At 37.5% G+C, this 72,089-nt stretch overlaps 1 long non-coding RNA gene across 1 annotated transcript; it reads right to left on the bottom strand.

The window, feature by feature from the left end:
• Positions 1-53,513: 53,513 nt before the first annotated feature.
• Positions 53,514-71,693, bottom strand: LOC110256389 (uncharacterized). The gene is made up of 3 exons (XR_002337812.2): positions 71,588-71,693; positions 63,010-63,070; positions 53,514-53,641 (listed from the first exon to the last, which is right to left on the bottom strand). It is a non-coding gene; the product is annotated as an uncharacterized LOC110256389 (long non-coding RNA).
• Positions 71,694-72,089: the final 396 nt, after the last annotated feature.

Raw genomic sequence — 72,089 nt, 5'->3', positions numbered from 1 at the left:
TTTCTCTGGAGCTGGTCATTTTGGTAAAATCTGGCCCCACCCATCAGCACTGAGAAGCCCGAGGGCAAACAACAACCCAGGTGGGATCACAGCCCCATGCATCAGTAAACAGGCTGCCTAAAGAACCCCAAGGCACACAGCCATTTCTAATCTCACCCAGACGCAAAGCCACACCCACCGGAGGGATAGGAATCAGCTCCACCTACCAGTGGGCAGGCACCAGTCCCTCCCATCAGGAAGCCTACAGCAAGCCCCCATAACAACTTCAGCCACAAAGGGAGCAGACACCAAAAGTAAGAGAGACTACAACTCTACTCTCTGTAAAAAGGTCACCACACCAGACAGGGAACTATAACTCAGATGCAGGAGAAAGAAAAAAACCCAGAAAAACAGCTAAGTGATCAGGAGATTCTCAGCCTCCAGGAAAAAAGACTTTAGACTGTTAATGCTGAAGATGATGCAAGACATTGGAAATAAACTGGAGGCAAATATAGATAACTTAAGTAAGAAGAGATGCAAAATAAAATAACTGAAATAAGAAATTCATTAGAAGCAGCCAACAGCATAATACAGGAGGCAGAAGAACGAATAAGCAAGGTGGAGGACAGATTAGTGGAAATCACTGATGCAGAACAGAAAAAAGAAAAAAAGATTGAAAAGAAATGAAGAGAGTCTCAGAGAATTCTGAGACAACGTTAAATGCACCAACATCTGTATCATGGGGTGCCAGAAGGAGAAGAGAGAGAGAAGGGGACAGAAAAAAATATTCGAAGAGATAATAGCCAAAAACTTCCCTAACATGGGAAAGGAACCACTCACTCAAATACAGGAAGCACAACGAGTACCATATAAAATAAACCCAAGGAGAAACATCCTGAGGCACATATTAATCAAACTGACCAAAATTAAAGACAAAGAGAAAATACTGAAAGCAGCTAGGGAAAAGAAACAAATAACATACAAGGGAACCCCAATAAGATACGACACTCCAAAACTCTGCAGACCAGAAAAGAGTGGCATAATATACTTAACGTGATGAAAGGAAAAAACCTCCAACCAAGATTACTTTACTCAGCAAGGCTCTCATTCAGATTCGAAGGAGAAATCAAAACCTTCACAGATAAACAAAAGCTAATTCAGCAACATTAAACCAGCTTTATGACGAATACTAAAGGAACTTCTCTAGGCAGAAAAGAAAAGGCAACAGGAAACAAAAATACCACAAATGACAAGGCTCACCAGTAAAGATATATATACAGTAAAGATACGAAATAATCCATGTACAATTATGCCACCAAAATCAGAAATCATGAGAAGAGGTGGGTACAAATGTAGGACACTGGAGATGCACTTGCAATTAAGAGAACAACAACTTAAAACAATCTCCTATATATATAGACTCTTACATCAAAACTTCAGAGTAACTGCAAACCAAAAACCTACAATTGATACACAAAAAAATAAGAAAAATCAACTCAAATACAACACTAAAGATAGTCATCAAACCACAAGAGGAGAGAACAAGAGAAGAAGGGAAGAAAAAAGAGCAACAAAAACAAATCCAAAGCAACTAATAAAATGGCAGTAAGAACATATATACCAATAATTACCTTAAACGTTAATGGATTAAACACCCTAACCAAAAGACACAGACTGGCTGAATGGATACAAAAACAAGACCCATACATATGCTGTCTTCAAGAGACCCACTTCACTTCTAGGGACACATACAAATTGAAACTGACAGGATGGAAGAAAATACACCATGCAAATGGAAATCAAAAGAAAGCTGGAGTAGTAATATTCATATCAGACAAAATAGACCTTAAAATGTAGAATATTTTAAGGAACAAGGAAGGTCACTACATAATGATCAAAGGATCAATCCAAGAAGATATAACAATTTTAAATATCTACGCACCCAACATAGGATCACCACAATATATAAGGACAAATCGACAATAACACAATCATAATGGAGGACTTTAACACCCCACTTACAGCAATGGACAGATCATCCAGACAGAAAATCAATAAGGAAACACAGGCCCTGATTGAAGCATTAGACCAGATGGACTTAATAGATATTTATAGGACATTCCATCCAAAAGCGACTGAATACACATTCTTCTCAAGTGCACATAGAACATTCTCTAAGATAGATCACATCCTGGGCTACAAATCAAGCCTTGGTAACTTTAAGAAAATTGAAATCATGTCAAGCATCTTTTCCGACCACAATGCTGTATGACTAGAAATCAATAACAACAACAAAAAAAAAATTGCAAAAAACACAAGCACGTGGAGACTCAACAACATGCTACTAAACAACGAATGGATCACTGAAGAAATCAAAGAGGAAATTAAAAAAGACCTAGAAGCAAATGACAATGAAGATACGACACTCCAAAACCTATGGGATGCAGCAAAAGCCATTCTAAGGAAAAATTTATAGCAATACAAGCCCACCTCAGGAAATAAGAAAAAGCTCAAATAAACAAGCTAACTTTACATTTAAAACAGCTTGAGAGAGAACAGACAAGACCTAAAGTTAGTAGAAGGAACGAAATCATAAAGATCAGAGCAGAAATCAATGAAATAGAAACAAAGAAAACCATAGAAAAGATCAATGAAACGAAAAGCTGGTTCTTTGAAAAGATCAACAAAACTGATAAACCCCTAGCCAGACTTATCAAGCAAAAAAGAGAGAGGACTCAAATCAATAAAATTAGAAATGAAAAAAGAGAAGTAACAACAAACATCACAGAAAAACATAGGATCATAAAAGACTACTATGTGCTACTATATGCCAATAAAACAGAAAACCTAGAAGAAATGGACAAATTCTTAGAAAAGTACAATCTTCCAAGACTAAACCAAGATGAAATAGAAAAGATGAACAAACCAATCACAAGTACTGAAATTGAAACTGTGATTAAAAAACTTCCAATAAACAAAAGTCCAGGAGGAGGAGGCTTCACAGGCAAATTCTATCAATCATTTAGAGAAGAGCTAACACCTCTCCTTCTGAAACTATTTCAAAAAACTGCAGAGGAAGGAACATGCCCAAACTCATTCTATGAAGCCACCATCACCCTGGTACCAAAACCAGACAAAGATTCCACAAAAAAAGAAAACTACAGGCCAATTTCACTGATGAACATCGATGCAAAAATCCTCAACAAAATACTAGCAAACTGAATCCAATAATACATTAAAAGGACTGTACATCACGATCAAGTGGGATTTATCCCAGGGATGCAAGGATTCATCTATATCCACAAATCAATCAGTGTGATACACCACATTAACAAACCAAAGAATAAAAACAATATGATCCTCTCAATAGATGCAGAAAAAAGCCTTTGACAAAATCCAACACCCATTTCTGATAAAAACCCTTCAGAAAGTGGGCATAACGGGAACCTACATCAACATAATGAAGGCAATATATGACAAACCACAGCTAACATCATTCTCAATGGTGAAAAGCTGAAAGAATTCCCGCAGAGATCAGGAACAAGACAAGGATGTCTGCTCTCGCCACTACTCTTCAACATAGTTTTAGAAGTCCTAGCCACAGCAATCAGAGAAGTAAAAGAAATAAAATGAATCCAGATTGGAAAGGAAGAAGTAAAACTATCACTACTTGCAGATGACGTGATACTATACCTAGAGAATCCTAAAGACTCTACGAGAAAACTGGTAGAGCTCATCCATGAATTTTGCATTTCTATACACTAACAGTGAAAGATGAGAAAGAGAAATTAAGGAAGCAATCCCGTTTACCATCACATCCAAAAGAATAAAATACATAGGAGTAAACCTACCTAAATAGACAAAAGACCTGTACTCTGAAAACTATAAGACATGGATGAAAGAAATCAAAGGTGACACAAACAGATGGAAAGACATACCAGGCTCTTGCACTGGAAGAGTCAATATTATCAAAATGACTATACTACCCAAGGCAGTCTACAGATTCAATACAATCCCTATCAAATTACCAAGGACATTTTTCACAGAACTCAAACAAAAGATGTTAAAAGTTTCTTTAGAAGCACCAAAGACCCAGAAGAGCCAAAGACATCCTGAAAAAGAAAAATGGAGCTGGAGGCATCAGGCTCCCAGACTTCAAACTATACTACAAAGCGATAGTCATCAAAACCATATGGTACTGACACAAAAACAGAAATCTAGATCAGTGCAACAGGATAGAAAGATCAGAATTAAATCCACGCACTGACAGCCAACTAACCTATGACAAAGGACGCAAGAATATACAATGGAGAAAAGACAGCCCCTTCTATAACTGGTGCTGGGAAAACTGGACAGCCACATGGAAAAGAATGAAATTAGAACACTCCCTAACACCATACACAAAAAGAAACTCCAAATGGATTAAAGACCTAGATATAAGATCAGACACTATAAAACTTAGAGGAAAACATAGGCCAAACATTCTCCAACATAAATGACAGCAACATCTTCTCAGATTCACCCCTTAGAGTAATGACAATAAAAACAAGAATAAGCAATGGGACTTAATTAAACTTAAAAGTTTTTTCACAGCAAAGGAAACCCTAAACAAAACGAAAAGACAACCCACAGACTGGGAGAAAATATTTGCAAATCAATTGACTGGCATGAGATTAATCTCCAAAATTTATAAACATCTCCTACCGCTCAATACCAAAAACAAACAAATCCATCAAAAAATGGGCAGAACCAGTACCACCAGGACAAGCCCTGCCTGGCCATGGGAAGTGCACTTCCACGGTGGTGCACACCTGCCAGTCCAGGCCACCCTTGGGAAGTGCTCCTTTGCCTCGGAGTGTCCCTGATAGCCCCGCCCACCCTCAGGAAACACCCTGCTGCCTCAGAGAAGGCTGGCCAACACCACCCGCACCTCAGGAAGCACTCCAAAGCAGTACCAGGGAAAACTCTGCCCAGCCTCAGGGAGTGCACCACCACCACGAAAAAGAAAAACACAAACAAGATGAAGAAGCCCAGAAACCATTCCCAGTTAAACCAACAGGAGCACTCACCTAACGCAGTCGACAGTGAAACAGACCTCTGTAGTCTGACAGACTTAGAGTTCAAAAGGGAAATAGTGAAAATACTGAAGGAATTAAGAGAAGATGTGAACAGTAACACAGACTCCCTCAGAAGGGAACTAGAAAATATAAGGAGGAGCAAAGAAAAACTAGAAAATTCATTTGCAGAGATAAAAACTGAGCTAAGGGCAGTAAAAACCAGAATGAACAATGCAGAGGAACGAATTAGTGATGTGGAAGATAGGATAATGGAAATCACCCAAACAGGACAGCAGACAGAAAACCAAATGAAAAAACATGAAAGCAATATAGGAGACCTATGGGATAACAGACCAGACCAATCTATGCATAATAGGAATCCAGAAGGAGAAGAAAAAGAAAAGGGGATTGAAAATACATATGAAGAAATTGTTGCTGAAAACTTTCCAAATCTAAAGGATACTGATTTTAAGATACAGGAAGCACAGAGGGCCCCAAACAAGTTGAACCCAAATAAACCCACACCAAGATATATTATAATAAAAATGGCAAGGGTTAATGATAAAGAGAGGATCCTAAAGGCAGCAAGAGAAAAGAAAATAGTCAATTATAAGGGAACCCCCATAAGGCTATCACCTGATTTCTCTACAGAAACTCTACAGGCCAGGAGGGAATGGCAAGAGATATTTAAAACACTGAACACTGAAAGGAAAAAAATATGCAACCTAGAATAATCTATCCAGCAAGAATATCATTTAATATAGAGGAGGAAATAAAAATTTCTCCAACAAACAAAACCTAAAAGAATACAGCAATACAAAACCCATTCTAAAAGAAATATTGAAAGGGCTTCTCTAAATTAAAAAAAAAAAAAAAAAAAAGGAAGAACTAGGATGGAGAAAACCACAATCAGAGAGCAGTCACTCAAATAAGCCAGCATACATATATAAGCATGAAGATATTTAAAATAAAATAAAATTTTTAAAAAAGACATCAAAATCATAAAAAGTGGCCAAAAGAAGTAAGGAAATAAATACATCTTTTTTGTTCTCTCTTTTATTCTTTTTTCTTTTTTTAATTTTATTATGGTAATGAAGTGTTTGAACCTACAGGAATATCAGGCTAAAACACACAATTATAGGAAGGGGTTAACATACTTAAAAAACAGGGCAAGCACAAATCAAAATCGAGTATTACTTTCACAAAAACTAAAAAGAAAAGTACTCAAGCAGAAAGTAATTGAACACCATCCAACCAAAAAAAGAATGGAAGAATGGAGAATCACAGAATCAACTGGAAAACAAGGTTTAAAAAGGCAATAAATAAACATCTATCAATTATCACCTTAAAGGTCAATAGTCTAAATGCTCCAATCAAAAGACACAGAGTGGCTGACTGGATGAAAAGGCAAAAACCTTCAGTCTGCTGCCTACAAGAAACTCACCTTAGGACAAAGGACACATATAGATTGAAGGGGAGGGGATAGGAAGAGATATTTCATGCCAATGGACAAAACAGGAAAGAAGGAGTTGCAATACTCATATCAAACAAAATAGACTTTAAAACGAAGGCCATAAAGAAAGCAAAGAAGGACACTATTTAATGGTTAAAGGATCCATTCAAGAAGAGGATATTACAATCATCAACATATATGCCCCAAACATAGGAGCACCCAGACACACACAATAAATATTAACAGACAGAAAAGGAGAAATTGATGGGAATACAATCATAGTAGGAGACTTTAACACCCCAATCACATCAATGGACAAATCCACTAGACAGAAAACCAATAAAGCAACAGAGATCCTGAAGGACACAATAGAAAAGTTAGACTTAATTGACATTTTAAGGACACTACAGCCAAAAAAAATCAGAATACACATTCTTCTCAAGTGCACATGGAACATTCTCAAGGACTGATCACATACTGGGGCACAAAGCTAACCTCAACAAATTTAAGAGTTTAGAAATTATTTCAAGTATCTTCTCTGACCACAATGGCATGAAACTAGAAATCAACCACAACAAAAGAAATGAGAAACAACGTACTACATGGAGACTAAACAACATGCTACTAAAAAACCAATGGGTCAATGAGGAAATCAAGAAGGAAATTAAACAATACCTTGAGACAAATGATAATGAAGACACAACCTCTCAAAATCTATGGGATGCCACAAAAGCAGTGCTCAGAGGGTATTTCATAGCAACACAGGTCTTCCTCAAAAAAGGAGAAATATCCCAAATTGATAGCTTAACCCACCACCTAAATGAATTAGAAAAAGAAGAACAAACAAAACCTAAAGTCAGGAGAAGGAAGAAAATCATACAGATCACAGAGGAAATCAATAAAATAGAGATTCAAAAAACAATAGAAAAAAATCAATAAAACCAAGAGCTGGTTCTTTGAAAAGGTAAACAAAATTGACAAACCTCTGGCCAGACTCACCAAGAAGAGAGGAAAAAACCCAAATAAACAAAATAAGAAATGAAAAAGGAGAAATCACAACAGATACTGCAGAAATACAAAAATAAATAGATTTACAAGGAGATGCTGCTGAATAGCATTGAGAACTTTGTCTAGATACTCATGTTGCAACAGAAGAAAAGGTGGGGGAAAAAATGTAATTGTAATGTATACATGTAAGGATAACCTGACCCCCTTGCTGTACAGTGGGAAAATAAAAAAAATTATTAAAAAAAAAGAAGAAATACAAAAATACATAGCATAGGGAATACTATGAACAATTATATGCCAACAAATTTGACAACCTAGGAGAAACGCACAACTTTCTAGAGTGTTACAGCCTACCAAAACTGAATCAAGAAGAAATACATCAACTGAACAGACCAATCACAAGAATTGAAATTGAATATGTCATAAAAACACTCCCTACAATAAAAGTCCAGGACCAGATGGCTTCACAGGCAAATTCTACCAAACATATAAAGAGGATCTGGTACCCATCCTTCTTAAGCTTTTTCAAAAGGTTGAAGAAGCAACACTCCCAAAGACATTCTATCATTCCACCATCACCCTAATTCCAAAACCAGACAAAGATATCACCAAAAAAGAAAACTATCAGGCAATATCTTTGATGAATATAGACACAAAAATTCTCAACAAAATTCTAGCCAACAGAATCCAACAATATATCAAAAAGATCATACACCATAACCAGGTGGGGTTCACCCCAGGTTCACAAGGATGGTTCAACATACGCAAATCAATCAACGTCATACAGCACATTAACAAAGGAAAAGTCAAAAACCATATGATCATCTCAACAGATGCAGAAAAAGCATTTGACAAAGTCCAACATCCATTTATGATAAAAACTCTCACGAAAGTGGGTATAGAGAGAACATTCCTTAACATAATCAAAGCCATTTAAGACAAACCCACAGGCAATATAATACTCAATGGAGAAAAGGTGAAAGCCTTCTCACTAAAATCTGGAACAAGACAGGGATGCCCACTTTCACCACTGTTATTCAACATAGTACTGGAAGTCCTAGCCACAGCAATTAGACAAACAAAAGAAGTAAAATGCATCCAAATAGGAAGAAAAGAGAGAAAACAGTCACTGTATGAAGATGATATGATACTATATATAGAAAACCCTAAGGACTCAACCCAAAAACTACTTGAACTGATCAACAAATTCAGCCGTATAGCAGGATATAAGATTAACATTCAGAAATCAGTCGCATTTCTGTATACTAACAATGAAATAGTAGAAAAGGAATACAGAAATACAATACTTTTTAAAATTGTACCCCTAAAAATCAAATACCTGGGAATACACCTGACCAAGGAGGTAAAGGACTTATATGCTGAGAACTATAAAACATTAATCAAAGAAATTAAAGAGGATTCAAAGAAATGGAAAGATATTCCATTCTCCAGGGTTGGAAAAATTAATATTGTAAAAATGGCCAGACTACCCAAAGCAATCTACAGATTCAATGCAATCCCTATCAAATTATCCATGATATTTTTCACAGAATTTCAACAAACAATCCAAAAATTTATATGGAACCACAAATGAACCAGAATTGCCTAAGCAATCCAGAGAAACAAAAACCAAGCAGAAGGCATAACTCTCCCAGACTTCAAGCAATATTACAAAGCCGCAGTCATCAAGACAGTGTGGTACTGGTACCAAAACAGACAGACCAACCAATGGGACAGAATAGAGAACCTAGGTATCTACCTATGGTCAAGTAATTTTTGATAAATGAGGCAAGAATATAAAATGGGAAAAAGAAAGTCTATTCAGCAAGAATTGCTGCGAAACCTGGACAGCTGCATGCAAATCAATGAAACTAGTACACACCCTCACACCATGCATGAAAATAAACTCAAAATGGCTTAAACACTTAAATATAAGACAAGACACCATCAAACTCCTGGAAGAGAACATAGGCAAAACATTCTCTTATATGAACTCTACAAATGTTTTCTCAGGTCAGTCTCCCAAAGCAACAGAAATAAAAGCAAAAATAAGCCAATGGGAAATAACCAAACTGATAAGCTTTTGCACAACAAAGGAAACCAAAAAGAAAACAAAAAGACAACTCACAGAATAGGAGAAAATAGTTTCAAATGATGCAACTGACAAGGGCTTAATCTCTAAAATATTCAAACAACTTACACAACTCAACAGCAAAAAAGCCAACAACTCAATGGAAAAATGGGCAAAAGACATGAATAGACATTTCTCCAAGGATGATGTACAGATGGCCAACAAGCACATGAAAAAATGCTCAACATCCCTGATTATTAGAGAAATGAAAATCAAAACTACCATGAGGTACCACCTCACACCTGTCAGAATGTCCATCATTAATAAGTCCACAAATACCAAATGCTGTAGGGAGTGTGGAGAAAAGGGAACCCTTCTGCACTGTTGGTGGGAATGTAAGCTGGTAAGCCACTATGGAGAACAGTATGGAGGCACCTTAGAAAACTATGCATAGAACTACCATATGACCCAGCAATCCCACTCCTGGTCATATATCCGGACAAAACTTTCCTTAAAAAAGACACATGCACCTGCATGTTCATTGCAGCACTATTCACAATCTCCAAGACATGGAAACAACCCAAATGTCCATTGACAGATGATTGGAAGAGGAAGATGTGGTATATATACACAATGGAATACTACTCAGTCATAAAAAAGAACAAGATAATGCCAATTTGCAGTAACATGGATGGAACTAGAGACTCTCATACCGAGTGAAGTAAGTCAGAAATAGACAAATATCATATGATATCACTCATATCTGGTATCTAACATAACAGCACGAATGAACCTTTCCACAGAAAAGAAAATCACGGACTTGGAAAATAGACTTGTGGTTGCCCAGGGGGAGGGGAGGAAGTGGGAGGGACTTGGAGCTTGGGGTTAACGAATGCAAACTATTACTCTTGGAATGGATTTACAATGAGATCCTGCTGTGTAGCACTGAAAACTATGTCTAGATACTTACACATAGCTACATGACAATGCGAGAAAAAATTATGTATACATGTATGTGTAACCGGGTCCCCAGGCTGTACAGTGGAGAAAAAAAACAATAAAAAAAATTAAATAAATTTTAAAAAATGGGTAGAAGGAGTTCCCGTCATGGTGCAGTGGTTAACGAATCCGACTAGTAACCATGAGGTTGCAGGTTCGGTCCCTGCCCTTGCTCAGTGGGTTAAGGATCCAGCACTGCTGTGAGCTGTGGTGTAGGTTGCAGACACGGCTCGGATCCTGTGTTGCTGTGGCTCTGGCATAGGCTGGTGGCTACAGCTCCAATTCGACCCCTAGCCTGGGAACCTCCATATGCCACACATGCAGCCTCCAGAAAAGTCAAAAAAAAAAAAAAAAGGCAAAAAAAATGGGTAGAAGTCTAAACAGACAATTCTCCAAAGAAGACATACAGATGGCCAAAAAACACGTGAAAAGATGTTCAACATCACTCGTTATTAGAGAAATGAAAATCAAAACCACTAGCAGGTACCACCTTACACCAGCCAGAATGGCCATCATCAAAAAGTCTACAAATAATAAGTGGTGGAGAGGGTGTGGAGAAAAAGGAACCTCATTACACTGTTGGTAGGAATGTAAATTGGTGCACCCATTGTGGAAAACAGGATGGAGATTCCTCAGAAAACTAAAAATAGAAGTACCATTTGATCCAGCAATCCCACTCCTAGACATCTATCCAGAGAAAACCATGACTCAAAAAGATACATATATTCCAATGTTCATTGCAGCACATTTGCAACAGCCAAGACATGGAAACAACCTAAATGTCCATCAACAGAGGAGTGGATGAAGATGTGGTACATATACACAATGGAACATTACTCAGCCATTAAAAGGAAATAAATAATGGCATTTTTAGCAACATGGATGGACCTAGAAATAATCATGCTAAGTGAGGTCAGTCATACAATGAGACACCAACATCAAATGCTTTCACTGACATATGGAATCTGAAAAAAGTACAGACTGAACTTTTTTGCAGAACAGATACTGACTCACAGACTTTGAAAAACTTATGGTTTCCAAATGAGACAGGTTGGGGGGTGGGGGGATGTACTGAGGGTTTGGGATGGACATGCTTTCAAATTTGGTTGTGATGACTGTTGTACACCTATAAATGTAATAAAATTCATTAAGTAATTAAAAAGAAAAAGAAAACTGGTTTCCTAACTAATACAAAGAACAGATGCTAAAGGTTTAAATTAAGTCAAAGAAAAAGAGGAAGAAAAAAGTAAGGCAAAAAATCTTGTGTATGTACAGACAAAGCTTTAGAATAAAGATCAGAAACTGAAGGTTCAACTGGGAATAATAAGGTCACATTATCATGAAACTGACTGGCCAGGTGAACTGAAGAGAACATATTTCATCAAAAGCTCCAAGTGGATGGTTCAGTTACGGACAAAGAAGAAGTAAAACTGTCACTCTCTGCATATGACATGATACTAAAGTCTACCAAAAAAACCAAAAAATCCAAACCAAAAAAAACTTTTAGAATAAATGAATTCAGTAAAGCTGCAGGATAAAAGCCTAATATGCAGAAATCTGTTGATTTTCTGTACACTAATAATTAACTATCAGAAAGAGAAATTAAGGAAACAATTTCATTTATAATCACATCAAAAATAAAATATCTAGGAATAAATTTCACCAAGGAAATGAAAGACCTATACTTAGAAAATTATAAAACACTGATGAAGGAATTTAAAAACGATACAAAGAAAATAGAAAGATAACCTGTGTTCTTGAATTGAGAGGATTAACATTGTTAAAATGTCCATACTACCCAAAGCAATCTATAGATTTAATGCAACCTCCATCAAAATACCCATGACATTTTTTCACAGAACTAGAACAAATAATCCCCAAATTTCTACAGAACCACAAAAGCCCTTGAACTGCCAAAGCAGTCTTGAGAAAAAAAGAACAAAACAGAAAGAAGCAGTTTTCCCCCTTACTTCAGACTATACAACAAAGCTACAGAAACCAAAACAGCATGGTACTGACACAAAAACAGACACATAGATAAATAGAATAGAAAGTCTAGAAACAAATCCACACACTTACAGTCAATTAATCTATGACAAAGGATCCAAGAATATACTCTTCTATACAATGGAGAAAAGATAGTCTCTTCAATAAATGGTCTTGGAGGAACTGGACAAATACATATAAAAGAAGGAGATTAGAACATTTCCTCAAACCATATACAAAAATAAATTGAAAATGGATTAAAGACGTAAATGTAAAACTGGAAATTATAAAACTTCTAGAAGAGAATATAGGCAGAACACTCTGATATAAATCGTAGTAATATATTTTTAGATCTGTCTCTGAAGACAAAAGAAATAAAATAGAAACAAATGGGACCTAATAAACTTAAAAGCTTTTGTGTAGCAAAGAAAGCCATCAACAAAATGAAGACAACCTAATGATGATAAAAAATTGCAAATGAAATGACTGATAAGGGGGTGATACCCAAAATATATAAACAGCTCATATAACACAGTATCAAAAAAACCCTACAAAAATAGGCAAAAGACCTGAATAGGTATTTTTTTCAAAAGATAGCCAAGAGGCATATGAAAAGATGCTCAACATGCCTAATCATGAAAGAAATGCAAAGCAAAACCATATGAGATATCACATCACAGCTGTCAGAATAGCTATCATCAAATGGTCTATAAATAAAAAATAGTGGTGAAGATGTGGAGAAAAAGGAAACCAAGAACATTGTTGATGGAATCGTAAACTGATGTGGCCACTATGGAAAATAGTATGGAGGTTCCTCAGAAAACTAGAAATAGAATTATAATACGATACAGCAATTGTACTGCTGGGTATATATCTGAAGAAAATGAAAACATTAATTTCAAAAGGTACAAACACCCCAATGTTCACAGAAGCATTATTTACAATAGCCAAGGAAGCAACCTAACTGCCATCAATAGAAAAATGGATAAAGATGTGGCATATATATGTATGTATGTATGTATGCATGTGTGTGTGTATATATATATATGCATACACATATATATGCATACACATATTTATGCCACATCTGTATATATGCATGTATGTATATGTGCATGTATGTATATGTGCATGCAGTGGAATATATACTCAGCCATAAAAAAGAATGAAATTCTGAGATTTGCAACAACACAGAGGGATACAGAGAATATTTTGCTTATTGAAATAGGTTCAAAAGACAAAGACAAATAGTCTATGTTATCACCTATATGTGGAATCTAAAAAAATAAAACAAACAAATGTGTGAAACAAAACAAAAATGGACTCACAGAAACAAACTAGCAGTTACCTGTGGGGAGAGGGAGGAGGGGAGGGGCAAGATTGGAGTATGAGATTAAGAGTCACAAACTACTACACATAAAATAAATAAGCAACAAGAATATACTGTGCAACACAGGAAAATAATGCCAATATTTTGTAATAATTTTAAACGGAATATAATCTATAAAATATTGAATCACTACGCAGTACACATGAAACTAATATATCAACTACACTTCAATTAAAGAAAAACTTTCCAGGAGTTCCCGTCGTGGCGCAGTGGTTAACGAATCCGACTAGGAACCATGAGGTTTCGGGTTCGGTCCCTGCCCTTGCTCAGTGGGTTAACGATCCGGCGTTGCCGTGAGCTGTGGTGTAGGTTGCAGACGCGGCTCAGATCCTGCGTTGCTGTGGCTCTGGCGTAGGCCAGTGGCTACAGCTCCGATTAGACCCCTAGCCTGGGAAACTCCATATGCCGCGGGAGCAGCCCAAAGAAATAGCAAAAAGACAAAAAAAAAAGAAAGAAAGAAAGAAAAACTTTCCAGTGTATACCATGTTGTTGTTTTGTTTATTGAAGTATAGCTACTGTACAATATCATGTAAGTTACAGGTGTACAATACAGTGATTCACAATTTTTAAAGGTTATACTCAATTTTAAAGGTTACACTATAAATGAATATATTCCCCATGTTGTTTAATATATAACTGCAGCTTATTTTATTTAACATATATATTTTTGATGAGTTTGGATATATGCATACCATAACCACAATGAAGGTAATAAACATATCCATTCATCCCCAAAAGATTTATGTTCGTTTGTTGCTTCTGCTTCTTCATTTTTGGTAAGAAAACTTAACATAAGATCTACCCTCTTAAGTTTTAAAATGCATAACACAAATACTGTTAGCCATAGGCACTAGTTGTACAACAGATATCTTGAACTTATTCATCTGTATAACTGTAGTTTTATACCCATTGAACACGTAACTGCAGCTTTATACCCGCTAAACAACTCCTCATTTCTCTCTTCCCCTTATCTGTTGACAATTACCATTTTATTCTCTGCTTCTATGAGTCTGACTATTTTAGATTCCTCATTTAAGTGGAATCATGCAGTATTTGTGCTTCTGTGACTAATTTCCACTGGCATAATTTCTTCCATATCTGTCTAGGCTGTTGCAAATGATAGGGTTTTCTTCCTTTTTAAAGATAAACAATATTCCATTGTATGCCTATATCACATTTTCTTTATTTATTCATTTGTCAATAGACCTTTGCTTCCATATACTTTAGATAACGTGAAAAACACCACAATGAATATAGGATAGCAAATCTTAGCAAAGACATGGAGAAATTGCTGGGGGAATGTAAAATGGAGCAGCCATTGTGGAAAAACACTGTGAAGGTTCCCCCAAAAATTAAAAATAGAACTACATTATGATATAACAATCCCACTTCAGCATATATATCCAAAAGAAGTGCTATCAGGATCTTGAAGGGATAATTCAATGTACATGTTCAGGAACTCCACATTTTAAGCTACTGACATTTAATTCAAATCAGTTTAATGTATTAGGTAGCCAAAATAAAATGCACTGTATGGTCACATAAGACTACGTTTCTGACTTCCGAATCAGAGCCATATGAAAACAACCTAATTGCAATGCTCTACGTAAATAAGAAATGAATAGTGACTTAAGCTGTGCAAGATAAACATAAAGATAACTGCAGAAAACACTTGGGAAAATGTTCCAATATTTGGACTGACTGGCAGCTAAAATAGTCTTTGTTACACATGGGTGCACTAGATTAATTCAATTCAGAATGCTTGTTTTGAAGAGGATCTGGTTTCTTATGTGGGCAGATTTTGCAGAGTCATTTTATAAACATGTACAGAAATGTAATTCTACAATTATGTGTGAATAAAGCATTAATAATAATAATATGTACTAATAATTTAATAATTACACATAATAATGGAACCAAGTTGTGTATATTTATATAGTATATGTGTGTATATGAAACCTTAGAAAGTTACTCACTTTATCCTTGAATGCACTCCTCGATGACCATGGAAATAACACCTATTATTGCCTAGCAGGATTACTATAAGCATCAAATTATATTAGAGGTGAAACTTTTTTGTCAAATGCCGTAATGTTTTAAATAGACCTCAATATTTGGTAAAGTCATTCTTGCATTATTCAGATAATTTACTCTTTAAACAAAGGAGAAAATGGACTGGTAATAGATGCATAACTTATCAGTCATAGCTACAAACTACAAGTAGGACACTGCATTATAGCTTAACCCTACCAACTTTGTCAATATGAAAGTTATCTGGCTGTGTTTGCCAACAATATCTGTTTGCTTACGAAATTAATAGACTAACAGGAGAGTTCACTGGCGGGACTTAGAATACCTTTGTGTAATGTGATTCAGAAAGAACATCCTACAAATCAGCCATCCTTTATATGGGATTCTTAAACATAAAATACAGCCTGCAGTGATATAATATCACACAATTATCCTAGTTGAGTCGCCTCTTTCCAAAAGAAGAAAGTCAGCATGAAGTTTATCTAATACTCATTATTCAAGGGCATTAACATGGTCAGCCAACTCCAGAATAGTCACAGAGACACAGAAGATCTGCTAGCCTTGGGCATCACAGGCATTTGACCTTCCACCCCCCGCCCACAACTCATTGGTTATGACACCAGAATAATACAATTTCATCCAAGGCTGTATAAATAGTCCTTATTGATATGAGATCAGACCTCAATAGGAAGTAAGTCTGTATTTGCAAATTTCGTCCTTTCACATTAGCTAAGATTAAGATCGAATTAGCCAGCTGGGGAAAGGTCACAAAATCTGTATAGTTAATCTCAGTTAAATTATATTTACACTGTTCTATGACCTTAGGCAATTTAACTGCCATTTCCTCACTTTAGTGTCCTTATTTATAGTATTAGAGGGGTAGACTAGGTAATCTACAAATTCCTATAAAGTTTTAATAATCATCTGTTTACATGAGCTTATCAGATATTTCACTTTGGAACTGGAGAACAAAAAGTTAATGGCAAGTACATACCAGAGCCAGGAACATAATCAGTATTGAATATACATCTACTATGCTTCTTTGGCTAGTTGTTTTCTTTCTCTCAGAGTTCAGAAATGATCACTGCTTAAAATGTTTCTATATCGTTTCTCTTAATTACTATGTTGCTAAGGTTAAAATAAACAATCATTTTTCTTACTAAGAAAATGGAAAATAGTATATGTATTTTTGTTTGTATTTAGCCTCAGGTATATTTCACATATAAACTCAGGGGGGAAATAATGTTCAAAACCTTCAATGTATGTGTGAAAATGTATCTCTGTAGAACTATCGAAAAAAAATGTTCAGATGGCAAAGACCCTTACAAAGCATCAAGCCCATTCCCTGGCCTCTGTAGTAAGGACTCAACAATACCCAAGACTGCAGAGTGAGGTAGTAACTTAAGACATAATCAGCAAGAGTGGTGTCATTTCTGATTTAACATGGAACTTACTCATAAATAATGTCCTACAGGAGGACACAGTTTGAAAATAACAAATGCCTTATTGATTTATGCAACTATTTCTGTATGTGGAAGAATGGACTGCTTGTCAAAAATAGAACACTGTTACCCTAAAGAATGAAAGTGTACATAGCTACATTGTTCTGCACTTTTCAAAAATACTTAAGAAATTAGGTTTAAAATTCTACCTACATACATGGCTAAGACTGCTTGGCAGTCACAATTATCTACTGAATACATTTTACTTTTTTTAAATGGTCTGGTAATGGGAGGCGTGTGACAAGTCATGTCCCTCCCATGTGCCAGGAAGATAAAATAGTGCATACGCATGTGTCCTCTCCCTGTCTCTCCCTCTCTCTCTTTCACACACACACACACACACACACACACACACACACACACACACACACACACACGATAACTACAAAGGGCTAAACTGCATGAAAATAACAATCTATATAGTAAGAAGTTAGAATAGAGAACTGTCAGTGAATGATGACTTTTATGAAACTCTCATTTGAAATAGGGGGACTTGAACTAAAGCATGAAAGATGGCTAGGATTTGGATAGGAAGGAAAGAGAGGGGAAGATATTCTCAGGAAATAGAAGGAGAATATACTTAGACTATTTGGAGCCCAGACTGAGCAATTTGTTGGCAAGAAGAGGAACTGTCAACGCAATTTTTTCTACCCTTGATCAGAGAGTGTAACAAATATGCTGAAAAAATAAGGCGATGACAAAGGACCATTCTTAATGGGTAAAGGGCTTCAGCCAATAAAAGATATGGAGTTGGGAGTATAGGAACAATGCACTGAAGATGAAATATAGCAATGCTATAAAGGATGGACTGACTCTGAAAAAAAAAAAAAAACGCTAGAGGCTAGGAGACCAGCAAGGAGGCTCTTACAGAAATTTCAGCACAAAGTAAAAATGGTCCAAAATGAGACTAGAAAAAAACCTGACAAAACAGAACATTTTCAGAGAAACATTTCTGACATTTAATTGCAGACCTGCTGCAAAGGATAGAGAAAACCTTCAAAAGTTTATTTCAAGGTGAAAAAAAGAGGAAGCAAATTGGGATAGGTATCAGAACCATAGAAATGAAAGGGTTAGAGGTGTAGAGTTTGAAATCTTAATGTGGCAGATATAAAAATAGACTATAGAAGAGAATTTGAATATGATGAATACATTTGGGAACTATCAACTTGACACCATGAAAACAGACATATTCTACATGAAAATAAGTATGGTGTGGTTGGTAATATTGTTTAAGGTTACAGACATCTGGAGAAGGTAATAAAAAATATAGACCTTCTAGAGTTCTTGCAGTGGCACAGTGGGTTAAGAATTCTGACTGCAGCAGCTCAGGTTGCTGCACAGGTGTGAGTTCAACCCCCAGCCGAGCACAGTGGGTTAAAAAATCTGGCATATGGAGTTCCCGTTGTGGCTCTGTGGTAACGAATCTGACTAGTACCCATGAGGATGCAGGTTCTATCCCTGGCCCTGCTCAGTGGGTTAAGGTGAGCTGTGGTATAGGTCTCTGATGTGGCTCGTATCCCACTTTGCTGTGGTTGTGCTGTAGGCTGGCAGCTGCAGCTCAGATTCGACCTCTAACCTGGAAACTTCCATATGTCACAAGCACAGCCAGTTGCAGATGCAGCTCAGAGTCAATCCCTAGCCTGGGAACTTCCATACACCACGGGTGCAGCCATAAAAAAATAGATAGATAGATAGAGAGATAGATAGATAGAGAGATAGATAGATAGATAGATAGATAGATAGATAGATAGATAGATAGATAGATAGATCAATCTTCTTCCCAGGTAAAAGAAATATTCATAACACTAAAATATATATATTTTTGCACATAATTTAAGGAGGTCCTCAGATTCCAAATAAAGCAAAGACAGTTGGGTATTTAGAGCCAATAAGTAGAATGAGAGGGGGTCAGTGCATAAAAAATTACTAAGAATAATTAGATTAGATATCAAGAGTAGAAAGATTCATGATAAAGGCAAGCTAAAATAATCTTATACCAAGGACAGGGAAATTCTCAATACATTTGCCTAGCCAATTCTTTACTAAAACTGAGCTGGGCAGGCCGAGTGAGGGTAGGGCCCGAGGTCAAAAAGAGGAGCCTGATCAAAGTTTGATCAGGAAGGGAGTCTTTGTCAATCTCTTCATTTGCATTCATCTCATCGTTCAAAAATATTTATTGAATTCTAATTATGTAAGATTGTGTTAAGGATATTTAGATAAATTAGACAGGTCTGTCTTTGCCCTTGTAGAACTTGGATAATTGCTACTCTTCATTTATGTCTCAGCTCAGAGATTTACTCCTCTCTGAAGATTTCCTGACTCCACTTCGCCTGTATCTCTACCCCCATCATAGACTTACCTCTCCAGGATATAACCCTCCTGTTTGTCTATATATCCTATTTGACTGTTAAGCTCTAGAGGATATGAGCTGTACTGGCCTAGTTCACTCATCCTCAGGAATGAGCACTAAACCTGGCCAGTAGCAAACAGTTAACAGAGTTGGAAAAATACAGACAATAAAAACTAGGAATAGCCCAGTGATGCCAAACACTAACCAAGAGATGTGCTGAAGACACATTGTTTCCCAGATACAAGGACTACAGAAAATGAGCAGAGAATGAAGGACTGAAAAGACACTATTAAAAGCAGAAGTCCCAAGATCTTTTGGGTTATTGACGTCTGAAGTTCTCAGTGGACCAAACAGCAAAGGGGCTGGGATTTTAGATAAAATTTATCAGAACAGAAAACATGGGCCTGATCCCACAGCAAATGACTCTGGACTCAATCCCTGGAGCAGCTATAATACTTTTAGCTAACAGAAGTTCTCAAAGCTCAGTTTAATTTGTGGTTTGGTAAGTTTCTTTCTCTGGACCTCACTTTTCTCATTAGTAAAATGTGGATCTGGGACCATGGAAGGTCTGGCAGTGAAATACATGAATATATAGTGTAACATATATGAGCAATAATTTTAAGAATCCATGAATCCTTGGACTACTTGTGTGTTTTGAAGCAAAAGAGGATTATCTAAGGAATTATTTTTTTCAAAAATAGTGACATGAGGGTTGTAATGAATAGTACAGTCTAATTAATAGCATATCATACTAATCTTTGTATAGCCAATTTCCAGCACAACTATCATCTCTTATTTTCTAACTGAAAATCAAATTATTAAATACCTTTGAATCAGGTAAGAAGGAAAGATTCTTTAGTGAAAAGCACATGGACTCAGAAGACCAAGTGACTAGGGCAGAGGCCTAGCTCTGTCAACTGTTAGCTATGGGACCATAACCAAATACTTAAACTCTCTGTACTTTGATTTTCTCATGAGAGAAATGGGAGTGATTATACCTTCCTTACAAGGTTTTTATAAATACACACCAATACCTGTGAAGGGCTAAAAGCATTACCTTGTACATAATAAAAGCTCCAAAAATGCTTTACTTATTATCACAAGGGAAGAATGCCAGAATTGGTTGCATAACAAGTGTCAATCACAATGCTAGGTATTTTTATACATATTATACCATTTGATTCCAGCTATAAAAAGGTTGTAGATCAGAAGTCTAACATGCAAGTCTTTTCTCATATCCATACATCTGGGCAGCTCAGTGATTCCAGCCATCTAAGTATCTGTGGGACTGTACTGGGTGTCACTCTAATTCTGAGTATTACTTGAATCTTAGAATTCGGAGTAAGGAAAACTACCGGATTAAAAAACAAGGAGAAATTAAGAAAACACTCATGTTTTCTTTTGATTTCCTATAGATTAAACATCATGACTGACTTTCCTGTATCTGACTAATCTAATTACAACAACTCATACTTAATCACATTATATGGATAATCCAAGTGCATACCTTTATTTCCTTAGGTCTGAGAATCTAAGATGGTATTTCAAGGTTAAATGCTTCTAATGTTGGCCAAATCTGAATCCAGAAGTATTTCATATTCAGTCTATGTCTCATAAATGACTTAGGGTTTATGCTTTTACCTATCTATTTAGCACAAATAATACAAATTTGCTCTTGTTAAACTATGTCTGAATAATGATTTCAGCTTTTTATTATTAAGAACACAATGACATTCTATAACCCTAAAAATAATACCATCTTGGGTTATATAAAAAATAAGTTTTTTCAACTTTTCTCCAGTCTCTTATTTTCTCCCAAATCATTAAAACCCTAAACAAACATTTACAACTCTGAGTGCCATTATCCAGCACCTATATGCTTGTGAGCAAGGATTACAGAAAACAAAGAACTGGACAACATGAATGTCATTTATCATCACTCCTTTGGTTCTGGATATAATGTGCCTTTAAATTATTGATACTTGTATTATACATTTCAGCTTATAGCAGAATAGTCTTGTGTATTATGTCCTTATAACAACCCTATAAATCAGTCTTATTTTTTTTTCCATTAGACAAATCATGGAACTGAAGGGCCCATAAGTGAGTCAGGAATAGAACCTGGGCCAAACCTTCTACATCTCCTCCCACATGTGACCACACCCATCCCTCCCTGACCAGTCCTGTCCTACTAATTCAAACACCCCTTTTTTTTTTCCTCTATTCTACAGTAATTTTATATGTACCATCATGGTTTTCAGGGAGACTATCTGTAACCATGTGTTTAAAATGCAGACCTGTAAGAGAACACTGAACTAAGCCCACTGACTCTTAATAAAATTATGGGCTCAACCCTTCGTTGGTCTATTTATTTCTCCACATTTTTCATTTTAAAAAAATTTCAGTTTTTTTTTTCACCTTCAAACCAAAAGCCCTAGATAACGAGTCTTATCTGCATTAATGAGCTACACACAAGCTGTTCATTTTTGGTAGATTTGATGATAGAGTATCATGTTCGCCTTGTCCTGTAAACAGCTGTTAGAGGCCCAGGTGTCTGGCCAGCGATAGAAGAGAGAGAAATTTCTAAATCCCTCTAGGTCACTTTGCTGCACATTAGAATCACCTGGGGAAATTTTGAAAAATACTGATGCCCAGGCCCCTCCTCCAGAGAATCAAATTTAATTGGTCTGGCGTGGTCTGGCGTGGTCTGGCATGCTGCCTGAGCCCTGAGATTTTCAAAACCTCCCTGAGTGATGCTAATGTCAGCCAGGGCTGAGAAACACTGACTTAAGACATAACCTGGAGCAGTCCTCCTCAATAAGGGCCACACGTTAGGATTCCCTGGGGGACTTTTAAAAATACTGTTGCCAAGACCTCATCCAAGAGCCAATTAAATCTGAAGCTCTGTAAGTAGGGTCCATGCATTTTTAGTTTTTCAAGCTCCAGGGTGATTTTGCTGTGTATTCAAGTTTAGGGATCACTCTTCTAAAAATCCTTATCAAAAAATTTAAAAATAAAAAAATAAAGTCCTTATCATTCAATATGTGGCCTCTAGATTAGAAAAGAAAAAAAAAAGAGTTCCCATCGTGGCTCAGCAGTTAACAAACCCCACTAATATCCAGGAGGATGTGGGTTCAATCCCTGGCCTCTCCTAGTGAGTTAAAGATCCGGTGTTGCCATGAGCTGTGGTGTAGGTCACAGATGCCGCTTGGATCCCGAGTTGCTGTGGCTGTGGTGTAGGCCAGCGGCTACAGCTCTGACTGGACCCCTAGCCTGGGAACCTCCATATGCCGTGGGTATGGCCCTAAAGAGACCAAAAAAAAAAGGAGCAAAAGCAAAATAAAAACAATCAAACCCTCGCACCCAAAAGCTTGCTGGAACTGAAGAATTCCAGGCTTCACAGACATACCAAATCAAAATGTGCATTTTAGCGAGATCTCATGTAATTAACAGTCATATTAAAATGTGAGCGGCTCTGTTTTGGATTGCTTTTCTCAAGACCTGAGGGCAGTGTTAGCTTTGGGCTAATGGGCAGTTCTCCCATTTCTTATCATTTGACCCTCAAGTTCCATGTGAAAATGTACTACTGACTAGGATAGTTGAGGTAAATTGCCTGTCATGTCTCCCTAACTGCCACAGAATACAAAAATGAGTACTTATACCTTATCACCATTAAATAGTTTTCTACTAAACTAACTCCTGAACCTCTGTAATCTAAACTGATTTAATCACTTTCTTGCTAACCTTTCACCATCTATTCCACCTACCCTCTATTCAAATACAAATCACTGTGTTCTCCCAAGCAAGATTCGCACCTTCTAGCCTCCTACCTGTGTATCCATCTCTACCTAATATGCCTTCCTTCCCTGTTCAAGTATATCCTTTAAAGCTCAGTTAATGCTATTGCTACATGATGATTTCTTTGATTCTGCCCCATCCCCACGTGGTAACAGTCTCTCCCAGAACAGAATTATTCACAGCATCCTACCTGTACCTCTCTTGAGGCCCATTTTATATTCTTCATGTCAGTTTTCCAGACTTTTTTACATCCTCTGTTAGATGATAAGTTATGTTAGGAAAAGATCCATGCATAATTCACTTCTTTAAAATTCACACTAGGGAGTTCCTGTCATGGCTCAGTGGTAATGAACCTGACTACCAGGAGGATGCACTTGAGTTCGATCCCTGGCCTCTCAGTGGGTTAAGGATCCATTGCCATGGGCTGTGGTATAGTTCACAGATGTGGCTCGGATCTCACATTGCTTTGCCTGTGGTGCAAGCCAGCAGCTACAGCTCCGATTCAACCCCTAGCCTGGGAACTTCCATATGCCACAGGTGTGGCCCTAAAAAGACCAAAAAAAAAAAAAAAAAAAGAAGAAGAAAGAAAGAAATCCACATTACATTTCTTAAAGCCATATATATAGTAAGTAATTTTTCTCTTTATTCTTACTTTTTAATGCTTAACCAGTTCAAGCCAGGCTTCTTGGTAGACTGTCATCTGCCCTTCCTTTTGAACATAAAAACTGTTCAGTTCTCTCTGCTATCAGCTCTGCCCTGGAAAGATGAGCATTTATAAACCATAGTCTTTGCAGAATGTAATTATGAACCTCTAAGGAATAAACTGTTTGGGGCAGTTTGGAAACTTTATTCAGCAAAATATCTTTTCTGAAGAGCTTCTCACAGGCACTGTTTACTCTGCATGACACACTTTGGGATATTTTTAATAACAGTGAGTGATAAGTCATCGAAGCTAAATACAGGACTACTCAGTCTCTCGAGGCTTAGCTAGATATTTTGTGTATGTTTCTTCCTTTCCAGTGAGAATATGGAAGTCCTGACCAAAAGAGACAGACTACAGTAGCATACGTCTCAGGCTGAATGGGTGAAATTTTGGGACAAGACATCATCATAGTTAGAAAATAAGAAAATAGCAACAAAAACACTGTTTTATTGCTAGGAAAACTCCTGTGTTACAAGTGGATTGAATAAGTACCCTTAGCATGCAGTCTGATATGTCTGAGAAATCAGGAAATACATATTGAGTTCAAACTATCTTAGGAAAAGTTTGCACAAGCGATGGTCTTGGATGTAACACATTCTACTCTGCTTCTTTGAAAAATATGAATAAAAGCAGGAAAAGGAAGCAAATCAAAAAATACTTTTATCACCTCCAAAAACCTTAGAAGTTGCTATAATTCTGAGAAACAAAAACAAAGCAAGCCACAGAAGCAGCTGTAACAGACGGTACTAATTAGTACCTTAGAATTCATTGGAAACTATGTCAAAGTTGACTGGATAGTTGCAAAAATATCTCTGATTAGTTGTTCTAAAGTACTCTCATAAATGTATTGGGTTGTTGCACAGCATTGTATCAATGTTGAAAAATTCAAAAAAGACATAGTGATGTAGACACTGTTTAGTTATTATTTCCCAGTAGTGAAGCTAATGATAAAGCATCTTTCCATTTCCTATTAGATGGCTTTAGAATGGAGGGATAAATGGATTGAAGGGGATAATAGCTTAGTCCCTACAGCTAAAGGCTAAGGAAAAGAGGTCAGATATATTTATTTTATGTCTGATATCTATATTTATCTCTGTTGACTCTGATTCCAGACAATCCCAATGACTACATCCTTTGTTCCTGTTTTCTGCAAAAGGATAAAAAGACATTTCTGGCGTCTTTTTCTTGATGATTCCAAAAACACATGGACTAAAATGATAAGATTATTGGTATAGAAATGTTTCATACTGAATTACTCTGCACCTTTTCAAATGGTTTTAAGATAAAGCCCCACTACCTCTGTATCATTGGTTGTAGTGACATTGAAAAATTTCACCTCCACACAGTTCTCCCCAGCCAGAAGCTTTTTATGTTTAAATTGTTTTAATCACTCATAAATATCCCTGCCAATTCAATTGTCAGAGGATTTAATGACATTTTTCTTGTCATTTAGACCAGTGGCTCCTAAACTTACAGACAGACTAAAATTACCTGGGTGCTTAAAAAATACTGATGCTTGGGCTGCATCTTTTGGATGCATATATAACTAGTCTTGTATGTGGTCTGGGGAATCAGTATTTTTTAAATCTTCCTATGTCATTCTAAGATGCAGACCAGATTGGAAAATAACAGTTTAGACCAAACCTTTCAACAATGGATTTCGATATCCCTTTTAACCCTCAGTATATTAACGGCATGAATTCTAATCTCTACTTGACCATTTTGTTTCAGATTTTGTGTTGGATACCCTCAAAGTTCAGGAAATTCTTTAGAACATCTGACTCCAAATCTGAACATAGATGACCTACTTCACAGGGCATTGATAAATAACAGTAAATGTCCTATAAAAACTCTTTCCAGGAAGTAAAGGAAAAAGAAGTGAACAATTACCACCTCTACAGATGCTGCCTCCATTTGCCTCTTTAGCCATTTGTTCCCAGATACTGTGTATGTGACCACTTTTTCCTACATTAATTTCAGACCTACTACTTGTCCTATAACATACTAAGATTGTAGTCACATTTCCTTCTTTCTTTGCTTTTTTGTATCTCATTGGAAATCATAATAATAGATGATTTTATATAAGCAAATTATGACCAATATTGGTATGAACGTGTGAATCAAGTAAAACCTGTTTAGAAGTCTTTAAATAAAAAGTATATAAAAATGTAAATTAACAACAAAATTGATTGTTCACTGTGACATTCATGTAGCTTCTCCTTCTGGACTCCACATTCCCTACAATGAAATGCTGGCTATACTATATGCCAAATGGAAAATATTCAAGGTGGATGGCCTTATGAGAAATTGCTGTACCTGCCAGGAAATAACTCTCAATTGTGGAAAAACAGCCCCCAAAGTAAGAAAACCCATTAATCATATGCAGGCTCAATACAAAAGTGGAAACATAATTATGAACTATAGTATTCACTGGTACTAATATGTATTTTCCACTCCCATGCCTAATTATCCTTGCTATCAAACTGTAGAAGACGCTTTTTGTGAATTGTCCTAAACTGATCTGTCATGCCCAAGTCCAGGTCACAGTGGTTGTAGAAGAATTTTGAGTTTGGTAAGTACTCCCCTACAAGATTGCTATTAATTATCAAAATTGCAGGTCTCAGAAAAAAAAATGCATAAATAGAAATATTTATTAGCTAAAAATCTACCATCAGGTTAGTGCAAGATAAATTATGCAATATGTTCTGGACCTTAAGAAAGTCTAGCCTTCCCGTTCTTTCAGATTATAATACCACCTTGCAAGAAAACATTCACTGGAGACAGTCAAGACTTCAGAGGCATGATTCTGTTTTCTTTATAGTTGTTACCCCTTAGGCTTTCTGCTGGGCAAGCAGAAGTCAATTTTACGGCTAGTCCTAAATTTTGGGGGAATCTGTTGACGAAAGGCAGAGGACTTGTGGATTATTAGACACAGTTCATGCAAGTATATGATGTGTCTCAAATATTTTTAACAACCTACCTCTTGGAAAGCTTTAATTTCACCAATAAAGGACCATTTATAGGATTCATCCATTCATTGCACTAACAGGACCCCAAGCTTACTGCTAAATACCCATTTCTGGCACTCAGGATGAAAACTAGCAAAACTTTGATTATAGCTGCAGAAATACAATGGTCATAGCTGCCCCTGTAGGTCTACTGAGTAGAATCTTACAGAGATTCAGAGTTTGTGTTCCTGAGTAGATTTCCAGCTGCACCTGAGATTTGCTTAACAGAAAATATATTTATTTGTTTACTTGTATATGCTGTTATATATTATCTATAGATACCTAGTATGTGTTTATATATATATATATATATATATATATATATATATCATATTGTCTACACTAATTTAAAATTACTTAGTCATTATATCAATGCTGTTTCAGTTTCTGTCCTACAAGTTGTTTGTTTCCTTCTTCTTTCCCCCCAATTTTTTACCTACACTTGCCTCCCTTACAGAATTAAAACCTCTTAAGGCCATAAATGCATTGTTTATTTCTGACCCCTCAAGATTTACCTTGCTACTTCTCCAACAATATGCTTAATACGTATTTTAAATAATAAACGATTTTCTAAAAATTCAAATTTTCAATCTATGTTTAACATTTTAGCTTTTGATTACTTTGAAATTTATCTTTGAAACTGTCCTGATATTTTTATCATCAAAAAGGGACACTCGGAGTTCCCGTCGTGGCTCAGTGGTTAACGAATCTGACTAGGAACCATGAGGTTGCGGGTTCGATCCCTGCCCTTGCTCAGTGGGTTAAGGATCCGGCGTTACTGTGAGCTGTGGGGTAGGTTGCAGACGAGGCTCGGATCCCGCGTTGCTGTGGCTCTGGCGTAGGCTGCCAGCTACAGCTCCGATTAGACCCCTAGCCTGGGAACCTCCATATGCTGTGGGAGCAGTCCAAGAAATGGCAAAAAGACAAAAAGAAAAAAAAAAAAAAAAAAAAAAAAAAAGGGACACTCCAGGCAGAAATTGGTCATTAAGTGCTTAGTGGCCATTAGACTTCAGAAATTAAAGTATGACTCTTGGTCATTTTTTGAGAAAAAAGACAGCAAGTTATTTCGCATGGCTCAACAACCCAGTACAGGACACATTTGCCAAACCAAAACCACCCACTTGCCACCAGTAACAAACATCCCTACAGTAATCTCAAATTTCAGCCACTTACTTTGTGAGAGAGAGGATAAATTGCAAAGACGCAATCATCATTACTCACCTACCTTGCCAGAGTTTCCATCTTATTTCCAGTTTCTTCCCCACAGGCATGCTGGAAGATAGATGTGAGATAGTTTGCCAGATTGATTTTGAGAAATCACTGATTGGGAGATTAAAACTGACATTTACTTTTTCCTTCTATCAAGGCTGAATCCTAAGATACCTAATGATTAAAGCATTTTAACAGTGAGTAACTCTTAAACACCCCTGAAAACTTGTGAAGCTGATTATACCCCCTACAGTTTTTCTCATAATCTGAACTGGGTGGATTCTCCGCAGACAACTTATTCCTCAGGAACAATACAGACACAGAGTGTAGATCATCCAATTCCTCTATAGGGATATTGGAATTTCTCCCTGGGAAGGGTTATTAAGTAACATATGAGGCCTGGTTTTCAGATACTATATAGCTTCTGCAGTCTCTAGATGCACTTAGTGATAGAGCAAATTTTTCAGGATTGGATTTCAAAGTCACCTTCTCAGAGGATGTACAGTGTTGGGTCACACCTGAAGAGGAGCACACCAAAAACAGTAAGAGACAACATTTTCTGGCTCAGTTCTTCTATTGGTCTATGTCTCCAATACCGAGGGATTAAGGTTACCAGATCTGCCATTGAAAGAAGAATGAGCAAGAATCTCCATTATGACTGAGCAACTTAAGGGCTAGAGAAGTTAACAAAATGATGAAGCCTTCCCAATGTGTGAAATTCTGAATTTTTCTGAAATTGTGAAACATTCTTTTGCAGTAAATAGAAAGATTTCCACTGAGTTACATATAAAGAACAAAAGATATGAGTAGATATGAGTGTCCAGTGAATTGTCTCATTGATTTACCTTACTGGACAATCATCCATATACAGACTTTTGAGTACTATAAAATAAAGGGTATTCTCTAAGAGTCCATGTGAGAAAAACTGCTGAACTAAATAGGTGTTTCTGATAGGGAGAATAAACATAATCGTAGACTAATTTAAGCAGCTGTAGTGATGCAAGATGAAATTTTTTAAAGTTCAGAATTAACCCAAGTGTGTTAACTGTAGAGGAAACATCCTCAAATATGATTATGAATTAGAAGGAAGGGGATGTTACTGGATCGTCAAAGTAATTATCAGAAAGCTCTAAAAGGATAATAGAGAAAGTGAAGAGCTAACATTCATCACTTGAGTAAAAAAGAAAAAAGCTGATCTCTGAAAATCAGAAACCATTAAAGCAGCTTTCAACTAGTGAGTCATGGCACATGTTCCTGATTTTTGATTGGTTGTGAAGTATGTTAGAGATAATTTACTGGTGCAATAAAATAGCTAAAGTATGAGTTGTGATTAATGGTGCGCTCTTTTATTATATAAATTAAACAGATATAAAGCTTTCCTTTTAATAACTTCAGCCATATTTTCTTAGCTTTCTGTTTGCTATCTTGTGTGAAGACAAAGTTTGAGCAACTTCCTTGAAGTTCCACAGCCTCATCTATCAGAGGTACCAGAGCAAAATTCAGGAAGCAAATGAGACAATGAACCATCAGAGAAGGTCAAGAACTCTTACCTGATCAACACTCACTGAGACCAAGAGATCAGGTGTAGTAGAAGCTAATTAACAAAGCTCTATAAAGTATGTTCTCATAGTTCTTACAGTTCAGGATTGTTCTCCTACAGAAACCATCTTAGTATCCTCTTTACTTCTCTGACTTTATAGGGTAGAAAAGGATTAATCTTGAAGAGTTAACTCTAAGGAAGCTGAAAATTAGTATAAGAGATGAGAAAAGTATGTGTTGGCAACAATATATTGAGTATTTTTCTCTTTTTCAGGGCCATGCTAAACTCCTTGCATACATCATCTCAAGTAATCCTCAGGAAAACATTTAAGTCCAACAGGATATCTCTATTTTATTTATGAGAAATATTCAGATTTGAGAATTTTAAAAAGGCCTACTTAATATCATGTGAATACTAATCAGAGCATTGGGGTTCCATATGAAACCTATTATCACATTTGATGATGTTCTCTTTATTGCCTCATACAACAAAAATGGAAGTTGGAACATGACACGTGCCATAAGGAAATGGTAAATTAAGAACTGCGGGATTGGAGTTCCTGCCATGGCTCAGCAGAAATGAATATGACTAGCATCCATGAGGATGCAGTTCGATCCCTGGCCTTGCTCAGTGGGTTTAGGACCCGGCGTTGCCATGAGTTGTGGTGTAGGCTACAGACACACACAGATCCTGCGTTGCTGTGGCTCTGGTGTAGGCCAGCGGCTACAACTTCAATTGGACCCTTAGCCTGGGAACCTCCATATGCCGAGGGTGGGGCCATAAAAAGACAAAAATAAATAAATAAATAAAAATAACAGTTGGATTGAGAGAAGAGAAACAACTGTCTGAGATGGCCATAGAAAAGTCTTTAAAAATAGTTAGTATATAAGGATATGAATTGAAGTAGCATAAAGGCATCATAGAGTCCCTGTACCTTGGGGGGTTTGGCTCATTCCACTCAGGCTCTCTTGTTCCAGCCAAATTGCCAAATGAATTATGAGTTTGGCCCTGCCTTCCAGACTCACACACATTTACTAAGAAGAACTTAATTTTACGTGGGAATTACCATCCTCTCATTTTCAAGAACTTCAAAAGTCTGCAGATTCTATCTGAAACTAGGGAAATAATTTATAATGTGTTATTTTCCCACTCTTAGGCTGGAGGGAACACTGTATTTGCATTATTGATTGAAATACATTTTAAATTACCTTTGTGCTAAAGTGGCTTGTAAGGTGAGAATCATTTTTTAAGGCGGTCTTGAAAAAACAAAACAAAACTTCCAGGTCACATTAGCTTCATCAAATAACAAGACAGTTCATGTGTTCAACCCAGCCTCAGGCCATATTTGTTTTCTGTGGGTTGAAGGGACAGAGGCAGATGGAGCGTCAAATCCATGTGCTTCATTGGAGCACATGAGGGCAGCTCCAGACCCACACCGTGAATCTGAGATTCTCCAAGTCTGGAACAATTCTAAAACTTACTTTTTAATAACTTCCTTTTATACAGAAAAATATGCTATCTTTTTATTTACTAATCAAAGTAAAATTTACTCCTGTTTTCCTTACAGTTTATTACATAAACTAACAATTACATAACTTAAGAAAAATCTACCATAATTTTATTTCCTCAATTTAAAAATTCCTCCTCTTTTTTCTCAGTGTTATATATATCTTGCCCTAACAAAGACAATTTCAATTTAGTTATATTTAGAGTATAAATATTATTTTGTAACATGTTTTTGTCAATCACAGCAGAAGCATTTTCCAAGTTGTTCCACAATCTTCATAATTAACATTTTAATGACTAAGAAATCATTATTTATCAATAAAATTTATTATTACACATGAAGATTGTTTTTAAATTGTAGTCAAAATAAATATTGAATTTTAAAACGCTCATAGCCCAGGTTTGGGGAGTTTTTATTATTTGTTTTATTTCTCGGCATGTCTTCTGAAACCTATATTGACATCTACACTTATTTCTCATTAATACATGCTATTTTAAGTATCCTCCAATTATTCCTTAAAGTATGAGTGGTGTATAAAATCAGATGAGACAAACAAGCAAATGAACATATTCTAAAGATCACCCGCTTGGATTTTGTTCTAGGTGAGGGACACAGGAGGTGGTAGGGAGAGATGGCAGGGGAATTGTTATTCTTTTCACTCTGTAGCTTCATATCTCATTGGTGATGTAGCTCACTGTTCTCTCTTACTCTCAGATGAGTCCGGTGACCGTGCTTTGCTCTCAAAATGTAGTGTGAAGGATAACAGCTCTTTAAAGTGTTACTTTTCTAATGGTAAAATTTCCAATACCATATTTTGTGAGGAAACACTTTTAAGAGGTCTCTTTTCAACCAATGACATTTGGCTGAAACTATGTCCTCATCACCTGGGAGGCATGCTAGAGTGGGTCACAAAGGTTTTTATACTCACTACGTCTTCCGGGCATTTCTCAACACCTCATTCTCAGGTCTACTCTGCTCTGGGACCCACCATACTTTGGGTCTATCTCTACCCTAAGATGAAGTGTGTATTGATACCATTTAGTTCTAAAGTTTCCATTTTTTTTTTTTATAGCTTCTATTTCTCCACAGAGAAAGCCTATCTTTTCAGTTATTATAAATGTATTTTCCTACATCTCATTAAGCATAATTTAGTACTTGACTGAAGTAATTATCTGCTTATTCTAACATTTAGGCCACCTTAGATTTGACTTCCAATGACTGTTCTTTTTTCAGAATGGGCAACATTTACTCTTCCCAAGAATGATGATATTTTTGTTTGGTAGGAATTATTTGGTTGGACATAAACTGCAACCTTTATCTCCTAAGCAACAGGTCAAATCTCAGCCCAGTTTTTTTGTTTGTTTGTTTTGTTTTGTCTTGGTATGTCTTGCCTCAGTGTGGCTGCTTAAGAGTCTGTCTAAGCATGCGTGGTTTAAGGGTTGGCTGAGATCTGAGCAAAGTTTATAATACAGAATTGGGGTCCTCCTCTCTGGTTCTATGTATTTTAGGATTCTACACTTACTATTCAGAAGCAGTAATTACCCTGAACTCTGTCATCTGATTCTTCACACCATAAAGTTTGTAAATTATTGGTATTTTATTCCTTATGCATACACTAAACATCACCTGCCCTTTGACTAAAATAGCAGGAATTGTACCATGTGCATGAGTCTTCTTCCAAGTTTTGATTCTCCTCCTGTTCATTCTCCAGATCCTTAGGTAGTTACTTTTTTGTATCTTTTCCAGAGTTTATACTTGTTATGCATGGGAAAGTAAGTTTGTTATAAGCTTTCTTGATCATCACATAAGCTGAGTCTTGACTAATAAACTCGTAAACCAATAGCAGGAGTAAAGGAGAATATCAGGAAAGCATCTTAACTAAAACAAGCACAGGAAGATTCCTGGATTTATGCCCAACTTGGGCTGGAGGAAGCTCATTATAAACAAGGAGCAAATTTCTTAAGAGAAGCCTCAGGATCCTCAGGAGTCAACCACCCAGAGCCTTACCATGCCAATGATTCTTCTAGAACAACTCTAATACAGATCTCATCCACACGAATCTGGACTTCAGCAATGGTTTTCTAGATCGCTTCTCTTACAGCTTCTCTCTTCTAATCTTGCCTGAGCATCTCTTGCCTCAAAAATTTTAATGTCTCATTGTCAAATTAATTCCAAATTTCTATGTCTTTTTTTTTCCCACTTTTTCTCTCATGAGTGGTAAACAGAAAACAATGAACATGGACTGTGAAAATCAGTGTTCACATTATGCTTAGTAGTTGAGTAACTCTGGACACATTTTAAAATTTCTCTGTATTTTGGTTCCCTAGTAGTAAAGTATTATAGCATTACCCTCATAGTGTTGTTTCACGGATTAAAAGAGGGAACACCAGAAGGCATCTTAGAATAGTGGAGCACATGATGCCCCAGTAAGTGTTAGCTACTATTATCATTATCTGTGTCTTGGTTCCATTCTCTGAGAAATGGGGGTATAGTTCTACTTGAAAGATGAATGGTTCACATTCAACAAATGTTAAAATCTGAAGGCAAAAGAACTCAGCCTCAGGAAAATGGAACTATTTGCCATTTCCTCCTCTGTACATTTTGCAATTTATAACTTCCCACATCAAAATGAATTTTATATGTGTGAAATGACCCTCTCTTCCATCTTATATGTTGCAATTCTTCCCATCCTTTTAAGGGTAAGCAAACAAAATATCAGCTCACCCCAAAATGATACCTGATATCATCTAACTAATCATCGCTTCTTTCTCTAATCCTCCAACATGGTACTTCTTGCATTTCTTATGCAATTTTTCCACTGATAATTTTTCCCACAGATTGTGGGCTGCTAGACAATAGTAACTGCAATTTATCTATGATTTTATCCTTAGCAATTCTTCCGGCAATACCCATAGTAAGATGCCTAGTGAGTTGAATTAAAATCTAGTATTCACTGATTACATTAGCAAATAAGAAAAATTTTACAAATGTCCATATTTATGCCAGGAAAATTAAAATATTATATAAATTGCCATTTTTTCTTAAGTGATAACCCGATTTGGTGATGCCATCATTAAAAAGAGAAAAATCTCTCCCTGGTGCATATTTTAGGCCTCTGATTAACATGCAATTGAATTTCAAGGTAGAAGTAATGACATTATTTCACATTTCAATGTTCAGCCACATGGCCCCTTTGGCTCAACACAATTCACGGCTAGAAAAAAACTGCTTAGTGCTGGATTTCACACCTGGTCTCCTGGGACCAGGTGGAGGAGCCAGTAAATAGTACTGAGAAAGATCATATAGATGCCTGAGAGCCATCTGTGCACAGTGGTATAAATGAGAAACCAAAGCATTTCAGCTGTCATCCCCAAAGTTAACCTCCTACCTAGGGGCCTAAGAGAAAAACAGAGGCAGGGTGTTGTTCTGCTGGGCAGGCAGAAGATTTGTTTCCCATCTGACTGAAAGCAAATGTGGAGCATGCGGGCAAATAAAGCCTGTCCCATTATCAGGTGCTTGTTCTGCAGCAGCAGTGCGATTCCAAAAGGCTGCCCTTTCAAGCTGTTTCCCAGAGATCCATCTGGAATTGTTTATACAGTGCAAATCTTATTTGTTTACTTCTGGACATCACTTCTTGTCCTCTACCTAGTCTAAATGCTGCTTTGCAGATCTAGATAGTAAAAGGAGACCACTTTAGTGGCTTAGAGGAAAAGTCAAATACAGTTTGTACTCTTTAAAACTCCTCAAATGTTAAATTACAGGTGCTTTGAGAGAGACTGCATACCTCTATCTCTGTTTTGCGATTGTGGAAATAAGGCTCCTAGGAATTCTATTGGGTTTGTTCACAAGTTTATTTAAGTCTACTCTCTCTTTGAAATCATATTTTTGATTCATGGATTCTTTTTTTTTTTCTCTTCCTTCTTTTTTAAATATTTCAACATTTAAACGTAAACATGCCAGATCAGTCCATAGTCTGTGGCCTACTGGGTACAAATTTACCTATCTGTTATATTCACTGGCTGCTTCTTGTTGCTGTGCATGTCTCCTATGTGGTGAAATGCTTGCCTATAATGTTATTTTTAGGGGTCATTCTCTTCTACCCTGAAGGGTAATTTTGCAATTGTATTTACCCATTCTTACTGGGCTCACTGGTTCCATAACATTTTTTATGGAATCTAATTTTAAAATAATACAAAAGAATTTATTTATAAAATAGAAATAGACTCACAGACTTCAAAAGCAAACTTATGCTTACCAAAGGGGAAAGGTGTCAGGGTGGGATAAATTAGAAGCTGGGGATCTATAAACATACACTATTACATATAAAATAGAAAACTAACAAGGACCTACTGTACAGCACAGGGAAATCTACTCAATAATATTTAATAATCTATATGGGAAAAAATCTGAAAAAGAATGGATATAATGTATATATATAACTGACTCACTTTGCTATACACATAAAACTAACACAACACTGTAAGTCAGTTATACTCCAATAAAAAAATTTGTTAGAGTAAGTGCTTAAATGTTAAATTTTCTATGTAACAAATATATACTTTTATACATATATTTTTTTTCTTTTCTAGAATTCTGGAGGTAGAAGTGGAGTTGATCTTTCAAAGCTAAATGAGGCTCCCAATATGGGTCGCAGAATATTTTTTAAGCTCTCAATTTTTATTTTTCTCTGTTGTTTTCAGCATTGAATGGCTAGTGGAATTCCTGCCTTATATCTTCATTTAGTACAAGCTTAAGGTTCAAAACCCTCAAATAATTATTTTTACCTGCAAAGACAGGCCATGTATTATATCCTTAGCCTGTTAGCTAAGTTGTTCTAGCACCAGTAAATATAATAATAACATCAGTAACAATAGGCATATTTTGCAGATTCCTGATTTACGAAGGGAGCCCAGTTTGAAAGTCCCTCGTTGGCATGATGTCCTGGCCTTGTGTGGACTTTAAGAAGCTCATAGCCCCAAGAGCTTTCATCTTGTCTGTTTTGTGAAATAAGGTTACTACTCCCACTCACTTTAGAGCTATGTATTCAATTTTCATCTTTGACACCTGAAAATTTCAGTTTCCCTCAGACTGCTTTATGTGAGGAAATTTTTTAATAGAAGTTTGACTCTTAAACTGCTGACTTAAACACTTTGATGACTCTTCATGCCCATAAAGTACATTAAAATGCTGGAAGAAATGGCTTCCTCTGACCATGGGATTATGTTACACTCATTCAGTGCTAATATAAATTCAGAACCTCCACATTACTCCTTAGAAAGTTTAGACTGCCGTTAAACTGTTGGGCAGAAAAGGAGACATTTTCTTGATCCTAATGATCAGCTTTCACTGACAAGCATACATGAAGCTAGAAGCTAAAAGGAAGATGCTGCTGTCAGCAAACCACTTAAGCCCCAGACCCTTTATCACAATGAATTCTAATTACCTGTTTTCTTCTCTGTCCACTCAACTAGACTGCAAGGTGCTTGAGGACAGTAGCTGCTATTTATGCACCAATATAACCCTAGTATCTGATACAATAAAAATAAGAGCCATGTGGCATGATGCTTATCTACTTAGAAGAATTACCTTATTTACGATACTGTCTTCAGTATTATCAGCATTAGCACACAATCACCTTTACAGAGAGGTACAAATGTTATCCCAATTTTACAAATGAAAAAATTGAGGAAAAAAGAAACAATAGTTAAATAAAGTAATTTGAGTGGTAGAGGCAAGGTGTTTATTTTATTTTGCCTGACTCCAAAGCCTGAGCTCTTAGTAACTATACAACACTGACTTTAATGGTCAGTAGCATATTTTTAATTATATTTTTCAACCTGTTAAATGAATCATCATTTAAGCTAAAAAGGGGTAGATTGAATTAGAATTACATTCAATGTAATAGAAAATAATATTGTTAGCACCTGCCAGGAGTTTGGAACTCTGCTAGATAATTAGGAAAGTACAGAGAAAAATAGAAGATAGTTTCTGCATAAAGACTTCAAGGTCTAGAAGAATGGATAAGGCTGAAGATAAATGACTTAAATACAAGACAGAAAGATTAGAGGGTATATGGAAAGTACCAAATACTTTAGAGGCTCAAATGAAAGGAGATTGGCTCCCAATCAGAAAAGACTTTAAAAGGATATAGCATTTGAGAAAAGTCTTGAGGATAGATAAGATTTTGATAAGAAGGCATTCCTGTCATGGCTCAGCAGAAATGAATCTAACTACTAGTGTCCATGAGAATGTAGGTTCAATCCCTGGCCTTGCTCATTGGGTTAAGGATCTAGCACTGCTGTGAGCTGTGGTAAAAGTCGTAGATGCGGCTCAGATCTAGCACTGCTGTGACCCTAGGCCAGTGGCTACAACTGCAATTTGACTCCTAGCCTGGGAACTTCCATATGCCATTTGTGCAGCTCTAAAAAGACCATAAAAAAAAAAAAAAAAGATTTTGACAAGAAGATGATAAGATTTGGATAAGAATGAATATGGGGGTGAAGAGTAAAGATGGTATAAATCATAGTCAGGAAAAGTGGGTAAGTAATAGTTTGGCTCAAGCACAGGGTGTCCATACAAAAGGAAGTGGACAGTAAATCTTTAAAAAGATAGTTAACAACCTAAGTTTTTACTTTTCTCCTCTTCACCTAACTCAGAGCTTTATTGGTGACATTACTGTTTAGGCAAGAGTATCAAACAATGTCAGCTGAGGTTCTATGTTAGTTGTGGTACCTCCAGGACTAGGATGTAGTATTTGCTGACCAAGAAAGTATTTTATGTCATAACCACTGACAAAGAATTTTGTCAAGAAATTACATTGTTTTTTTTAAATATCCTTTCCCCTGAATATTTGGCAAGGGAAAAAATTCTGATTCTACCTAAGTTATAGTATTCCTCTAGTTCCTAGACTTACAGAAACATAGCAGTGGAAGTGTCCTCAAGAAATCACAGGCACTCAAGGTTGAAAGGTGCTTTGAATGTTCTCTAGCCAGTTTTATTTCCCCATCTTCCAGGGATTTTTCTGTGTCTAAATTAAATGGCTGCCTAGTCTTTTCTTACAGTTCCCTAGAGGAAAAAAGTCTCTAAAGCATCTCTGAGTAGTCATATGTTCCTTCATTTCCAAGTATGGAAATGGTCCTATTGCTCTGATTTAGAGTCATCCATTAATCCTTCTACCAAGAAGTGTCAAGTGACACCAAGGGTGGCAAGAAGGATGGATGTGAACCTTGTGATTCTGTGGCAAATAGAGCATGTTATTTTAAATGGCAGAAGATATGATGAGTGAATGAGAACTTGACACCTGTATCTCAAGAGCTTTTCTTCTCTTCATTAATGACAGGGCAAACATTACTCAATTTGTTAAAGCCTGAATTTCCCAATCCCCAAAATGGCAAGTCCCCTAGTTCCATATTATAAAACTCTTTGAGATCTTTCCATAGCTTAAGGCAATAATAAAAATGAAAATTTAGACAGCAATAAAATATAACTTATATACATAAAATTCCACTACTCTATGTGGATCACAGTTTGAGTTTAGTCCTTTTCTGTTTTTTTTTTTTTTTTTGGCTGTATCCATGGCATGTGGAAATTCCTGGGTCAGGGATTGAACCCCACAGCAGTGACCACACCAGATCCTTAACCTGCTGTACCACAAGGGAACTCCTAGTCTTTTTTTTTTTTTTTTTTGTCTTTTTAGGGCCACACCCACCACATATGGAGGTTCCCAGGCTAGGGGTCAAATCAGAGCTGTAGCTGCAGCCCTACACCACAGCCATAGCAATGTGGGATCCAAGCCGCATCTGCAACCTACATCACAGCTCATGGCAATGCTGGATCCTTGACCCACTGAGCCGGGGCAGGGATCGAACGTTCATCTTCACAGATACTAGTCAGATTCGTTTCCGCTGAGCCATGACGGGAACTCCCTCCTAGTCCTTACTCTTATTTGCATCTTTCATTATCCAACTAGGATATAAAAGTTCCATGGGAGGGAATTCATACTCATGGAAGCCTATCTCTTCTCAGCTTCCAACACAAGTTCTGGCCCTCTCCAAAGACATTAAAATAAATGGATTTTTTTCTTTTGCATTTTATCTTGCCAAAATTGCCATTTAGAAAACTTTTATTAAATTTCAAGTTACTTCATTTGATTTTCCTTTATTATGTAACTCACAATGATTGTAACTCACTCAGCTGAAAGAATCATGATTTAATTAGAGAATAAATGTCAGAAATTTTGGCTGCCTGCAAATAATTAAAAAATAAAAGATTTTATCCCCAAAGTTATTTAGAAATTCAGTGGACGCTAAAGTGAATAGAACTGTATTAGTACCCTACATACACAGACACGCACACCTCGCAATTTATTTCTTAGAATTAAATAATATCTCCTTGAAAACACATTGTATAATAAACCAGTAAAAAGCAATGTGTGAAATATCACAAGTGCAGCAAAGAAAATTGATTTGTGATGCTTAAGCCACATGTATTTTCTAGGACGCCAAAGGATTTTGGCATTTTGAAACCAGGACTTTCTTTCCCCTTTTCACTTGCTTAAGAGATTTTGCACATTTTCATTAAATTATTTTCTAAGGTGCAAAAAGAAAATTAAAAAACACAATAAAACCTTCTCATTTGTATGCCCTAAAACTTCCTCCTTCGTGACACGATGCCACTGAATACAAATAATAAGCCCACACTTAGCACTCAGACACTCAAGTCAGATCCCAGAAAATGCCCATTCACTGCATAGCTAAGAACTGATGCTAACCTGAGCATCCTTGGTTCTTACTAACAGCTCCCTTGATGCGCTAAGGCAGAAGAGTAAGCCCAAGGTGTTTAAAGCTGCTAGTAGTGTTACTGGAAAAAGTGGTCTATTTTTTAAAGGTCTCCTTTTGGATTGACTCTCACTACTGTCATGTTACTGGTAACAATGGAACCACTGCTTACAGACTAGAAAGCCACTCTCAGGAATTCTAAAAACTTTATGACTGTAAATAGAAGACATTCATTTAGGGACTGCTGGCAGTCCTGATGTAACAACTCCACCCTGCCTCCATCCTAAGAAATGAATAGAGGTAGACCAGATGCACAGGAAGCTCCCATCTGTCTAGGGGTAAGCACTTCATTTACGAATGCCCAATTCAATCTATATTTTGTCAGCAGGCCAAAGGGGCAGGAAGAACACTAGTGTTGTGCTAAGGTAATAAGAAGTAAGCCTTCAAATAGCAGCCCTTTATTTTACAGGGCCCCAAATATTCTGAAGCAACCCCACCCTTGGATGCATGGTAATATTCAATGAAGGAAACTTTAAACAATGAATTACAGAGCTACTGAAATGCACAGCAGGGTATTTTCAAGCAATTTGATTTGCCTTTGAACATTAACAGCACAACTCAGTGTTGTTAACAGTGATTATCTCTGGGTGACAGGACTGAGGGCGAACTTTATTTTGTTCTTTGTATATATATGTATATATGTTTTTAAAGGTTCTCTAGCAGAAAAAGGAAAAGAGCTCTTTTGAGAGACAGCAGGGTATAGTGGGAGGAGCAGACGGTGGAGCCAGACCACGTGATTCAAATCCTAGTCTAAGCTCTTACCAGCTCAGTGACCTTAAACAGGTAACTAACCCTCTGTGGCAGGAGTTTCCTCATTTGCAAAGTAGGGATGACCATAATCACAGCAAGAGTATAGTGAGGACTTAATAAATTGAAATAGACAAAGCAATTAAAGTAATTCTAGCATAAAGTAAGTACTTTATAACACACTATGGTTATTTTTAAAAGACATACTCCCCACACTGATTCTGCTTATCCACAGCATGGCTTGGTAATGTCTTTATATGGTGATCTTTGGCCCCTGATTCCAAAACAAACCTCTCTGATTTTGATAACAGACCAAATTACATCTTTAATCCTTATTACTGACCTATTTCTAAGAAAAGGGCAGTGTGAGCACTAGACATAGCACAGTAAGTAGAAGCTTGAGCACTAAGACAGAGCACAGTAAGGGTCCCACAGATCAAAAACATTAAAACAGGGATGAGAACACCTCATTGTTAGTGTCAAGTCTATTATTGATTGTGTGGGTGACCTCAGGCAAGTTATTTGATGTCTCTGGGCCTTTTCAGCTTCTCTATCTGCAGTACTGTCTGTTCCATTTCTTTCCCAGTCATCATCTCTGTTCCTCTATCCATAAAATGAAGAGACAACAACTGCAGTAAAAGATTCAAAGTAACAGGATTTCCACTCAAAATATTTTAGAGTCTTGCCCTATAAAAGCTTATCCTCAAAACATTTCTGTGATGGGAGTGATACCTCCTCCCTACCTTAGAAATTAAATAACTGACTCATTTGAAGTTTAAATTTAGACACCATGTAACTCTCATCAAAGTCAAGTACAAAGGAGAGCAATTGAGCATCTGTTAAGTGGATATGAAAGTGTGCTGCCTTCCCTCAATGAGGGAATTTAAATGACTCATTGTCTTTGCCTCATAGTCTACCACTATATATTCCCACTCTTCCTCATTCCTGCTCTTTTCTAGGTAAGGGGAATGTCTAGCAAATCAACAAGAGATTCCTGCACCAAGTTAGTTATCGTTAATGATTAAATACATACAGTAAAAGAGGGACATTCAGAGCTAATCCTGCCTTTGAGGAACCTGGAGATCAGGAAGAGGGGTAGACGAAAACACCAAAGACCAAGCTACAAAAGTCAAACAAGGCGAGTGCCATGTAACATTCCAGGCTCTGGGAAGCCCAAAGACTCTAATAGGAAGAAATGACTTCTGCTTCAATTTACATGAACTCGAAATGACTATGGATCCTTGTTATCATCTTCTAGAGGAGTGCTTCTCAGTGGGTCTAAAGTGAAGACACCAGTTTTTAAAGTTTCTCATGAATCAAAGATTGATACTTTTGTAAAATAAAATACTCATTAATTCCCATAAAATGAAAGGAAGGAAAACAAAGACATATCAAAAACAGATCATATAATCATCTGTGTTTCCAGACTGGATGGCTGTGCTACATAACGCTAGAGATTTAAGGAATCTTGAAAGCTTCCTTTCCAACTGGTCATTTCATACCTAAGGACCTCAAAAATCAGAAATGTAAAAGGATTCTACTCAAGGTCATAAACCCAACTTGAAGAAAATAAGAAAAAAACTCAGGTGTTCACACTTCTACATGAGGGATTTGGAGATTTCTACTGTATCCCTTATGTGGCTACTTTTGTTCTGTATGCTATAGCTCTTTCCTTCTGTGAGGCTGATGCTAAAATTAGTTTTTTGGGTTTTTGTTTGTTTCTTTGTTTTTGTTTTTTCCTTTTTAGGGCCACAACCTCAGCATATGGAAATTCCCAGGCTAGGGGTCAAATCAGAGCTGCAGATGCCGGCCTACACCACAGCCACAGCAACGTGGGATCCAAGCCTTGTCTGCAACCTTCACCACAGCTCACTGCCAGACCCTTAACCGCATGGAACCCACATCCTCATGGATACTAGTCAGGTTCGTTTCCTCTGAGCCACAACAAGAACTCCCTAAAAAATTAGTCTTGCCTAAGCTTCCCATTATAAAATTTTTCTATTTTGGGTAAAATCAAATTTCTAACTTACTGACAAAATAATTTGTTCCCCAAGTTGCCTATCTTAACCTTCACTGTGGTCACTTAACTCGTGTTGGTTCATCTTCCTTTCTACTTTCAAATGACTTCTGGAATAGAATGAAGGAGGGAAAAAAGGAGAAAAAAAGATTGTTTTAATACTGCAAATTATAGCCATTTCTTATCTATTACTCCTTATTCATATAAGTCAATGCCTACATCCACAGTCCTTCTATATATAGAAAAATAAAACTGCAAACACATGACTGTATCCTCAGAGGAGAAACTCAATCTCTGAACTATGTTACTATTCTACCCTAAGTCCTTGTTTGGTTTTCCTTTTGATATTCAGGTCTTAACTTTAATTTAAGAAATAGATGAGCAACAATCCTTTGATGCCGGAAGAGCAGAAGCATATCATCTCATCACTGAAACTGGTATGGTCATTATTACCTGACAATTCCAGTTGATCTAAAATGCAGAATACCTGTAATATTTAAAACACTAAGGCAAATAGACTGGGGGATCTATTTAAATCCCAGAGATGCTACTGTCTCTTGATGACTCTGTAGCCTATTCATGACTAGAATACTCTTCTCTGTCTCCTTCTTTTTTTTTTTTTTTTTTTTTTTTTTTGCTTTTTAGGGCCGTACTTGCAGCATATGGAGGTTCCCAGGCTAGGGGTCTTAACTGGAGCTGTAGCCGCTGGCCTACACCACAGCCATAATAGTGCCAGATCGGAGCCACGTCTGCAACCTACACCAAAGCTCACAGCAACGCTGGATCCTTAATCCACTGAGCGAGGCCAGGAATCAAACCTGTAACCTCATGGTTCCTACTCAGATTTGTTTCCACTGAGTCTCAAAGGGAACTCCTCCTTCTTCTTCTGCCATCCCATGGCATATGGAGTTCCCAAGCCACAGATCAGATCCGAGCTGAAGTTGCAACCTGCTCTCAGCTGTGGTAACACCAGATCCTTAAGCCACTGTGCTGGGCCAGGGATCAAACCTGCGTGCCAGCACTACAGAGACGGCAAATTCTGTTGCACCACAGCAGGAATTCCTATGACTGTAATATACTTAAAATGATAAAAGAACTCTAAATGAAATCATATCCCTTTAATACAAAAACTACATTACTTCTTCCCTGTTATTCCAACACATTTTTTAGAACTTACCAAATAATATGTTCAACATAGAAGGACAATAGTAAATTTAATCCTTTGCATTCTTTGATTCTTTAGATAAAGAATTCTCAAAATTTTGGAGAAATAAATTTATTAATATAAATTATGGGCATGTCTATGAGGAATACTCCCCACTATCAGTTTTGCCCCCCACTTCTCTGTGAATCCTGGAAGACCAGAAGGAAAAAAAGCAGACTCATTATATTGATAACACAGGGACTACATAACTAGGTGAGTCTTACAAATCAAGCAATGGGGAATATTCCAAAAATTGTGTCTTTATTTTAAAAAACACTTGTATGTGTTAGAAAAATAAATACTTGACTGTTCAGCAGACACTGGGTCCCTAGTGTGGAATTAGAACCCTAATAAACTCCCAACAGACCACCCTTATTTATGGTCACTAATTGCCATATCCAAGACAAAACCTCTTGCTTAAATTCCAGGCTTTAGAAATAAATGGAGTAAATGTGTTGATTGTTCTTTCCTTTTCTGAACATTAGCCATCATTATTTTCTTTTAGTTGTAGCATGTTTTTTATCTACAGTTCAGTTCTCTGTATTGCATCTTCAATTAACTTTAATTTAACCTACATTAACAATCTTTGAACTAACCAGGCAGAAATATAGTGAACTATATAGCCCCAGAAATAGGTGAAATGAAATCAATGTTACTAAATTTACATGTAGTGATTATAGAAGGAACAATTCCATCGTTGCCATGACAATGTCATGCATGCCTTTGATTTTTTTTCGCAGCATAACAAAATGTGCATTTAATAGAGATGTTTAATTGTCTTTCACTCTGGTTTTTGCTCACCAACATAGCAACATGCTTTTTGCTTAACACCACAGTATTGAAGTTGCTCTGCCTCCAGCTGCCATTAACATATTCTATATTCATGCTTTGTATAAATTCTGGAAAATGTTTTCAGTTTAGCTTCTCAACTATGCATTTAATTTATATTTAATGAGACAGGAAAATGTTAAGTAAGTATGAATCGATCAACCTAAAATAGATATATTGGTGTTTATTACCCTAACAGTGGGTAATTTCACTGACTATCTCCTGAAGTTGTTAAAACTTAATACCTAAACAAATTTTCTAGTCAAAGTTTAAAGGTAAATTTAAGCACAGACAGATTAGATGATACAGGGACTGGTCCTTTCCAGTCTCATTAAAGTCTTGTGACTGACCCAATTCTTCAAGCAACTCATGAAAAGGTCTCTAGAAGTCTATTAGTCCTTCTACTAAATATAAAACTTTCTTTTACAGCCAAATCAGAAATGGTTACACTTAGCCACTTTGGCAAAATATGATTCTTCACTCGATCAAGCTGTAATTTGTTAGATGCAAGTCTCACTATTATTCTTAAATTGTGGCACTTGTATGATAAAGTCCTAAGTATTATACAAAGCTCTCAGGTCTCTCATTAAACTATTCTCTTACCAACAAATCAATCCCAGGTACTTGGATAATACTTATATAAGCAAGTACCGTCTAACTTAGTTGTCTCTACACAGCAGTTTCTTCCTGAAATTTAATTATGAACCTGGTGTCCATATATGGCAGGAGAAGACTGTAATTCAGTGATAGCTTTGCACCACATCTCAGACCTTTCAACCCACATACTCTTTCCAAATTCTGACAGGGACTACGATGAAGTGTTTCGGTATTTTGGTAAATATCCTACAAAACCATCAGCCTCATTTTCATTAACTTTTAGGTGCACGGATTAGTCAATATTTTCCAACACGGCTGACTTTTGGTGGAACAAATTATCAGCTATAAGGCTGCTGTAAGGAAGACAGTCTTACAGCAAGACCATCTTGGCATTTCAAGAACACATCCTCTTGGGAATTCACATTGCGGCTCAGCAGGTTAAGAAACCGACATAGTGTCTGTGAGAATGTGGGTTTGATCCATGTCCTCACCCAGTGGATTAAGGATCTGGCATTGCCACAAACTGCAGCAAGATCACAAATGCAGCTCAGATCCCACATTACTGTGGCTGTGGTGTAATCCTGCAGCTGCAGCTCTGATTCAACCCCTGGCCCAGGAACTTCCATATGCCACACATATCTTCTTGAGACAGAACTCAGAAAAACAATCCACATGCATATGAGCCTAGCTAAAATAAAATGTTCTACTGAAAGTGTATGTTACTTACAACTGAGGATTGCCAAGTATATTGTGAGATAATTGGGGAACAAATTTCATATGTAGTGAACTCCTCTTGAAACCCTTGACTCATACACATATTTCCTTTCATTTTCTCACGGTCACATCATGAGTAGCAAATCCAAGTTCACACTCAGGCCCATGACTTTAAAGTCTATGGACTTTATATTACACCCGGTGTCCACTGTGGGGTGGGGGCGAAGCACAACCTTTTGAGAAAAGGTGGAGAATTATGTTTTATTCAGAAGACTTGCTGAGGACTTGAGCCCAGAAGGCAGCCTCTCAGATCACTCTGAGGGACTGCTCCAAAGAGCTAAGGGAAGAGATGTAGGAGTTTCTGAAAGAAAAAACAAAAAACAAAAAACACAGCTAGTCAGAATATCAGAAGATTACTGTTAATTAAAGAAAACCAGACATCTCAGGTTAGTGAATTTAGTGATTTTCTATGTGCAGGAAGATCCAAAAGTTTGGACTTACTGAAATCATTCCTTTGATATGCACCTTAACTATCCAAGGCCAGTATCCTGTTTTTGTCTATCCTGAATCCCCTCAGGGTGCACAATCTGAATGGTTGCAGTGGCTGATGGCTTGGAGGTGGCAACATCCTTTGTTTACTGATATGGCAGGCAACATTCTTTGTCCACACCAACTTTATTAATACTGAGAACTGCCTAAGGGATAGATAATGAACTCCACTGCAAGCCAAGAAATTTTCTCACTATGTTTATTTACTATATGAGTGACAGTAGAAAGAAATTCTGCAACCTGGGGCATAAGAACATAACCTAAAAATGGGTTGAGATCCATCTAAATCACTCACTCAGCAGAGAGGGTCTCAAGGCAGGACAGAATAGTAGCAAGTGACCCAGGGTGATTTTTGTGGACCTACCATTTTACCCTCAAATTATCACCTTCTCATGATTCCTATGGATGATATAATCCGCCCCCACTCCACTCTCTAAATATCATGACTTGAGCAACCTGGATCTACGGCCTTCCAGTGATGATGGGACCGCCTGATCCACTGCCTTTCACATGCCCAGTCCACTGCTACAGTACCATGCAAGTCAAACACCCCATGTGGTTTCACTGTCTCTGTTCTGACTGCTCTACTTCTAGGGTAGTCTACACAGTTTACTAAATTAATCTATTTAGAATTTCCTCCAAGCCTGTCAGCTACTTACTCAAAAGCTCTTAGATTCCCTGTTACCCATAATATAGTCATTTAAAGAGCTCCACGATATGTCTCATTTCTATCTTTCCAGTCTCATTCGAATTACCCTGAACTGATAGTATACATTCCAACCAAATTGCCCTATTTTATTATCTGAACATGCACAACAGTTGCTTACCTTTAGGCCATTACTGTAAAGCTAAAACGACTTCCTTAATGCAGGGTTATCCTATTTAACTTCAGTTGATCATTCAAGACCCACCTCAAACAAATCTGCTGTCTTGAAGCTGACTTTTGTTTTGTAACCAAGACCAAATTGAGATTTTAACCTCCTTTAAATTCCTCATAGGAGGTTACTTCAAACACTGTTATTGTTTTATGTAATACACACACAGACACACACACACAGACACACACACAGACACACACAGACACACACACACACACACACACACACACACACACACACACACACACCAAACACACCAAACACATTTGCCCTGCATTTCCCTTCTAGATTCAATTACTCATCTCCACATCCCTCATGGCATGGGGTCTTGCTAATAAGTACCAAAAAGTGTTGCTTGAAATAAATTAAAGTAACAAAAAGCACCCTCTGTAAAATGTTGAAAAGATGCCCTAGTGTATTCATAGCAAAATGCTTAGGAGTGAAAAGCTCTACAGTGCTTTTCTACAGTAACAAAACTGCCTGACTTCATTAATGCAAGGTCAGAAACGGGGCAGCTTGGTGCAATAAGCACTTTCACATCATCCTCACTCCCACCCCACCAAACACCTAGGGACACTTTTTTTTTACCAAGTCACAGATGGCATAAGAGAGAAAATGGAAGAACAGCTGGTAGTTCCACAAAGGTACCTTGGGCTTTCTCAGAAGCTTAGTTCAAACTATCCCCATAGCCAGAACAAAGCAATGAAAGAAGCAAAAACTGACTGGCAATAAAGCACTTTATTTCACTTGAATTGCCTGAATAATAGCTTCTACCCTCTGTTTAGCTTTAACTTAGGTGACCTGGCAGGTACAACTGCAGTGTGTGTGGGCTTTCTCTATAAGAGCAACAAAGGCATCCTCCCAGAAAGCTGCCAGCAGTGACAGCCTCTAGGTGTCGGTGGCAGCTGACCACAGGTCAAGAGGGAAAGGAAAGAAATGGAGAAAAGAAAAGAAAAAGGGGAGCCAGGAAGAAGGAAGAAGGCAAGCCAGTGGAAGAATAGAGTTTTACAGTCCCACTCTTCTGCAAAACAGTCTTATTTGTGAAATCAGCAAGAAGTTCCTTCCAAGATTTAGCTGATATTCTATTTGAGTAGACTGTACAGCTTACATCTCAAGCAGAAGAAAGAAAAACAATGAGACACCTAAATGGAAAATGTATTTTATATTTATGTAGCATATTTATTGGAAAATTTTGTTCCAGATTTGGGGACTGGGTGAGTAATTCCCTAAGTATATGTAATTCCAGATTCAATATATAAACAGGTCTCTTCTTTTCCTGGAAGCCTCTCTGGATGGAGCATCATTCTTCAAAATGTCACCTCCTAATTGAAACTTTCACCCAACCCTCCTAAGAAAATGTATGTATTCACTGAATAAACATCAGGTGCTTGCTATGTGCCAAGCAATGCTTTAAACCCTATCACAGGAGATTCATTGTCCTCAAATCTCATGGAGCTTCTGTTTTAATAGAGGGAAAAGGAACCAATGGGTGTGGTGGAGGGGAGAGGGAGGGAATAAACATAAATAAACCAGATAATTTTAAACTAGGTTAAATGAACTTAAAAAAATAAAGTGGTATGATAGAGGACTGCCAGGTTTGGAGACTACCGTAACTGAAGTCATTGGGGAAGAGTTCTCTGAAAGGGGGATATTTAAGTTGTGACCTGAATAGCAAAAATAAATAAATGAGACAGCAAGTGAGAGTGCACACTACAGGGAAAAACAGAACCCAGAGCATTTCCAAGTAAATGGCCCAGAATATTTCTAGCACAGAGGCCCTAAGATGGAAATGAGTTGGAATCAGTTTGTTATATTTGACATGTGCAAAGAAGGCCAAATGTGGCTGGAGCATGACGAATAGAGTAGAAAAAGCTAATATGGAAAGCTTGAATGATTGGCAGAGGTCAGATATTACAAGGGTGTCATAAATCCTAGAAAGGGGGTTGAATTTGATTCCAGGTTCAGTAATGGGAAGCCTTTTGAGGATTTTAAACAGAGGCCTGACACGATCTAACTTGCATTTTAAAGGATGATTCTAACTTCTGTGAGGAGAATGGCCATGAAGAGCCAGAGTAAGAAGGGAAAGAAGAATGACAGTTAGGATGACAGTTCAGGTGAAAGGTGCCATGAGCCTGAATCACAACGGAAGCAGAGCTCTCTCCTCACTATGCTCCTGCAATACTATGAATGAACTTCTACCACAGAATTATCACACCGAATACCTTTAAATGTCTGTTACCTACACCAGACAATAAACCATTTAGGAATGAGACTGCTTCTTATTCACCTTCCTACCCACCATACAATGCATGGCTGACTATCAGTAAATGTTCATGGGATGAATTACAGAACTGTCCTCATTTGATGCTGAAAGGTAGCACTGCTGGAAAAGAAGTCATAAGCCTAAGAGCCATCCTTGGTCCACTACTCATAACTCTTCACCTTGAGTAGATTATCTGATGACCATATTCCCCAAGCCTCAGTTTCTTAACCTGTCAAAGTGTATGCCACAAACTAATTAAGCTCATGGTGTTATTCACAGTGAAATAGATAATGGGTGAGACAGGGCCTCACAAAATTACATTTCAAAGCCCCATTGAAATGTAATTAGTCTTTATTGTCTGTTCCTCTCATCCTTTTTTTAAACACATGCCTTTGTTACCAGAAGAAAAAAATTTCCTCCAAACTATGACTCATTAGAATTCTCTTTGGAAATCTTAGATCTACTGATAATTTGGGAATCCAGAATAATCATTTGATCCTCTCAACCCTCTGTTATGGTAGGCAGTTCTTAAAAGTACAGAACCCCCTTGTAAATTTCCCAGTCATCCTAACTCTTATCCCTTGTAGAAGACTGGGCTCTATTAGCAAATCAAAAGTAAATACCTAGGAGTTCCTGTGGTGGCTCAGCAGTAACATACCCAACTAGTATCTATGAGCATGTAGGTTGAATCCCTGGCCTCATTCAGTGGGTTAAGGATCCATGAGTTGCGGCATAGGTTCCAGATGTGGCGGGGCAGCTATAGCTCAGATTCAAACCCTAGCCTGGGAACTTTCATATGCCACACCTGCAGTCCTTTTTTTTTTTTAAGGGGGGGAGGGAAACACATAAATAAATATGTAGAAGGAAAAGTATGGTGTAAAGAAAAGATCACTGCACTTATAGTCAGGAGGCCTGGAGTCTCCTGCTGGTTTTGCTACCTTCCATTGTAATTTGCAGCATGATTTAGACGTATCATTTACCATGTCTTGTTTTTAAACTTTCCCACTATTTTTAGGAAGACAAGAAAAAGGATGTTTGGTTTTCCGACAACAAACAATTCTCTACTACCAACTGAATGCCCTGCAGTTCAACTCAATGCTGATAATAACTACCTGGAGTTCATGCTGACCCCACAGGTAAAGGGTTAACCTCACAGGGTAAAGTAGTCCCACTAGACCTCCTCCACTTCAGACACCAGTTACAAATGGGGTCTCTAAGCTAACGTCACTTCAGCTCGGCCAACTATAAATTCCCACAATGCACTCATCTGTTTCAAAAATGCGCTAGAATGACTCACAAAACTCAGGAAAATACTATACATTGTACTACAAAGGCTACAATTCACGAACAGCCAAATGATGAAACGCACAGAACAAGATCTTTGCGGAGTGGGAGTGTACAGAGCTTCCCAGCCCTCTACAGGCACACCACCCTCCCAGCACATGAGTGTTCTCACGGAGGTCCTCTTAGCCTCGTTTCGGTTTTTATCAAAGTTTCATTACATAGACATATTGACTAAATCATTGGCCATTGGTGATTAAATTCAGTATCATCAGCTCTTCTCTCCTACAGGAGGTTTGGGGTGGGGCTAAAAGTTCTTATCCTCTATTCAGGAAGATTATTTTCCTTTCTGGCAATTAGTTCCATTCTGAAGCTGTCTAGGTGCCCCCTGAAGAGTCACCTCATTCGCAAAAACTCAGGTGTGGTCTAAGGGGCTTCTTATGAAAAACAAGACATTCTTTTTTTTTTTTTTTTTTTTAAACTTTTTAGGGCTGCACCTGCATATGGAAGTTCCCAGACTAGGGTACCAGCTGGAGCTACAGCTGCTGACCTGCACCACAGCTCATGGCAAAATAGGCCAGGGATCAAACCCACGTCCTCATGGATACTAGTCAGGTTCACTATTGCTGAGCCACAATGGGAACTCCCAAGAAACAAGACATTCTTATGACTCAGGAAATTGCTGGGGTTTTTGGAGCTCTGTGACAGAACCAGGGACAGAGTCCAAATATTTATCATGAAAGATAATCAACTAGATTATTTCTAAGTCTTCTTCCTGTTCTAAACATTCTGTTTTTACTGTTTTATTTACACTCTAGTTTCTTGTACCATTGAGCACAAAACCACATGGGTATAGATGTGTAAGAAATATGTGAATTGTAGCACAAAAGTGACATGAAAATGGTTAGCTCTGCCTTCCTTATACCAATCACAAAAAGAAAAGATTCTCAATTCCAAAGAAAATTTTCAAGATTAAGTAGAAAAAAAAGAGAAAGAGAAAGAAAAATAACAATTAGGGAATGGGAAAAGAAAACATATCAATGCAATAAATCCCATGAATTCTAACTTCTCTGTAGATTTTATTATATTTTAAACTGCAAATAATAGCAAATGTTTTGCCTATAGACAATTCAAATAAAAAGAATACACACGTTTTCTTGAAGGACAACTTGAAACGTATTTAAGATAATTAAGCAATTAAATATATACACATATCCATGAACAAAAAATATCAATAATGGTACATTATTCACAACAATTTAACTAGTCATCAAAACACAAATTCCCAAAGCATCACACTAATCTAGATTTTTACGAATCTCACACAATATTAACCTAATTCCTAATTATAAAAAGGGAAACAAAAAAAGAAGAAATTGGCCTTAGTCTTGATGAATCAAAAACACAGCAAGAATTTTCTTTTCTTAGGTTTTTGCCATACTACTGTGTTTATGGAAATTATAACTAAAGATCTGTCACACTGGGACACATAGGCAACTAGAGTAAGGATTTTGCTCCCTGCCTTGAGAGCAAAGTAGATGTTATATTTTTCTCCAGATCATTTCTTATACATTCTTTCATGGCCAATTACAAGTGATCATAAAGTCACTGACAAACACTTTACTGTTAACTAGCAAGTAATCATAAAACAGAGGGTCTGACAGCTAAAGATGCAATTATCCAAATTGTGGGAAAGGCATCTTCTAGTTTAGTCAGTAAAGGAAAGTCACATTTATAGCACCACCTTGTGAAAGAACAAGGAACTGACTTGACAAAGTAGCAAGCAAAAGCCAGGTCTTTCCAAACTCCTTAAAGGAAATTGTTTTAAAAAGTAATTTACTTTTATTTGTCTGTTTGTTCTTTCACAATAAATTTATTTATTTATTTATTTATTTATTTATTTATAGGCAATCCAATTTGGAAATTTTTTCTACTCATTTTCAGTATTTTTCTCTAAGCACAATTAAATCATTTGATTTAATCATTGGAACCACATGGACTAAAATTCTGTCTGTTGTCCTTAAATAAATGAGTTTATACTTAGGCAAAATATTTGTCATCTTTCTTTTCTGTGTCTCAGTATTCTCTTCCCTTAATGTCATGTCTTGTCCCTCCGTAGGTACAAGGACATCCAACTTGAAAATAAACAGAAAAAACAGAGGTCAGGGAATTCATTTCTAATAGTTTCTCATCACAGGGCATAAATCAGAATGGCATAAATTGTGTGTGTGTTATCTATTATTCTAATCGATACTTGTTCTACAAATTAAAAGTAGAAAATTTATGGATGTTGTGTTGCTTATTATCGAGTTGGTATTCTGACTTTTAGGAATAAGACCCATTAATACTTTCTTCATTAAATTTTGTAAAATGTCATTTATTTTTCTAATTATTTGCAAAGTGTACAATTACCTAGTCCAGTGGTTTTCAAACATTAGTGTGCATAAGAAACATCTAGAGCATCTGCTATTTTTTACCAACCAGACATCTACCCCTATTCCCAGGCACTGATTCCCTATGACCTGCATTTTGATCAGCCCACAGTAATCCCAAGGTCACTGAACTACGGGCCACTCTCTGAGGAACACTTGCCCGACTCTATACCAACCTCATTTTACCATCCAAATCTGTTGTATCTCTTCATCCCCATTTAATCAGCTTATTTTCCTCTTTTATCATATTTTCCATGTAATACCTAGACCCCGGATTTACTGTTCTTCTATTCCTATATTGCTCAATCTTCTGAATTTCTCAGTATAATATAGATTTATTATCCAGTGTCCGACTTTGGATGAAAGGACATTCTATTAATGTCCAGAACAACGGGAACACTTAAAGTCTCAACAATTAAGGACATCCAGACAAGATTTTGAGTTACTGAGGAATTGTATATCCTGTTCACTACAGTGTTCCCCTGACCTAGCATAATACCTACCACTAATGGGCAGTCAATAAATCATTACTAAAGAATGACTAAACAAGAAAAAAAAAATCACCTTGAAATAAATCCTACAGAAATAGTCAGTTACTGACATTGGCCCATAAAATTATCCAGACCAACTTCCTCATTTTCCAGATAGGTACACAGAGGACCTCCTGAGGCTGCCCTTGAACAAACCAAATACAGGATCACAACCCAACTCTTTTGACTCTTAGGGACATGCTCCCTCTCCCCCATCACTATAGTATATTATCCTGTTGTTTTCTCACTAAATTAACCTATGGCTACTTAGTTATCTGTTTTAAAATAATCCTCAGTTCTTTTTTTTCCTTAATTTCTTCATTACTCTGTTCCTTGCTCACCAGACTGCTTTTCCTAAAACACTTAGATCTTCTAAGGACAGTTATCTCTTCACTCCTGTTCTCTGACCTTCAACTTCCAAAATCTAATTATCTCCAACTTCAAAATCTGCCTGGGTAAAATATCCTTACCCAGAAAGGGCAGGCACAGCTATACTCTAAGCACAGCTCTATTTACTACAACCATTTTAACTCTTCTTTTTTTTTTTTTCCTTTTTTGGCCATCCTGTGGCATATTGACTTCCCAGGTCAGGGATCAGATGCAAGCCACAGTAGCAACTCATGCCAGGGATCAGATGTGAGCCACAGTAGCAACTCATGCCATAGCTGTGGCAGCACTGGATCCCTAAACCATTGTGCTGGGTCAAGGATTGACCTTGGGTCCCGGTGCTTCAGAGACACTGCTGATCCCATTGTGCCACAGCAAGAGCTCCCTCATTTTCTCTTCTAATTAAAATTCCTATGGTCAGGCATTTATAGAGTATGTGTAGTAATTTTGTTTTCATCGCATTCAAAGTAGGTCAATAGTCCCCTTAATTTGTAGAATTGGGCGGGGGGAAATAAGTGTGTGGACACACATATATGTATAACGTATGTATACATCATTTATACATCATGTGTGTAAACACACATATAAACAATGAAAAGGAAACGACTTGGGGTAGTAAAGAGAACTCTACAGTGGTTATTGGGCAACATGAATCTGAGCCTTGGTTCTGTCACTAACTTTTACAGGATTCCGTTCCTTCTCCAGCCTCTGTCCCTATTTTCCAAATCAGGGATTTGAATTTCATGGTCTAGGGAGGTCTGAGATTCCTTCCAGATGCAATATCTTGGTAATTTAAAGTCACAGAGTGGGCAAATTGCCCACTTTCTAAATGATCTAGTTGGCACAACTGTAAAGTTAGAACATGAGTAGTACCTAAGGAAGGATTAGACCATAATTCTACTGTCAGCCCATAGCTAGTCCCTGTTGACAGTTACTAGTCCAGTAAAGGAAAGTTAGAACTAAGGCAGCTGCTTCTGTCATTACTCCTGTTAGCTAAGTCTCTCCCCTGCATCCCCCAAAACCCTTCATTCTCAACAAAGAGACATCAACTTGGGGCATCGCTGAGGGTTGTATGTTTATAAGGCCAATCTAGTTCACACAGACATTAGTGTCCTCTCTTGGTTCCATTATAGTCACCCCCCCACACTCAATTCCTAACAGAAAGATCCATTCTTCCACCTTCAAGGACCCAGCTAGGAACACTTTTTACCAAAGCTTTTTCTCTAATACTGGAATTGAATTTTCAAAGATTAATGAGATGGTTAAAACAAAACAAAAAAACACAGCTGAATGAAGAATCCTATATCTGCTACTTACAATCTCTGAGACCTTGAAAATCTCCATAATTTTGTCAAGCCTCTATAAATGAGGATTATAACACCCATCTCACAAAATTGATGTTGTCATCAAAGATGATGAATCTATCTCAAAGCAGGGCCCATCACAAGTGGCTTAAAATGGTTAAAATGCCCCAAAGGCCCTTTCCGCTCCTCGCATTTCGAAGAGATGTGTGACAGATAAACCCCATTTTACATGATTTGAAGCCTGTAAGAATATACTGTTATTGTCATTCTTTAAGAAAGTTCAGCGCTGTGCAGAGAACACACAGAGAGCTGCCCACGCACATCCTGCCACTGTCATCTAGGGCGCAGTTTTAATTTCACAAAATGATGAAAAGAGATGAAGCAATGCAGCTGTACCCGATTTCTACCTGATTTCTGACTTGATGTGTGGTTAAATCGCTTGACCTCTCTGGGTATCCGGGACCCCCTCCGTGCAGGGCAGGGATGGAGTTGGGCGACCTCTAATTGTCCTTCCTGTTCAGCGGTGCAGCCGGCTAGAGGCTCTGCCACCGCAGCCCAGCGCCCCGCTGACCTGGAGACAGAACGGCTCCCTCCTCCCGCGGGAAGGGCTTCCCTGAGCAGCCCGGGAGGCTGCGGGCAGGAGCGGGGGCGGCTCTCCCAGGCAGCTCCCCGAGAGACCAGGCGAGCGCTGTCTACCCACTATCAATAATGCAGTCTTTTGTCAGCAATAAATTCCCTCCAAAATTAATGAAACAGCCCTTTTAAATTCTCATGTCACTGCCTCAACCCGCAGGAGCTGGGCTAGGCCTCCTGCGCTCTAAATAAATGTAAAAGCCAAATAAATCGTCTAGAGGCGATATCTAGCTTGCTGGGCACAATCTAATCCCCTCAGCCGCCTCCAGAAACAAGGAGAAAGATGGAAACCCACGGTCAATGTTTGCTCTCCATGGCAGAAGGCACGCACTCCATCACGCACCTGGGCCCACACGCTGGGCCATGCTCCGCTGGCATCCATCCGCCCAGGTCATTGCCACTCTGCAGGAGGCTGCAGTGTCACCTAGAGAATACCATTAAGGAATACTGAGGCAGAGGGATACCCTCTTCCTTTCAGAGGTGAAGAAACCAAAGGCCAGAGTAAGAAACCAAGGATCACAAACTACCATCCAAGTCTCAATCTGAGCTTCTCAAATTTTAATGTGCATGTAATAGGTCGAGGGGAGGCAGGGGGGTGCATTGCTGCTGTTGCTGCTACTGCTATTGGTGCTCTTGTGTGCATTTTCTAGTAGCACAGGTGAAGACCTTGAACTCCAGGAGGCAGAGCCAGGCTTATTTTTTTTTTACCATGTCCCCAGCACCCAGCACAACATCAGTACTTTGAGACTTTTAATAAAGGTTTATCGAGTAATTAATTGGCTCCTAAAAAATGCAGCATTGAACAGTGATTAAAAATTTGGACTCTGGAGCCATCCTATCTAGGTTCATATCCCGGCAATGCCATTAACAAGTTGTGTGCCTTGGGCAAGTTCTTTAACCTCTCTATACCTCAGTTTTCTCAACTGTAAAATTGTATTACTAACAATATATGTCTTATAGAGTTGTTGAGATGGAAGGAAATGAGCTAATATATATAAAGTGCTTAGAACAGTGTCTGGAAAGTGGTATAGTACAAAAATGTGACTTGGCTTCAGGTCACACAGCTACTTAGAAGATCTCAGCCACCACTCATATCTCTGACATTTTATTTTAGTTCAGGGCTAGCAAGCAGTACCTGGCAGAAAAAGCACATTCTATTTATTTAGTTACAAAAGATGACTTGTCCACCCAACACACCCTTGGAGTGATGAAATGTGAATGCAGATCCCATGAAGAGATTCTCTCTGGTTAAAAGTAACACATAATCAAGCACAGGCATTTAACCAACCAGAAACTCAAAACACATACGACTCAGTAATAGCAGGAGCCCGAGCCTTGTAGTCAGGCAGATCTGAATTTATATCCAGATCATCCACATCCAAACAGTGGAAAGGTGGATCAGTTTCTTCTTTCGAAATGACAATCTGCACATGAATAAAATCAAGAGATGTTTATCTAGCTTAAAGGGTTGATGTGCAGAATAAATGACATAATGTGCTTAAGGCATACATGCTGTACATACAGCAAGAGCTCAAGAAATAATAGCTTGTAATGGTGGCAGCAGTAATGCCATAAAATATTTACAACTGGCACAGACTGAAAAAAGCAACTGACGGTTTCCCAACTGGTGTTCCTAAAGGAGAGGACCCTTAAGTTTCCCAAAGGAATGTGGATTAGAAAAATGTTCAGGTTTCCTCCAGTGCTGACAGAATAAAATGCATAGTTTGACTCCAACATAGTAGAAGGTTGTATCTTAGAGCCTGGAGGGCAGGTTGTTTCAGGCCATCAGTGAAGGCCCAGAACAGGGCCTACGGAGACCTAAAAGGTGTGCATGCAACCAGGCACTGGAGAGAAATGGTGGAATGTCCTATGACCTTGAGTTCTAAAAGGAGAATTCTGAATCTTAAGATCTACTATTGAAGCCACAGGGCCCTTAAAGATAGCATCACATTGCAACGTGCTTTCAGTCGGGGAAACTGAGACCTAGTTTTTCCTCTGACAACAAATTAAGCATGAATGGACAGTAACCTGAGTCAGCAGTTTAACCCACAACCCATGCCGCTGTCAGGTAGTAACTCCATTAGTCCATGCTTGAAAGCTGAAAAATATATAGATGAGCGAGAATTTCTGGGATTGGCTTTCACATATAAAGTGCTCAGAAGTTGTCAGTAAGATGAAAATAAGCTGGACAAACTAAAATCAATGATGTTTCCTGAATTTATCAGGTCACGGAACTCATAGGGAAAATGGCTACCTCTGAAATCTGGAGAAATAGGCAAATCCAGAGAGTGACAGTAACCAAGATCTGCTTCATTGGAGCCAAAACCACCAGACCCTAAGCTGGTCGGAACAGTTGATTGATTACGTTGATGAATTACTGAAGGCTGACTGTGAACTAGCACGAGAGGGAAGAAAGCCTGGGAATGCAGTCTTAGGGGGCCTCCACATTTTGGGGGGCTTTCCCTCCAGAAACTCTAGCAGGTTCTCGCAGTGAGGATCCCAGAAAAATCTCATCATGGTTCTGGCAGGGGGAGGCAAAGAAGCACCATTGTGAACAACACCCAGAGTTCTCTCCCCTCACGAAGGCCTATACTCCTGGATAAAATGATACTGCCTGAACACAACTCTGACACAACATCCAAGCTGGGGAAATGGAATTCTCACTCCAGTCCTCTCCAGAAATCTTATCTAATCTAAGGGAGAAAAAAATCATAGTTAATAGGGACAGGGCTTCAGGGAAATAACTGGAAACTCTGCAACCATGAAAGGGCATGGGGTCAGGGGAGAAAAAAAAAACAACTATGTAATTAAAAAAGCTCACTTTAGGTGCCAGCCCAGGTACACAGGCTTACTGAATAACTGAGTCTAAGTTAGATTGTTCTATAACACTTCCCCACCCCACCCCCATATCTATCACTACACCTATAGGGCTCTAATATAATAACCGTGGATTAAAGCAGAAAGGACTATGAACAGACACCCTCGGAGGAGTAGTACGTGAAGAAACCACCAAGTGAGGAGGGGAGACAAATAAACACAACACACATGGCAGCTGAAGCCACAGGTACCAAAAACAAACGTTGAACACAGCTCAACTCCTATCCAGTTTCAAATAAATTCTCACACTAATCTCTGACTAATCCTCACAGACTGAGTCCTTTTTATTGCTCCTCCTATCGCCAAATACAACATACCTGATGTGAACCAGAAAAGTTACAGGACATACCTAAAGGAAAGAAAAAAAATCCACTCCCAACTTGATCTATAGATACAGTGCAATCCCGATCAAAATCCCAGTAAGTTGTTTTATGGATAATGACAAATTGATTCTAAAGTTTACATGAAGAGGCCAAGACCCAGAATATTCAACACAATATTGAAGAACAAAGTCATAGGACCAACACTAACCAATTTTTAAGACTTACTACAAAGCTGCAGTAATAAAAACAGTATTGGTAAAAGAATAGACAGATAAATTAATGGAACAGAATAGAAAGCCCAGAAAGAGACCCACATAAATATTGTCAACTGATCTTTGTCAAAGAAATAAAGGCAATAAAAGGAGCAAGGATAGTCTTTTCAATAAATGGTGCTGAAACAACTGGACATCCACAACCAAAAGTAAATCCAGACAAAGACCTTACCCTTCACCAGAATTAACTGCAAATGGGTCAGATATAAATGTAAAACAAAAAACTATCAAATTCCTAGGAGATAACATAGGAGAAAACTTAGATGACCTGGGGTACAGCAGGACTTTTTAAATATAACACTAAATCTATGAAAGAAACAACTGATAACCTGGGCTTTATTAAAATGAAAATGCCTGCTCTGTGAAAGACAACGTCAAGGAAATGAGAAGACAAACCACAGACTGAGAAAAATATTTGTAAAAGACAACTCTAATAAAGGACTATTTTCCAGCATTCACAAAGAGCTCTTAAAACTCAACAGCAAGATAACAAAAAAATTTTTAAATGAGCAAAGTCTTGAGCATATCCCTCACCAAAGAAGATACACATATGGCAAATAAGCATATGAAGAGCTGCACCCATAAGTGTCTTCAGGGAAATGCAAATTAAAACAATAAAGAGAAACCACTTCAATCCTATTAAAATAGCTAATACCTTTAAAAGTGACAATACCAATTGCTAAGACAGATTCAAAGCAACAGAAACTCTTATCTACCACTAATAAGAAGGAGGAAATGGTATAGCCACTTTGGAAGACAATTTGGCAGTTTCTTATACAGCTGAATATAATCTTAGCATATTATTCAGTAATTTCACACTTAAGCATTAACCCAACTGACTTAAGCTTATTCCAATAAAAAGACCTGCATGCAAATGTATATAGTAGTTTTATTTATAATCAACAAGATATCTTTCAAAAGGTGAATGGGTAACAAAGCTGCAGTATATTCATACAATGGAATATTATGCAGTGATAAAAAGAAATGACTTAGCAAGCCATGCAAAAACATAAGATGAATTTTAAATCCATATTTTTATGAGGAAGAAGCCACTCTTAAAAGCCTACATTTTGTATAAGTCTAATTATATGACATTCTGGAAGAAGCAAAATTATGGCAACAGTAAAAAGACCAATGGTTGGCAAGGGGTTGGGAGAGTAGTGAGGAGAAAAATATTGAATGGGTAAAGCAAAAGGAATTTTTTAAGGTGGTGATGAAAATATTGTGTGATACTGTAGTGATGGTTACATAGCACTATGCATTTGTCAAAACTCATAGAAATTTACAATACAAATAGTGGATCTCAGTGTATGAAACTTGTAAAAAGTCATTTATGACGTTGGGAAATTCCAGGATAGAATGCAGACTGTGACTAAAATCTAAACTGAGGAGTTCCCATTGTGGCGCAGTGGAAAGGAATCCAACTAGTAACCATGAGGTTGTGGGTTTGATCCCTGGCCTTGCTCAGTGGGTTAAGGATCTGGCATTGCTGTGGCTGTGGCGTAGGCTGGCAGCTTCAGCTCCAATTCAACCCCTAGGCCTAGGAACCTCCATATGCCATGGGTGCGGCCCTAAAAAACAAAAACAAAAAATAATTAATTAATTAATTAATTAAAGGGTGAGTTGAATTTTTTTTTTTTTTTTTTTTTTGGTCTTTTTGCCTTTTCTAGGGCCACTCCCATAGCATATGGAGGTTAGGGGTCTAATCGGAGCTGTAGCCACTGGCCTATGCCACAGCGATAGCAATGCAGGATCCGAGCCTCTGCAACCTACACCACAGCTCACGGCAATGCCAGATCCTTAACCCACTGAGCAAGGCCAGAGGTCGAAGTCACAACCTCATGGTTCCTAGTAGGATTTGTTAACCACTGAGCCACGATGGAAATTCCTGAAATAGTTTTAAATAGCATTTTAAAATATGCTTTTCCAATAAAAGACACCAGGGCTCCTTCAACCAACGGTTGATTCCAGGACTGTGGATGCAAATATACAACATGAGCTTGGAGCATATAGTATTGCCAGAAAATAACAAAGTGCTCAATATACACAATAAAGGGAATATGTCAAATGGACACAGGAACCAAATGAAGAACTCCCAATGGCCAATGTTGGAACAATTTGAACAACAAAATAAATAGTGCTGAATCACACCCCATGAGGCCATAGTGATAAAAACGAATGATTGAAAAATAAATAAATAAATGGCAGAGAATAAACAGATCTCCTGTGTGAGAGAACTCCAAATAATTTATATAATACTCTGCCTTCAAGGAAATGAAGCATTACTCCAACTCAGGAGATGTGGGCCGCACATAGTGACTTCCTTCCAAAGAGTGCGTCATGGAAATAAAGAGTAACTATACAGTGGAACAACTAATGAACAAGTGATCAAGTTAAACAACAGCTATGCTTCATAATATAGAAATTTGGCGTCCCTCATAATACATTTTAAGTTATATTTATAGAATATTCTTTTTTCCTTTGTTTCTGCGGTACCCATAGCATAGGGAAGTTTCCAGTCAGGGATCAAATCAGAGCTGCAGCTGAAACCTGTATCACAGCTGTGGCAGCACTGGATCCTTAACCCACTGTGCCACGACAGGATCTCCTATAATGTACATTCTTGATATGATATAATAAGAGTAGCACTTCACCTGTGTTCCCTCCCCCCCAAAACCCATAACTCCAGTCTAATCATGACAAATACCAACTGAAAAAGATTTTTAAAAGTTGATGAATACTCACCTTCAAAACTCTCAAAGCCATCAAAAACAAAGTCTGAGAAAGTATCTTAGCCGAGAGGAACCTAAGAAGACATGACAAATAAATGTAGTATGTTATCCTAGATGGGATTTTGGAACAGAAAAGGGGAATTAGGTAAAAACTGAGTAAATCTGAATAAAGTATAGACTTAAGTTGATTAGAAGATGTCAATATTGGTTCATGAATTGTGATAAATGCACTATGTCCATGTAAGATGTTAACAACAGGGAGAAGTGGGGTGTGCAGTACACGGGAACTCCCCACTACTATCGCAATGTTTCTGTAAATCTAAAATTTTTTTTCTTTTTTTTGTTTTAGGGCCACACCCGAGGCATATGGAGGTTCCCAGGCTAGGGGTCAAATCCACACTGTAGCTGCGGCCTACACCACAGACACAGCAATGCGGGATCCAAGACACATCTGCAACCTACACCACAGCTCATGGCACCGCCAGATCCTTAACCCACTGAGGGAGGCAGGGATCGAACCCACATCCTCATGGATACTAGTTGGGTTCCTTAACCACTGAGCCATGACAGGAACTCCCTAAAACTTTTTTAAAACATTTAATTTTACTAAACAAAAACTCTTGCACATCTGTGAAAACGCAAATGCTTCCAGGGAGTTATTCTTTTATATGTTTATCAGTTACTTAACATGTTGGTAGGTAGAGAAGAGTGACATCAAATTCTGATTTGAAGTTTGCATAAAAGAGATCTATGGCCTTTAAAGGTAAACAGGTGAAAAAGAAGTAGGGTGTGTGTTGGGGGGGTATGCAAGGTGGATGAGAGTATTTTCTAATTTTATGTCCTTGAAGTAAAAAAAAATCAGTTAGGTAACAGTAGTTCCAGGATGTTCTGGGATAGAATAGAAAGAGCAGCATGGTATCCTTCCTGCACTGGTTTGGTCAAGTCATTTTCTAGCTTTAGGTCTCTAGTTTGGCTTTCTAGTTTTTCCACACACTTAATCAAGGAATTTGATTATAACATCTAAAGAGTCATTTAGCCCTGGCTTTCTATGATACCATAAGTACTGTTCTATCATGGGCTAAATGACAAGGGAAATTAACAAGAAGCACAGAGTTTTAGTTAAATTAATTCACTTTAACTTTTGTGTCCTTTTCATAATCAAGGGAAAATGTCTACTGCATATTCACATATGATACATGATTTCCTACTTAAAAGACAGGAACCAAATGAAATTCAATTTTGCATTTGTCTTTTTGGTAATGAAAAATCTGACTTTTAAACAGAAAATCAGCATTTGACCAGAAAGAGAGAAGACATAGTTGGCTTATTCTTTTGGTTTGGTTGCACTTTACAGAAACTCATAGGGTTACACCAGTATGTCACAGATATCAGAAAATTATTTATGGCATAAAAGAACAGAAGCATGTGTCTATTTAGATAAAGCAGCATTAAAAAGCACACTGTCCACTTCCTATACTGATTGCCACTTTATGAAATCTCTCAGATGTCACATTATCAAACGCAGGTTGCATTGCCAACATTCCATAAAGAAAGATCAAATTAAGAAGAAATTTACCATTTTTAGAAACAGATTAATGATATAAGTTAGTGTTTACAGCCTTGTTCTATTTACTGGAGAAATCTTAATTGATAAAGGAACAAACAACTTAGCAAAAATAATTGTTTCAATCCAATTTATAGTTGTTTTAGACAGCAGAATGCCTACTCAGAATTTAATCTACAATAGACTGAACCAATAGAAAGAGAAAACTCATTTATAGAAATTTAATCTTGAATTTTTATTACACTTTCCTGACAGTACTGATATTTGATGTTTGTACACTGAAAGTCATTGTGATTGATGAGAGGAATGCTTTGCAACTTTGACTATTATAGCCATAATAGATCTTAGAGATCATCATCAATTCAACCGTCGTACTTTGCAATTGAGAAGACTCTAGGTTGAGAGACATAAAATAACTAACCTGGAGTTACGCAGCAAATTTATGCCAGGGCCAGAACAAAATCTCACATCATAAGAGTCCACTTCAGTGTTGCTTTAGCCACAGAAAAAAACACAGAACTAAGGAGGAATCTTCAAGAGTTCTGCAAGCCAGAGGTGAAACAACTGGCAACTTGAATTTGATAATGAAGAGTGGATTTACACCATGGAAATTCGGCTAAAACTGTGGCTTTTTCTTTCTTTCTTTTCAGGGAATTGGTTAACCAACACACCACTGGCCCAAGTCCTCACGCTGCAATTAGACAGAGGTTAGTGGTTTCACAAAAAATAAGTTTGATACTAAATACTAAGAATGTTGATCTCTTCAAGGCCATACTTATAATTTCCAGGTAATGGTGTGTCCTCCTCATTCAAGAAAAGCTTAGAAATAGCACCCCATGTTTTTAAAGACTTACACTTGAATATGTGAATTCTGCATAATTATGTTTGATAGGAAATGTTAATCCACAGTACAAAGAATTGAGGATTTCAACTTCAGTTGTGCTTCTCTTGTATTAATTAATTTCTTACCAAATTAGAAACAGGTATTGCTATTTTACAAAGGGAAGGGTTTTATGGTCATCTTATAAGGATATGGTGATTAGCTAATTTAGCCAAAAAGGCAGTGAGCATAAGCTGGAGAAGAGTATAAGTAGGATGGAAAGCACTGAGGAGCCATGGGAAGAACAAAACTACAGGAAGTAGATTCCCAGGGAAATATGAACATGATCAAGGAAGTAAAAGGCTCACAGGCCAGCTGCTTGCAGTCCTTCCTCCTCAATTTGTTGCTGTGATGTGGTAAAAAAAATGCTGGCTCAGTTCTCACTCGGATGACCCAACCTCATTATAGAAACTCATCATAGTTAATAAGTAAATACTATTAAGGCTCACCTAACTGAACTGTCAAACATTCTTTGAAGTTTGGAAAATGGAAAATGATGTATTCCCTTTTTTTTTTTTTTTTTGCTGCTCTCATAGCATGTGGAAGTTCCCAGACCAGGGATCAAACCTGCACCACAGCTGTAACCAGAGCAAAAGCAGTGACAACAATGAGTTCTTAACCTGCTATGCCACAAACGAACTCCCTGTATTCCATTTTTATTAAAGAAAATTTGAGGCATTTATGATATATTCAAATTAAGAAGGCAAATTGGCAGAGTTTTTTTGGTTTTGCTTTTGTTTCTTGAAAACAGAACAAACAAGCATGTTTATTTTGTTAGAAAACTCCATTTTTGGGAGTTCCTATCCTATTATAGCAAAGCAGAAACAAATCTGACTAGCATCCATGAGGATGCAGGTTTGATCCCTGGCCTCACTCAGTGGATTGGGGATCTGGAGCCGCCATGAGCTGTGGTGTAGTTTGCAGATGCAGTTCAGGTCCCCAATTGCTGTGGCCATGGCGTAGGCTGGCAGCTATAGCTCCAATTTGCCCCCTAGCCTGGGAACTTCCATATGCCCAGGGTGAGGCCCTAAAAAGCAAAAAAAAAAAACCAAAAAAACAAAAAAACAGAGAGAGCGAGCGAGAGAGAGAAAATTCCACTTTCATGGGGTTTGCTGATGTGCTCATGTCTGTGAAAGGGCTTTTCCACCCCCATAATCTCCTTCCCAAGGGAAGGGCAGGGATTCAAATTTGGTCCTATATGGTTCTGTAGTAGGGTTCTCAATTTCAGTGTGACTTATTTCTTGGACTGGATCATTCTTTGTTGGGAGTTGGAGAGTGGAAGAGGGGGTATCCTATGCCTTGAGGGAAGGGATGCTTAGTAGCATCCTTGGCCTAAACTTACTAGGTGCCAAAAGCACACTCCTCCCCAGTCCATAAAAAATGCCTCTAGACATTTAGGACTAAACTGCTCCCAGTTGAGAACCATAGGTCTATAGTAGAGAAATAAAGTATGAAATCAAGAAATAGATTTGGAAATCACATTTTAAGTAATTGTTAAATGTCAAATTTATGGTGTGAAATCTACAGAAACATGCCTAAAGTGAAAAAAAAAAAAAATGAGGAGCCAACATCAGTGGATTTGTTAGAATCCTTTCAATTATAAATGAGTTACTTAAACTAAAGAAATAAGGTAATTTATGGCACTTCCAGAAATGAGATCCTCTTAAAACCAACTTTTAAGGAACCAGAATAAGGTGCTCATGAAGGAACTAAAAGAACAGGGAACAATGTAAAAAGAAACCCAGGAAAAAAATGATATAATAAAAACCAGGAGATTCATTACCTTCCCTAGTCAACTCTGAGCTTCCCTGTGCTCTGAAGCTGAGTTCAACTTTCATATTTTCATTGAAGTTATTACTAATTCTTCAGTCATTACTATCCTTCCTGTCTCTGATTCCTTTTCTTAGTGACTATGGCAAATGAGCTTGATAAAGTGGGTTCTTTTCAGTAGTATTTGTTGCTGTTTTGTAAATTCCATTGGTCTCCTTCCAACTATATTTCAATTTCCTGACAAATAGAAATGTCATGCTGTAGCAGACCTCCAGAGCCTTTGACCGGACTCAGTGTAGTTAGAGAGTCAATAGAGTAACTGTTGATTGGTTCCATCTTTATCATTTTAGAAGAGCATCATTTCAGCAGACATTAGTGAGTAACCCTCATACACCATGCTTTGTTCTAGGCACAAAAGTTAAAAAATAAAGATGCCATACATAGTCGGAGCAAGGTTAGCCTGGTATTACTCTCCAATAGTGCTCTCTGTTTTCCCCATCACAGAGAGGGAAACTACCCAGCTCACAGAGAGTAAATCTGGTTTCATTTTACTCCCCCAAATCAAATTTAGTTTCCCACTGAAACATTCAGAGACATGCCTACAGTTGTTTTCCTTGAACCCAATCTGTGTTTCCAACAAGAATGTGGTATATTACTTAGAAATAGTACTAGATGAGGAATAGGAAGACTTATTTCCATTCTTACATTACCACTAACTTTTCCTATGAAATTTTGTGAAAGCGTTGCCCTTTCTGGTCCTCAGTTTCCCACTTTATAAAGTAAGGTAGTTTGATAAACAGTTGCTAAGTGTCTTTCTAATTTCCACAGAGGATTTAGTGATTCGGTCAAATTACTCATTCTACTTGATGTTTGTAGCATCTGTGAAATCTTATGCATTCTAGAAGATAGCAATACACACATATAGATTTTGATGATAGGAAAAAGTAATTCAGTAAAAGCATCAAACGAGTTTGCAGCTTTATAATAAGTCATGCCAAATGACAACATCTTCTTTTTTGTGGCAAACAGATATAGTTCATCTTGGCAATAAGACAGAAGTGGATAGACCTATGAGTACTATTGCAACTAATTCTGCTTCCAGCTACCTTGAGAGAATGCTGAGGTTAGCAAGACAGTGAAGTGGGCAATAAATTGCTTTCCATATAGATGGATATATTTTGCTTTCTATCAGAAGACTGCCTAATAAGTGAGTCCCCTGAGCACAAGTTGGCATCTATGAAATGTTATTTAATCTTTGCATATCATCACTTTAATTTAAATAATATCCAATATTTTACATTATCTACAGATAGCTAAGCTTTGTCATCATAATGTTCTGCTGAAAAATCAGCCTTTCCTATCAGGTGGGTTCCTATCAATGAGTCTTTTGCTGTGGGCAGGGACATTTTGCACATATACTTTATGCCCCTGTCAAAGGCTAGTAATTACGAGAAAGAAAAAAATTTGTGATTGTTTTTGTTTTACAGGGTTCCTAAAAGCTAAAGAGTGTGCATAAGTGCTATTGAGTTTAATGTGCAAGTTATTTGTATTTTTAAGCTATGTATAATGCACTGCAAACCTTCACATTTGCAAAATATAACCATCCACAAACTACTTTCATGCATTTCCAAATACTGCACCCACTTATCATCAAAAAAAAAAAAAAGAATTAATTGGAATGCTTCCACCCTAATACTGACTATAAATTTTGTTGTGGTTGGTATTTCCCTCCAGTCTTTGCTCATGTGCAGACATAATTTACATTTGGCTTTTTTTACATTGCATAATAGGAAACATCTCTCATTCTGCCTCATACTCATTATAATGTAAAATGGCTACTTAACATTCAATTTCTCATAATCAAACTAAGCCAAATGGTACTTATTCATCATTTCTTATACCCAGGACATCATTTTTGGCCACAGAACCTTTGCATGTGCTGTTCCTGTGGCTTAAAATGTAGACCCATTTTGCATGTTCAAATTCTACATATTCTTCTTCTTTTCTTTTCTTTTTTTCTTTTTTCTTTTCTTTTTTAATGGCCATCCTTGCAGCATATGGAAGTTCCTGGGATAGGGGTCGAATCAGAGCTGCAGGTGCAGGCCTGCTCCACAACCACAGCACCATTGGATCTGAGCTGCATCTGCAACCTATGCAGCAGCTGGTGGCAATGCTGGACCCTTAACCCACTGAGCAAGATCGGGGATCAAACCTGTATTCTCATGGAGACAAAGTCGGGTCTTTAACCCATTCTACACATTCTTAGAGATTTAAAGGTTGGGTATTAGGAGTCTGATTTCAGTGAAAGTTTTCCTAATCACCTTTTCTCCTACCCCCGCCCCAAATGGGGTTTACTTCCTTTCTCTGAGTTTCCAATTAGCTTTCATTTGCTGTCTTGAATTTTTCCCCTGTGAATCACAGTTGTGCTTAGGATACACTCTTCTGCTTAACTACAAGATCTTTGGGGAGAAAAATCCATGTCTGACTCTTCATTGTGTCTTCTCCAGAAACCAGTACATACTAGAGAAAGATAAACGCTAATAAAATAAGCGATACACAGGCTGTACTCAGTTTCTATAGCTGTCTTAATAAATTACTGAAAATGTGGTAACACAAAATAGCATAGGGAGTTCCTGTTGTGGTGCAGCAGAAACGAATTAGACTAGTAACCATGAGGATATGGGTTCAATCCCTGGCCTCGCTCAGTGGGTTGGTGATCCAGCATTGCCATGAGCTGTGGTGCAGGCTGCAGATGCAGCTCAGATCCTGCGTTGCTGTGGCTATGGCACAGGCCTGCAGCTGTAGCTCCAATTGGACCCCTATCCTGGGAACTTCCATATGCTGCCAGTGCGGCCCTAAAAAACAAACAAACAAAACAAACAAAAAAAAAGCATATTTTCTTTTTTAATCCTACTAGTTGTATAGATTAGAAACATAACCCAGGTATCTCAGGGCTGAAACCAAGGTGTCAGCAGATCTATCTTCCTTTCCGTAAAATTTTCCAGATGAGGATATGTTTCTTTATCTATGCCTTTCTTCTGTGATTACATCTTCTTACCCTGGTTAGAAGGGCCTCTGATTTTAAGGACTCAAGGGATTAGATTTGGTCCATCTAGAGATCCCATATAATATCTCTATCTTACAGTCTTTAATCATCTCTGTAAGGTTACTTTTACTAAATAAGGTACATATTCATAGGTTCCAGGGATCAAGACCTTAATACCTTTGGGGCACCATTATTCTGCCCACCACAGATGCTCACATTAGAGTTAGAGCAGAATGGGCCTGAGAAGTATTCAAAAATGATTTGGAGTATCCTCTCCTCAAACAGATAAAAACACCTTCAGAATAGATAAATTCTTGTCCCAAGCCCCATATAATAAAAGAAATGTAAGATCTTGGCTTATTGGGCAGTAACCTCATTTAATTACATCTGTTTCCCACATCATAACTCCTTATTAGAAACAGAAAATAATTTAGTGTAGAAGATGTAAAAAGCTCATAAGCTCAAAAGGTAAAGATATTTGCTCAAAATTATGCAGATGGAAAGAGAAAGGACCTGGCTTGAGTTCCTCATCATCATGAATTCTATGCTACTACTTTTCTTTGTACACCACTCTGGTCACTATTCCACTCAAATCCAATAAACAAATAAAATAAACCAAAAAAAAAAATCTAAATAATGACTTACAATAACAAAAAGGAATTTCTTTTTAATATTCTCAACAATAACACAAGGTTTGCTAATAAATCTAAGTTGTCTAGACTCCCTTTGGGAGTTGAACTGTCACCTTAAGAGAATTTCTCCACAGCTGGACAATAGGTAATATATTCCTTTCTAAGGAACGTGAGTGCCCTTGGGAAAAATCAAAATACTGAAGATACCTTTAGCCTCAGGGCAGGCCAAGCCAGCCAACTATTTTAGTGAAGGGAATGAGGATTCTAATTATCCTCACTGCTCCACTGAGCAAGGGATAAGAAGGCATGTCTGAGCCCCAAGTGTTTGGGAATGTGAAGCATTCAAAGGAAAATACGTCTGAAATTATTCTGCAGAATACAAGCTAACAAACCTATAACCCATTAGAGTTTACACACCACTTTCACATCTTTCTAGTTAATTCTTACAGTATCTTATGAGGAAGGAATTTTTCTTATTTCCACTTTACAGACTATAAAATTACTCTCTGATTATCTTAGAAGGACTTGTCCAAGATTCTCTCAAACATAGTTTCTCAGACTAAATTTTTCCCATGATGTCCTGTTGCTATAGAGAAATGTCTTCATGTAACTACAAATTAAAATGTTCATATTTATCAAGGGCCTAAATGAAAAACAGCAAGTGAGTAAAACTGATTTTCGACTAGACTTTTACCTTACCTCCTCATCCTAATTTTGTCCTCAGGGAGCTCTCGTGTACAAGCTATTCATCTTCCATATACAATCCACCATTTTTTCAATCTTCTAAATTAATTTTCTTTTTCTGGATAAGACAGGAAGAAAGGGGGCAGGTCACAACCATTAAAAGATTGACACAACCATTGAGAACAAGATACAATAAAAACTGGTTAGAACCTACTAGGCCCAAGACAGCAGAAAATTCGCACTCATTGTAATACATGAGCATAAAATGACACACCCACATAGGCCATGACACTACCAAGGCTGCCCATAAAAGGCCATAAAGTGTATTGGTGTCCCAATTCCTGGAAATCCCCACCCCTTCTCCAACTCAGCAGAATATCCCTCCTGCTCATTAACCTATGAAACTACCCAGCCCATAAAAGTTAACCATCCCATATTTGGGGGCCATGCTTATTTTCCAAGACAACCCCATGTGGGGTGGGGGGACACCTCTGACCTTCTGAGATGGCCCATGCTC

This window comes from Sus scrofa, chromosome 13 (assembly GCF_054392235.1).
Source record: "Sus scrofa isolate SSC_HxYL_T2T_F1_AM1 chromosome 13, Sscrofa_HxYL_maternal_Yorkshire_Landrace_v2.0, whole genome shotgun sequence".
NCBI classification, from domain to species: Eukaryota; Metazoa; Chordata; class Mammalia; order Artiodactyla; family Suidae; genus Sus; species Sus scrofa.
Note: the sequence above shows the minus strand (reverse complement) of the source record. Positions and strands in the feature narration are given on the sequence as shown.